Genomic DNA, 72,089 nt, shown 5'->3' with positions numbered 1-72,089 from the left:
CCGTTGGGCAGTTGGTTCACTTTTTAGTTGGATTTTGTGAGGCGGTGAATCCTCATCCCATCCTACATGATTTTTATACAATGCAGGTGCCTGGGCTACTGCCCATTTCCGTGCATATGTATATTTTTTATGAATCGGTATGTGATTCGAGAAGGCAGGCATAATTACTTCTTCGCCACGAGGGCACTCCCTGACAAACTCCGGGGGCCAATCTTTTTCAGCTAACAGAATATCATAGCCTTTTGAGAGTTTATCCCAAAATAGACCCTTAATTTTCCTAGTCTTATCACCCTCTATACGCAATGTTATTTCGTATATTTTATGGGGCTCGCTAAGTCTGGCGTCGGCAGTTTCAACCTGAATGTATTCATTCGTGTCCACTGTCTCCAGATGACTCATCAAGATCTTGCGCGCTATACTGATTTCTGCTGCACTGTCCAACATTGTCAATGCCCACTCCCTGTTTTTCAACTGTGTCCTCAGTATTCTCGGCATGGTTGATTACTCTAATACTGGCTACCTTCTTTTTCTGAAATTGAGATTTCTTATTTTGAGCAGGTTCCTTGTCTTTGGACTTGGTGTGCTCTCCTGGGTCTGACCGTCCTCTTCTTTCCGAATTCTGTGGAAAAGATCGAGAGGGACGTGTATCAATACTTTGATATCTATCAGGTTTTTTTATATTATCCCTATTTCTAAGGTTATATCTTTTCTCAGAGGGCTCCCGTTGGGGAGACTGGCGTTCTCGAGTCGGAGTTCTTTCCCTCCGTCGAGGAGACCTTCCTCTGGACTGGAAAACTTTTTCCTTGGGAGTGGATTGTTTATTTCCATCCCAGCTCTTTTTAGGAGTGTTTGAATTATTTTTAATAAATAATTTTTCTGGATTTTCGAGCAGTTGGGGCTTAACTGGTTTTCCACCCAAGCTGTCTCTACCTAATTCTTCATAGCATTTTTCTATGATTTTTGCAAGCTCAACAGGATCTTTTATATCTGTTTCCTTCAACTTCTGGCGAATCGCCACAGATGCTGCTTCTCCTCTAATGTTGGCTAATAATATAGCCGTGACCTGCTTGAAGTCTTTCAGTAATTTCATACCTAGATTTAAAGCGGGCTCTGGACCGAATTCATTTTGAATCTGTTTTAGCACTTCTGGTATTACCGCCATAGACGGAACACCGTGTGTTTTTGTATAAATGGAAGCAAAGACTGTACCCCAAGTGTCGCAGTCCTCCACGTGTGGTGCGATTCCCATAGGAAGGCAAATGGTCAAGATTCTGTGTTTCTCAATAGGGGTAGTATCAGGAAATACTGCCTCTATTTGAGTTATTTTCTGGGCTAACCAGAAAGGAATTTTTCCCGTTTTACGGGTGTTTTACCAAGACATGACTGTATGTTCTGTGGTGTAATTTTATTTGTGTTCCCCTGATGAGGGGTCAGCTGTGGTGTATTAACAGCTGGCTGGACTGTTGCAGTCCGTATTACATATTGGACTAATTGCCTATGTATTTTTATTAATGTGTTTAGCTGTGCTAACAGCTCTTCTCTAGACATTCTTGCAATGTCAGGATGTGGTGTGTAGCTGGCTAGAACCGGCCACGTGGCTCCTGGTCTCCCTAGAGGACCGAGCCTAGTTATGTGATTATTGTGTTTTAGGGCGCCATTAAACCAGAGCAGGTGCTCTTGAAATTTAAGTGGGATTTCAATCTCCTCGAAAGGAGCGTACTCTCCCGGAGGTTCCTCTATTTTGTAATAGTGAAACTCTTGTGTTATAGCGTTTACCGCTGGAAAGTTTATCCATGAATAGAATACCTCTGTCTGCCGATACTCGTGAGCCTCTATCACGAAAATTACTGTACCACCTTGAGGTGTCAGTCCGTGTTCTATAAGTTTTAAAGTTATAGATCTTCTTAACTGGACCGGGATGATAATAGCATCCGGGTCTGCCTGTAGGAGACTCGTGTCTTCCTCTATTAGTATGGAAGCCAGTCTAACTGCTTCCTCATTGTCTGACATTCTTAAAAATGCAGTTTTTTGCAGAGTAGGTCTCCAAGGAGACAAAGATTAGATGCACAATATTTTGGAACACTGTATCCTTCAACGTTGAATAAACCGGAGCTTTACATAGGAATCTCTTCCTACTAAGGTCGGGCGGATTTTAACCTTTCACCCACTCCAGACGTCTATTGGAGTGTTTACGGGAGAAAGGGGTGTGAAATATGCACGACTGAGTTACTCTACAAGTCTTGCGTTAGTTTATCGCCTTACCAAAACGTTGGGCGCCATGTAGTGTAGTTCCTAGTTTCCCACTAGGCCCTGCGCATTGCAATAACATAAACAGTAGTATCGACGTGGAACTGCGGATATTCCAGGCCTCCACTGACTATGCTAAACTTAATTGGGTTGTGTTACCAACTAGCTCAGAGGTCACTGGAAACTTTCTTCTCTGCATAGGAAGTGATCAGCTTCCTTGGCACAGACAAGAAGGGATTCAGTTTTCCAACAACCGTGCAACATGACAACTTTGCTCCTCAGATCAAGAGTCGATCTCTAGGGTCGTGTGAAACAATAGACACAGATTTCACTCAGTCAGTCTAGTGCAGTTTACTTTCACAGTATGTAGAGAATAGAGAGACGGGCGTTTATCAATAAAGGGTTAACATTTATTGAACAGTCTTTCTTCTCGTACAAGAGAAATGTATTGCCACAATTGCAATAACTGTTATTATAAAAAGTACGTACAGTAAGATAAGTATTGCGAAATAGAACTGTAAAAGCATTGATATGGTTTCTTAGCCATACAATGGTTTAAAAGTAATAAAACATATATACAGTCATATATACATTAGGCTAACATACTCAACTGGTGCTTCTAACTAAGCCTACCCCAGTGTACCTGACCTAAGCCTAACACGTGAAAGGGGAGTAAGTAAGTAGCTTAAGTTAAGTTGGTTTTGCCAAGGTTTGTTTCAAGAATTCTCGTCTAAGGGTTTAGTCAACACCATACCTCTGAATAGAATGATGGAGGATTGGTATCTCCTTCAGGGGTCTCTCTCGATATCCCAGTCACCCGCGAGGGTAAACTGGAAGCGCCGGGACTGGATTTCTCTGCACGAGAAATGCAGCGGCTTCTCTCAGCGCGTCGAGGAAGGAGGGGTGACAGCGTCCGCGGGCAGCTGGAATCTGCTGGATGTCTTCGCAGAGGACGGCTGCTCGGCTCCTCAAGCGTACTGCACCATAGTTCGCGCTGTAGCGGCGATAATGGTAATCAGCAGCTTCACCACCACAGGATAGCAGGCTGCAGCGACAGAGTGCTAGTTTTTACCAACACAGGGTCATGCAGGCAGCTGACATCAGCAACAGGTTCGCTCACAGCTAACAGCTCACAGCTTCGCATTGCTTAAGGCAACGTTGGTAATATTTATACCTGACAGGTGCCGGGTTTGACGCAAGTTTGCTGGACATAAGACGTCAATTAAAGATGTCACTAGGAAGTGACAGTTATCAGTTGCTCATTAGAGTTCCATTACTAATCAAAACATAGCAAGCGGGGATTTCCAGGTTTGCTAAGTTTTTATCTTGTTGAAGAACTCGGAGTGTTATCTAGGAATATCAGATAGTGACTGCTGCTCTGTCATTGCACTAATTGGTCGCAAAGGAAGTAGCAGAGAGTCATGCTGGAATGTGGCTCTGTTCGTGTGAGGCCAGAGATGACTTTCTGAATATCGCACTTGAACGGTTATGCCAATATAGGGAATAAATGGATTTATAGCCGAATAGGGGCATAAGGTCACAGTATCGATCAGGAACCTAGATAAGCACGCAACAATTTCAAAGATAAGATTTACTAGTTGCATTAAACATTTCCTTCAAAGGAGTTTTCGTAGCCCATTCCGAAATGCCATTCTTCATGCCACGTGTCGGAGTTTTTAATGTGAGTTTTTGAAGCACTCTGCAGTAAAGTTGCTGAATTTTACCAACCTACGCCACTTTTGTAAAACAACTGTACCCGTTTTTGCAACAAAAGTAACAAACTCATGAAGCTTTATGTAAATATTAACCCTGGGCTGCCAAGTACGCTACGCTCGCAAAGTTTACGTAGTTTGTGCTACTTCGCGCTATGCGAATTGCACATAGCATAGTGCAAAATCGCGTAGCATGGTTGGCATGTTTTGCTCGCTCGTGGTCCTCAACGTCAAGTTCGCGAGCGACCAAAATGACATCCCGGCGAGACTTTTTCCTCGTTCGCGATCAGCAACATCAAGTTGGCATCGCGAGCATGGAAAATAAACCTCCCGTTTGAGATTCTCAACGCGGGGAGGTCAGGTTTCTCATTGTGAGTGGTCGCGTATGCTCGCGACTGCTCACGATGAGAAACTACCAGTCTGCGTTGAGAAAGCGGCCACTCGAGTTAAAATCTACTAGAGCGGCCGAAAACGACAGCTCGCACTGTGCGAGATGCCGTTTTCAATGATTGCACAGTGCGGACAAGCATCCGACACTGTGCAATCATCGCGAACAGCAGACTACGCAGTTCGCGTAGCGCTACGCGTGTCTTATGTAGTGCGAAGTGCACTTCGCGTAGCTACGTGTTGCGCACCTATGCAAACTACACCCAGGGTTAGTAAATATGTGATGAGTCGATTACAGTGGTTAGACACATTTCAGAGGACCCCAGGCAATGAGCTGCAGAGAGATTGCTTCTTTGTACTGGAGCATCCCGGCCCACACCGCCCCACCCCATCCCACTCATGCTCACACTGAATGAAACCCATCTATTTAGCTGTCTGTCTGTGTATTCTACTGTCTGCCTATCTGTTTTCTATCTGTCCTTCTACCCCGCCCTGTTTTTCGTTCTCCCTCTAGCTCTCCTCCCGTCTTTTTCTCCTTGACAATATCTCTAGCTCTCATTCATCCTGTCTCTCCCTGCCTCTCGTCATCTCTTTCCTGCTCCTTCTCTCTCTCTCCGTCGTTCTCTTTCAGTCTCTGTGTCCATATTTCTCTTTCTCTAAATCTAGCTTCTTCTTTCTCTCTTTTTTTTTGTTTCTGTCTTTTTTCCTCCCTCTCTCGTTGTTTTCCATCCTTTGCCTCTGTTTCTCCATTCGCTGCCCTCATGAGGTGACACATATGTCCTTCCCACTCTGAGGCTGAATAAACATCAAGATTTGTTCGCCTTGGTGATTGACGATTTACAAAACCCTATAGGAGTCAGCACAGAAATCTGTGGAAATCATGGTTCTCCAGGAGCACCTCTATCTGCCACGCCTACTCAGGCAGAGAATACATGGGAGCACACATGGTGGGAATGTTTAGAAGCCCAATTTTAAGTCTAGTTTGACAGTTTTCACTGTTTGGTAGATCTCATGTAAACACAAAAAGAAACAAAAAAACAAGCATTGGCATAGCCAATAGTTTTTTTCTTTAGGGCCTTGTGTTTTGCCATGCAGCATGTTATCCTAGGTGCTACAACATATACTGTTACTACTTACCTTTTTGTCTTAGCATCTGTCAAGTCACCCCTGACCCATATCTGTACTCCGAGCATCTTTAAGGGACGGGTGGAGATTCCTCGCCCCCGTTCCTGGCTGCACATGGAGGATATAAGACTAAGTGACATAGAAATAGGTCAATCTTTGGTGGGAGATGGAGGGAGGGGGCATGCAGCTCCTTTCGGCGCTTGTCAACCAGTGGTATAAAGCTGCAGCAAACACAGTACAAATACAGAGTGCACACAGGCAGTCACACAGAAAAACTTGGCCCCACACAAACCCCGCAGAGACTGGGCAAAAGCAGATGAACTGACCAAGGCGCAGAGTAATAAAACTGAGTGCAAACCAAAAAAGCAGTGGAAACACACAGCAGGTGCAGGGCAAAGAACAAACAGTGTAAGGAGGGTGGTCAAGAGGGGTGCTGTTCTTGCAAGCCAACGTTAATGGTTGATTTTTTGCTTCATGTATGTCTTATAGGATTTGCAGTCCCAACGTTGAAGAGCCAAAACACCACAATTAAGGCACTCGACGGTGATCGGGTTTCTCCCATAGTTGATTTGGCTACTAGAGTTTTGAAAAGTTTCTTTTTAAGACGTCCATTGGATCAATGCCCTATTCCTTCTTGAAATCAAACTCTAGTCTTTTGGGCTTTACAGGAACCTCCCTTTAAACCACTTTAAACGATAAACCTCAAATTCCTTTAAGAAATGTTATTGTTTTGGCTGCCATCTGTTCAGGTCAGAGTTAGTGAACTGAGGGCTCATTTTAGGGGGTGTTTCTGGACAGAACAATCCCCTGCACCCTTTATACATTCTTTCTTTTTCCGCCCAAGTTTCATCAGTATTTAATGACTCTCAAGATCTTGTCCCTACTTCCTTTTATCCCAAGATCTTGTCCTTACTTCCTTTTATCCCAAGATCTTGTCCTTATTGCCTTTTATCCCAAACCATCTTCTCCATTAGAGAAGCAGTTGCATTCTTTGGAAGTGAGAGGAGCCTTATCTATTTGTAAATGTAAATGTATGTAAATGTAAATGTAAATGTAAATAAATATTTATAGAGAGATCTGCTGTTGTTCAGGAAACAAAGATGTTAGCAGCTTTTTGGATTTCAGGATAGGAAAACACCCTTAAAACTTCACCATAAGCAAATAAATGCACATTTCAATTAATGCAGCCTATTAATTAAACGACTTTGGGGCAATCCGGTCTAGTCTAGTAATAATTTGGGTGTCATCAGCATATGAACAAGTCTATAGTCCTATGGATCCGATCAGGTGTGATCGAGGGGGAGCATAAAGGTTAAAATGGGCAGGAGACAGTGAAGACCCTTGGGAAACTTGCAGCACAGGAGGGCCTCTCTTGAGCACAGTTAGATAGAAAGAATGGATGGCAAAGTTAGAACTATGGTGCACGAAATTTGGGTAATTTGCTTTTTCGTAACTATGAGAAATTTCTGGAAAATTATGAAAATGACAAGTAATTATGTAAAATGCAAATCTGCAATTTAGTTCTAGATGTGGTAGAAGCCTATCCATTCAAGGTTTTCTTGGTTACGTTTTTTGACTTATAGTAATATTTGTATGTTTGAGGTCGACATGACGGCAGCCATCAGATTGTAAACAAAAAACCTGCATGGTATGAGGTGGGGACACACATAGAAGGGGGGAGCCTCAGAGCTCTGTTTCTGTCTTCAGTATAAAGCATACAGACCAGTGCTTTACCCTCTGGTACTGAGTACCTGTACTTCTTTCATTTGAGAGGGAGAGTACCTGCACTTTTCAGTTGTGGTGCAAGCAGGGCTTTAAATGGGCCGGGTCCTACCGGTTCTGAGCACCGGCAGTTCTTAAAAGCAGGTGCTGAGACGGGCCCCTATCGGGCTCTCAATTTTTACCTTCCGTGTGGAGGGAAAAAACTGAACTCTGCATCCATCACTGCTCGTGATGTAACTTCAAAGAGACTCATTTTTCAGTTTTACATAGCCCAAACTTGGAGCAAACATGAGCATCAGTTACATTACACAAGGACATATTCATGTTTTGAATCACATGATGTTGAGCCGACGGGGAACATCACTTACAACGCATTTTTTACAACGCACTACCATTACATCGCAACCATTACAACGCATACCATTACAACGCATTGCGCTGGGGGGCGCTCTAGGATAGGGAATATATTTAATTTACTATCCAACACCTTCCCTGCTATCCACAGGGACTGGAGTTGGAATAGTAAATTAAATAATTCACTATCCAGCGCCTAAAAGCATTATGCGTTGTAATGGACTGCGTGGTAAAAACCGCGTTGTAAAGGCATGCGATGTAAAAGCATGCGTTGTAGTGACACCAATCCTGAGCCGACATTAGGCTAGAAGCTGTTTTCTCAGCTCGAAGGTCGGATGCTCTAGCCTTTTGCCAGAACATCACCCACAAGATTGGAAGCATTTTCAATATGAAATACAACAACCTCAAACTTGATGTTTATTTATCTTATACAGTTTACAACCATTGACAAAGGCAATAGTCCTGGCTTGTTGTAAGTCTAATGTTAATTGTTGTGTTATATATCTGGAATGAATGCACAGACAGCAAAATGCCAGTGGGGTAGCCCACTATGGGAAGCACAGATTTGTAGCTTACACATCGTCAATGCCCCTATGACAGACACCCCTGTTTTTTCACCCCACTTAAAGCCCTGGGTGCATTACACTTAATGGAAGAGTACCAGCACTTCTCACGATCAAATAGGTACTGTGAATAGAAAGCACCAGCATTGAAACAGACTAATACCGAGCTGGAGTAGATCTTGGAAACACAGCCTGGGAGACCTGCACCCGATCTTTACAGGTTCACCCTCCTTGAACCACATCCCTGGGCCACAACCTGAGCCAGAAGCCCAGACCAATAACCACACGCGTCCCCCAATGCCTAGAGACAAGTAAAGCAGCGCAGAAATCATTGAATGCACTGTCCTCACCCACTACCCAGAGAAGGTACTCGTCATCAGAGGTCCAGAAATGTTCATGCAGCACCGGCAGATGATGTCATATGTACCTGCACCGTACCATGTACTCACTCAGTGACGTGCCACACCTATAAAAGTACCATGTAACTTCACGTCAGGATGGACACATCGCTCATGTTCAAAGCTTTTCCTTTACATGTGATGCTTCAGGTGTGTGATTTCAATTGGAACAAATGAAGTGAGTGACCAGGACTTCAACTCCCAAGATGCATTAGGATAACAAATTAAATTCCAGGAGTGGATCACTGCAGCCCTCTTGACTTGGAGTCACATTGTAACCTCACGCATGTCACAGCAGGGAGGTAAGAGTGGGCTGTGAATTCATTGAAAGGCTGAGCTTGAAAGGTGGAAATTCCACAATGGTTTTTCTTTGTTTTGACAAAATGGGGATAACAATACAAAATGTGATATATTGGTTAAAAAACACACTGAAGCCTACAAGATTTATATCTAAGTTTGAGTAACTACATGTCAGCGGTGTACAGTGAGTGGCCGGTTAGCTCAGTTGGTTAGAGCGTGGTGCTAATAACGCCAAGGTCGCGGGTTCGATCCCCGTACTGGCCATTGCTTTTTAACATTTATACTTGTAAAATAATAATAATCATTAGTATTACAATAATATATCAGAAGGCGTTTTAAATAGCACATTTTACGGGTGTTCGTTTAATGTAGTAAATAGTTGGTCTCTGCTGTTTGTACCGGGAGCACGGTGCGCAGGTAGCACCATGTAGGGGTCTCCGTGGGTTAACAGAGCCCCTCCCTCCCAGGCTCTTCCATGTTTCAGGGGTCTCTCAAAGGTCACTTTTTGAGCCGGGGACGGTGTCTAAAGTTCACATTTCTCTCGGGGAGGGGCGGCTCCTCGCACAGAGGTGAAGGAAAGAGCACGAGGGTTAGTTTGGAATCATTCAACTATCTGGTCTATTTGGTGCCCTTTATAATCGTTGCGCTCTCGTTTGGTTTAACGTAGGTAAAGCGCTTCGTCCACCAGTCTGTGGTCTTCCTACTTGGAACATCAATGTCAATATCTGCCTCTAATGATACACGTTTCCCGTTACCCCATTTGACACTTTTACTATATCAGGTTTTCTAATTCTTGTTCAGAGTCGGGGAAAAATGTCAATGTTTCATACCAAGAAATATGAATTGCGTATGCGTGACACCGCAATAAAAGATAAGCCATAGGCATAATGCATTCATGTAGCCAATGTGGGCGCTGTGGCTTAGTTGGTTAAAGCGCCTGTCTAGTAAACAGGAGATCCTGAGTTCGAATCTCAGCAGTGCCTTGGTTTTTAAGCAACTGTCTCCAAACCCACGTTGCTACTTTTATTATAGTTATTCACAGATACATGATACTATTGTTTAGAAGTTATATATCTATTATGATGGTTAAATTCTGTAACTAACACTCTTACCGAACAGGCAGAAGAGGTTCAAGCTTCACTGCTTCAAGAACAGGCACAGCCCAGCCAGCAGCGTTGCAAGCTTCTCTTCCATGATAAAACGGCGAGGAGGCCAAAATAAATGTTGGGGTGCAGAGGGAGCGGTATTAAAACCATGTGGAAACGCAAGCTCTTTTACAACCAGGCACTGTGCACAGGACAAGTAAAGCCTCATGTTTCTTATTTTCCTGGCAGCCTCATGTGCTGAGTAGACTTCTTGAATTCCCATCTGGAATATGCTACCTAGTTGTAGAATCTTATTAAGTCGTTTTTTTATTAGAAGCGGTGGGGAGAGAAGGCAACATGACGTTCTTTTATTATACATAAAACCCCCATTGCAGAAATTCTGGGCTTCACACGATCGAGTTTAGAAGAGCCAGGTACACAAGGTAACCCAGCACCCACGTAGCTATGGTTTTCGTATAGTCAAGTCAAGTCAAGTCAGGATATTTATATAGCGCGCTACATACCCATAGGGTCTCAAGGCGCTTGAGGAATGGTGGGGAATTACTTGTCGAATAACCAAGTTTTAAGTTGCTTTCTGAATGCTAGGTGGTTCTGAGTAAGGCGAAGGTGAGTGGGAAGTGAGTTCCAGGTTTTAGCTGCCAGGTAGGAGAAGGATCTACCTCCCATGGTGGTTTTGTTGATGCGGGGTATAGTGGCAAGGTCTTGGTAGGAGGATCGTAGCTGACGGGGGGGGGGGGTGTAGAAGGACAGTCATGTGTTGAGGCATTCGGGTCCAAGTTCGTAAAGTGCTTTGTGTGCGTGGGTAAGGAGGCGGAGAGTGATCCTCTTATTTACGGGGAGCCAGTGGAGGTTTTTCAGGTGACCGGAGATGTGTTCTTTACGCGGGATGTCTAGTATGAGCCTGGCTGATGCGTTCTGGATGCGTTGGAGTTTTTTCTGGAGTTTTGCGGTAGTACCGGCGTATAAGGTGTTTCCGTAGTCCAGGCGGCTCGTGACCAGTGCGTGGGTGACCGTTTTTCTAGTTTCGGTGGGGATCCAGCGAAATGTTTTTTTGAGCATGCGAAGAATGTTGAAGCAGGATGAAGAGACGGCGTTGACTTGTCTGGTCATCGAGAGAGAGGAGTCCAGGATGACGCCCAGGTTCCGTGCGTGGTCCGTCGGGATAGGTGCTTTTTCAAGGGCCTCTGGCCACCAAGAGTCATCCCAGGCGGATGGGGAGGTGCCTAATATGAGGACTTCTGTTTAGTCTGAGTTCAGTTTCAGATGACTGTGCTTCATCCATTCGGCTACTTCTTTCATTCGTTCGTGTAAGTTGGTTTTGGCGGTGTTAGGGTCTTTGGTGAGTGAGAGGATCAGTTGAGTGTCGTCAGCGTAGGAGATGATGTTGAGATTGTGTTGGCGAGCGATGGTCGCAAGGGGGCTCATGTATACATTGAAGAGGGTGGGGCTGAGTGACGATCCTTGTGGCACGTCGCAGATGACTTCTGAGGCCTCTGACTTGAATGGTGGGAGGCGGACTCTCTGGGTTCTTCCGGTGAGGAACGAGGTGATCCATTCCAGTGCTTTTCCTTGGATTCCGACGTTTTTGAGGCGCTGTAGAAGGGTGCTATGATAGACTGTGTCGAAGGCAGCGGAGAGGTCGAGGAGGATGAGGGGGACTGTGTCTCCATTGTCCAGTAGAGTTCGAATGTCGTCTGTTGCTGCGATAAGTGCGGTCTCAGTGCTGTGTTTGGCTCGGAAGCCGGACTGTGAGGGGTCGATGGATTTGTTGGTTTCGAGGAAGGTGGCGAGCTGGTTGTTGACAGCTTTCTCTATGACTTTGGCCGGGAATGGAAGAAGCGAGATGGGGCGGTAGTTTTTGAGTTCGGTGGGGTCCGCTGTGGGTTTTTTCAGAAGGGCGCTGAGTTCGGCGTGTTTCCAGCTTTCTGGGAAGGTGCCGGATTTGAGGGAGCAGTTGATGACGTCTCGGAGGTGTGGTGCTATGATGGAGTCTGCTTTGTTGAAGATGTGATGAGGGCATGGGTCAGTTGGGGATCCTGAGTGGATGGAGTTCATCAGGCGGATGGTGTCCTCAGAGGAGATTGGGATCCAGTCGTTAAGGATGTTCAAGGGGGGTGGAGGTCCTGCAGAAGGTTGGGTGGGTTGGTCTCCGGGTCGGTTGTCGAAGCTGTTGTGGATGTCTGCGATTTTGTTGTGGAAGAAGAGGAAGCTAGGGAGTCGCAGAGGGCTTGGGAGGGGGTGATGTCATTAGAGTTGGCTGATGGGTTGGTAAGTTCTTTGATGATGTTGAATAATTCCTTGCTGTTGTGGGCGTTGTTATCTAGTCGGTCCTTGAATGCGGCTTTCTTGGCAGATCGGATTAGTTGGTGGTGTATGCGGGTGGCGTTTTTGAAGGCGTCCTTGGTGCTGGTGTTTGGGTCTTTTTTCCAGGCCTTCTCGAGGGAGCGGCAGAGTTTCTTCGATTTCTTAAGATCATCGTTGAACCAGGAGGCGTTTTTGCTGCCTAGTTTGCTTTGACGTTTTTTCAACGGTGCTAGGATGTCGGCGCTGTTGGATAGCCATTGGGTGAGGTTAATGGCTGCTTGGTCGGGGTTTGAGGAGTGGGCGGGGGGGGTTTAGAAGAAGCGATGAGGAGATCTGGTCGATGGTGATTTTGTTCCAGTTTCTTCGTAGGGTGGGTTGAGGATGGTTGTGGATTGTGGCCTTATTGTAGGTAAAGTGAATGCAGCTGTGGTCCGTCCAATGAAGAGCTGTGGTGTGACTGAATGAGACATGTTTGCTGGAGGTGAAGATGGGGTCGAGTGTGTGACCTGCAATGTGGGTGGGGGTAGTGACAAGTTGTTTGAGTCCGAGGTTGGTAAGATTGTCCAGAAGGGTAGTGGCGCTGCTGTCGTTGCTTTTTTCCAGGTGAAAATTGAGGTCTCCCAATAGAATGTAGTCCTCGGAGGGGAGGGCGTGTGGGGTGATAAAGTCAGTGATGTCGTCACTGAATTGTGCCCGGGGTCCTGGAGGCCAGTAGAGGAGGGTGCCTCTGAGTGTGGTCTTGGGGTCGGTGTGGATCTGGAAGTGAAGGTGTTCGGCGCTAGCGAGGTTGACGTCTGAGCTGGTTGAGATGCGGATGGAGTTCTTATGGACGATAGCGATGCCTCCTCCTGTTTGCTTGATGCAGTCTTTACGGATGATCTTGTATCCTTCCGGGAAGGCAATGGTGATGTCTGGGGCTGAAGAGGCATTCATCCATGTTTCTGTTAGGAAGGCGACGTCCGGTGAGATGGTGTCTAGAAGATTCCAGAGGTCGATGGCGTGTCTGTGGACCGAGCGGGTGTTGAGCAGGATGCATTTTAGGTGGTTGGTGTCAGGTCTCTGATTGGTGATGGTGGATGAGGAGTTGGTTTTGGTGCTGTCGAACTTGCAGGAGTTGCAAGAGAAGGGTCCATGGGTGTGTCCAGGGGCGGCTTGGACGCAGTTGGAGGAACGGTCAGGGTTAAGGGCTAGTAGGGAGGTGACATCGTAAGTGATGCGAGTGGGCTGGGCATTACGGGAACCAGAGGGTCTGGCGCTGGGCGCGGTCCAGGCGCGGACGGGCGTAGACGGGCTTACCTTTGTCGCACCTTCGGCGCAACAAGGGCGCGATCGCTGCGCGTAAACGCTGCACGCAAAAGCTTCTGTCATAAGTGGATAGTGGAAGGGGAGGGGCGAGGCAGGCTCAGCTAATACTTTGTGACCGCAGCAACCTTGGTTCAAATCTGAGGCAGTGTGAAACATTTTGGTAAATACAGATTTGATATATATATATATATATATACAGTATTTTTTTCAATAGAGCCCATAACACACTTCTGCATTATCCAACTGATGAAACTGCCAGCTTTTATCAAGAAAACTCATTCCATCCTAATGACGTACTGCAGTCGGAATACACACACACACACACACACACACACACACCCACACACACCCCTACACACACACACACACACACACACACACACACACACATACACACATACACACACACACATATATATCTATATATATTTAGTAATTAATATCTTGCTTTTACTATACTGTTTCATACTGTAGATCTGCCCTGTACAAATGCCGTGTGTATATGCGCAGAAACCTTTCTATGGAATGCAGAACACATTGCTCATTTTAAGATGTATTTTTTGTAAGAATGTTTTTTTTTCCGTGAGGTTGCTTGATTATGCGCTCAGGCTAAGCAGTAATTCATGACATGTCCAACTTGAAAGGTAAACATTCATCTCTCAAATATGCTTCCGGTTCTTAATAGCCTGGACGGAGGCGGTCGTCCGTTTAAGTGCATCCCAGCGCCCCGAGGAAGTGCTTGTAATGTCATCTTAAACAGCCCAGCAGTCCTGCTGGGAAGTGTCGGTCCTGCTGAGAAGCGTCAGTCCTGCTGGGAAGTGTCGGTCCTGCTGAGAAGCGTCAGTCCTGCTGAGAAGCGTCAGTCCTGCTGAGAAGCGTTGGTCCTGCTGAGAAGTGTCAGTCCTGCTGAGAAGTGTCGGTCCTGCTGAGAAGCGTCAGCCCTGCTGAGAAGCGTCGGTCCTGCTGAGAAGCGTCGGTCCTGCTGAGAAGTGTCAGTCCTGCTGAGAAGTGTCGGTCCTGCTGAGAAGCGTCAGTCCTTCTGTGCTGGTGTTATGAGGAATTCATGGTTTACTAGCGCCCTGACCACCGGCCTCGCCTTCCCCTCCCACAGTGGTCAGTTTATTGTTCCAGATTTCATCACTGACGCCCCTCTGGTGAGCTCTAGTCCTCAGCCAGTCCTCTGGACTCTCTTCTTCCAAGTCCTTCCTTGTATTCTGCTTTTCCATTTGGATATATTTATTGGTTTCGGCGAGTGTATCTGTTCAGTGCAGAAATCATTGTCTTTTCATCGCCTGCGGATGTCAGTTCTGTCACTTCTCTTCATTTCCGGCATGGGTTGGTCTGGCAGCATCTTTGTTTCTGCCAGGTTCAGGTACAGCCCTGGTGGTTTACCGTGGACTGCATCTAAAGATTCAGCATCTGCAATAGATAAGTTTTATCATCTTCTGTGTCTCTGAGGTGTATATGTATGTTGGAAGCATCGATGGGTCAGATAGAACCTGTTACATGCTACATGTGAGCTTTGCTGCTGCTCTCTTCATATGAAGTATTGGCGCTGTAAGATAACCGGACCTGTGCTATTTTCAGCCTCATACAAAGACACACATTCTATACTGGCGACTTTCACAATTTGTACTTTACCTTTGCCACAAAGGCGAAGCATTGGTGGTTCAGTGGTAGAATTCTCGCCTGCCACGCGGGAGGCCCGGGTTTGATTCCTGGCCAATGCAGCACATCTTTTAATACATTTTGCAGTGATTATTTATTTACTATTTTATGAAGTAGTGGGAATTGTCTTAGCATTGATATGTAAAATTCTGCTAAACGATTTTGAAATATTAATTCTAGGTTTGCAGTTTCTTTGAAAGGGTTACTCGCTGCGTGGAATATTCCCCTCAAAGTAGCTTTCGGAGCTGTTTCGAAAAGTCCATTCTCCACGCCAAGTGTCGGTTTAAATGTGTGTAAAGCACAGTGTAGAAACTTCGATTTTTTTCCCTACCCCCCTTACCGAGATGACTGTACACATTTTAGTAAGAAAAGTAACAAAATCACTCGAGCGTTAATGTAAATATAGAGCCGCAGATAAGTGTGTATTCTCCCAGAGTACCTGTTTGCTACCGAGGTGTGCTAATACTCTCATATTCAAGTCGCTGGAGCAGTGCTGAGTAGTGCTGGTACTATCCACTTGAAAGAACTGGAGCATTGCTGAGAAGTGCTGTACTCTCCCATTGAAGTCACTGGAGAAGATCTGAGAAGTGCTGGTAAAATCCAATTAAACGCACTGAGGAGAGCTGAGAAGTGCTGTCACTATCCCGTTAAAGCCACTGGAGCAGTGCTGAGGAGCGGTGCAGAGAACTGCTGTTAGTCTACCATTAAATACATCAGAACAGTAATGAGAAGTGCTGGCGCTATCCAATTAAAAGTATTAGAGCAGTGCTGCGAAGTGCTAGTACTATCAAACTGAAAGCACTGGAGCAGTGCTGAAAACTGATGTACTTTCTCATTAAAAGCACCAGAGCAGTGCTGAGAAGTGCTGTTACTATACAATTAAAAGCACCGGAGCAGTGCTGCGAAGTGCTGGTACTGTCCAACTGAAAGCACTGGAACAGTGCTGAGAAGTGCTGTAGTCTCCTTTTAAAAGCACCAGAGCAGTGCTGAGAAGTGCTGTTACTATACAATTAAAAGCATCAGATTCTTGCTGCTGTCTCTTTCCCTTGGTTGTCAGGTTTACCTTTTCTCCATATCCCAATGACCCACATAGAGCGCTAAAGGTCACTCAGCGTGTGACACGTGGGTCTGAGATTTGGCTGCTTGGACTTACCACCCGTCCTCGTCTGTTTTTCCGTGTTTGACTCTGCATACACAGAATCACTTTTTTCACTATCAGTTTTTTAGGTCGAGCCTGGTCAGCGCATGCTCTGCTCTAAGATGCTTGCTCTATTGGAGTATGCACGTGAAGCCCCGCCCCCTCTCCTCCCATATTTGTCATTAGCTTGTGCCATTTCCCTTTCTAAATGCTGGCTTCTGATTCGTAAATAGGCTTGTTAGTCCCTCAATAGTACTGCCTTGTCTTCATATGTAACCTCCCATGAGGACTGGCCCTTTTATTTCTGTTGTTACATGGTACATGGTAATATTTAGTCTGTAAGCACTATTTTCTTCAATGACTTTCTCTTACTTTAGGTACGACATGCGTTCCTGCAACATTCAATTCAGCGTGCCATGCGCGCTTTCACTGGGTGCTTTTACCAAAAAAACATTTATTTGTCAACTTGACAAACAAATGCTTTTTTGGGTAAAAGCACCCCAGACCGCGCTTTCACTTTAATAAGTGCAGCAGACCTTTCTTTAGACACTGCTCGTCTAAAGAAAGGGGCGTGACCTCTATTAATGTGAAAGCACACGCAGCATGGATCGCTTTTAAACAACTATCGTTTGCAATGCAATAGATCTCGCATTTTTAGAAACTTTGACCTATTAGTATTGTAAATGACAAAGCATTTTATTATTGCAGGTGTTTTTTAAACAGATAAATAAATGGCATTGTCATTTACAATGCCCATATTTCAATATCTCGAAACTGGAGACTTATTGCATTGCAAATGCTTGTCTCTTTGTTCTACCTGCAGTTTCTCAGACTTTTATGAGGTCAGTCGTCCTGACTAGTGTATAACAGAGAATCTCTAAAATATGGCTCTGTGTGTGAATGTGGCTACCAGTGGTGCAGCCGATGCAGCGCACCGGGCCCAGAGGTAGGAAGGACCCAACCATAAAAGCCCCTTGATCCCTGAGAGGACCCATCTGTCTCTCTCGTCCTGTTTCTCTGTGCCTCTTCCCCTTTCTTTCTGCATGCTTTTATTCTCTCTCGCTCTCTCTCACATACTCTCTCTCTCATACACTATCGCTTTCTCACACACTCTCACAAACTCTCTCTCTCTTCCTTCTTCTGCTATCTCCCATGCTCTAATTCTAATTCTCCATCCCCTGCCTGTTTTAGGTGGCACTTGTGACCCTTCCCCTCTGAGCCTTAAACACCAAGATATCTGCAGCTGGGTGATTTACCAAACCCTCTAGAAGTCAGAAATCAGCAGAAATCATAGTTTCTAAGGAGCACATCCAGTCTACATTGGCCACTCTATTGCACTGCTACAATTGAAATGGCAGTTAAGAAGTACAAGGCATATAATACAAATAGTATTATAAAATAGTACTGTAAAAGCATGATATGGTTTCCAAGCCATAAACATAGAATACATAAAATGCATAAAATACATACAGTGATAAAATGATGGCTAAAAGTACTCAACTGGTGCTTCTAATGTACACCTACCCCAGTGGACCTAACCTAAGCCTAGTACGAGGAAGGAGTAAGTGAGGAGTAGTTTAAGTTTTAGTATTTCTCTGCCAAGAATTTTCTAGGGATCTAATCAGCTCCGTACCTTGGTTTTAGAATGATAGAGGTCTTGTGTCTCTCTCTCGGAACTCGATCTCCCAGCAACCCGCAAGGGTAGCCTGGAAACACTGGAGCTGGATTTCTTGGCAGGAGTAAAGACAGCGTCTTTTCAGTGCGTCAGTTGGAGGGTCGGCTTCCTTCAGGACTTGCATCAGCAGGGCGTCAGGCAAGTAGTTAGTCGATCTGCTCCGGAACCACCGTGTGTTTGACTGGGCAAATGTAGGCATATTTATACCCCTGAAGGTGCCGAGTCTGACGTAAGATTGGACATAATATCGTCACTAGTGCCTTAGTTCCTTGAAAACTCCCAGATTTCTTGGATAAATCAGTATTCAAGCAGGGGGAGGTTCCTGACTGCTGAGGGCTGGTTTTACCACGAAATCAATGTGGATTCTCGGAGCTTAGTGGAAGTAGCCATGCCGTATTAGGGCTGCGCCGGCTATAACTAAATAAGGCAATGATTCTTTATGTCTATATAAGGACTGGATGGTTTATACCTATATATGGGCATGAATCGGGAAAAGTTACACTAGGGTCCTAGATTCCCACATAACACCGCGACCCACTGGTCATAGAGTAGCGGAAGGGGCACCCTCTTGCAATGGGTTCTGTGTATCCAGTTCTTATGACCGTCGACTTTCACCGCCGTCCTGGTGGCCAGAAAGACCTGGAGGGGTCCCTTCCAGCATGGCTCCATCCCGCTCTTCCAGTGAAAATTGTGGATTAAGATCCAATCTCCTGGCCGTATATTGTGGCCCGGACTCTCTGGATGTTGCAGCGATCTGTTGGTGAATAGAACGCAAATTTTTAGTCAACTCGTAAAGGTAATCTATAAGCAGGGGTATTCTATGTCAGAGAATCTGCGTGGTCACCAGATGCATCTGACATTTGCTGGGCAGCCAAATACGACCTCATACTGGGTCATTAGTGCTAGGGGTAAAGCATTGGGCTACTGCAGTCCTGTGTTCTCTTTGATCTTGATCATTTTCAGCTTGAGAGTACCATTGTACTTCTCAATCAGCCCGCTGATTAGGGATGATTCACTGTATGGAACTTTTGCCTAATGTGCAACCCGCCACACCAACTGGATGACCTTGGCATTGAAGTGGCTGCCATTATCACTCCAAATCAAATAGGGCAAACCAAAACACGGGAAGAACTCTTTCAAGAGTACCTTTGCCATCACCATGGCGGTGTTCTCTTTAGTGGGGTTAGCCTCAATCCATTTACTGAATGCACAACCACCAACACATATTTCAAGTTATTGACTCATTCCATTTTGATACAATCCATCTGGAGAACCTCAAAAGGGAAAGAAGGTGGTGCAAAACTGCCAACAGGAGTGGGGGTGCCCTTCCCAAGATTGTGCATCAAGCAGATCATGCAATACTTCACCAGGTGAGCTGCAACTTTGGGGATATTGTCATTCCACCAGACGGCATCTAGCAGCTTGCAAATTCAGTTTGCACTAATGTGTGCTGGTCCGGGCACTATGGTAACCACAGGGAGGACATATGCATCCAGTAGCATCCACCTCTGCTTTCCAGATTTGTCTGTTCAACACCCATCCTCATTCAAATTAGCCATGCTCTCCTGCCATATTGCTAACTCCTCAATTGCTGCCTCACTCTAGATTTCTTTTACGTTCTCCGGGGTATCTTCAAACATCCCATTTTCAGGCACCCATCTAGCTGGACCTGCCACAAGCATCCTCATTATTTTAGTCCGTGCTGTCTGTTAGTCTGATCAGCAAATATGTTCCCCTTCCCAAGATCATCAGTTATTGCCTTGTGAACACTGCACTTCAATAATGCTAAATTCTTAGGGAGTGCCAGGGCTGACAAAAGTCTGTATATTAGTGGGCCTTTTTGTATTCTCATTCCATGAGATGCTAGGAACCCTACTCGCCCACAGCCACCCCAAATCATGAGCCATGCCGAACGCATACTGGCTGTCAGTGTATGCATTGACAGCTAGTCCCTCACTCAACTCAACTCATCCTTGCAATCTTTTTCAGTATCCAAAGCTACCAAGAGGTTGTACATATACTGCAATAGGACATTACCTGAGGGAAGGTCAAGGGAGTCCAATTGACCTTTTAAAGCTCATCTATAGATACTGAGGCTTTCAGTATAGCCCTGGGGAGCCGAACAGAATCTAAAACATCTGCCGGCCAAGGAGAACCGAAACATTTACATACTATCTTGATGAATGGGAATGCTAAAGAATGAATTCTTCAGATCAATGACAGAAAATCATGTGGCAGAAGGAGGGAAGGTCAAGGGAGTCCAATTGACCTTTTAAAGCTCATCTATAGATACTGAGGCTTTCAGTATAGCCCTGGGGAGCCGAACAGAATCTAAAACATCTGCCGGCCAAGGAGAACCGAAACATTTACATACTATCTTGATGGATGGGAATGCTAAAGAATGAATTCTTCAGATCAATGACAGAAAATCATGTGGCAGAAGGAGGAATCATGGTCAGGAGAGCAGTGATGTCGGGAACAACAGGGAACTGATGGACCACAATCCTATTCGCCTCATGCAGATCAATCACAAAGCGGTATGCATCGGGATGATCATCTGGGGTATCCGAGGGTGCCCTTTTTAAGATGGGAAGACTAGGGTTATTGCACACATTAGCATTCGACTCCTCAACAATCCCAGATGCAACAAAATCCTATATAATCTGCAGCAGTGCCCGTTCTCCTGCCTTTGGTATCTTGTACTAGGGAAGACGGGACAGGACAGCATTGTCCTTAACACTGATGGAAACCGGGGTAATCGGCAACAGCCCTACGTCCATGTCACCTGTAGCCCATAATGTCATAAGCACCTCCTGAACCTCAGCTGGAAAAGGCTCATCTTTTGACAAACATTGTTTGGAATTCACTACGTTGGGTCCTATGGTCATATAGAAGCCATCCGGAGAGCACAAAATAGTTGTGTGTAACTTCATCAACACGTCCAGACCCATTAAATTCTATCCCCAATGAGATGTCAATAAGAAGGGTGAATCTACTGTAAAAGGACCAATAATCAGGGCCAGTGGCTCAGAGATGGGGCTCACAACCGGTATGCCTGAGAAGCCTACTGAAACTTTATTTTGACCAGGAAGGGCTGCCCCTGGAACCAGTAAACAAGATAGAAAGCTATTCCTTGCACCTTTGTAAACCAAGATTTTCTTTGCTGATCCCTGCAGATTAGCAGTGACATAGGGTCCTCACTGATCCACAGGGATCTGGACTGATCTCCACCCTGCCCTTGGCTGTCCTAGCCTTGTGTAAGTCCCGTCACTTCGTCCAAATCATAATCATCATGGTAATACTGTTGTCCTCTCAGGTCATCAAAATTGTTCTGCTTAGACCGACCTGGCAGTTCCTCACCTCCGCGGCCTCTGCCATAGCTACCTGCTCCCCTTCCATGTCCTCGGGATCCATGTGCTCTCTGGCCACAACCCTTTGCAACAGCGTTGGACACTCACTATGCCAGTATCTTTCTTCCTTACAATACACACTCTGGTTCGGCCCCACAGGAGCAGTATTCCTGCTAGTGTGGGCAGCTGCTGGGCCGGACCAAAGCCTCGTTCTCTATCGTTGCCCCAGGACACCTGCTGCATCAACACTTTTGTCTTCAACTCCTTAATTTTCTTCTCTACCTTCTCCTTCTCTTCGTTCTCTCTGTGCTCGTAATACTGTGCCATACTCATTATTACTGAAGGGGAGGATGTAGTAAAAGTGTTCTCAAAAGTCTGCAACTGAGTCACGATTTCAGGAAGCAGGTTTGTAACAAATCTGTAACAAACAATCCGATACCTCCCTCCATCAACAAGTCCTTTCCACTAAAATCCCAAAACACCCTTTCAACTCTAGTGAAGAAGTCGGATACACATTCATCTTTCTTCTGACGACATGCCGTTAACTTATCCCAATCTGCTCTTCTAGGTGGGATCAAGGAGGGTATATAGGTAATAATTTGACCCGGCAAAGCCATTGTCTCAGCTTTAGGCTTCTCACCAGGCTTTCTCTCTTTATCCCATGCCACAATCCCAAGAGGCACAGCGGACGGGGGCAGCGGCGGCGCCGGCGGGGCGCCAAAGACACGCCAAAGGCAAGCCCGTCTGCGCCTGTCCGCGACCGACCGGGACCAGGGACCATGACAGCTGGCCAAATTTCTCCCACACAGTACTCCTCCAACATGCTACATCAACTACGAGGCTACACTAATGATCTTTGTCTCACATCATGGGATCCCACCACAAAACACTTCAACTGCCCACACTGTAAGTTTGAAAGTCACCCTGCCACACCCCCCCCCTCGTTCCGCATGCTTCTGCTTAACTGCAGATCCCTCCCTAAACATGCCACAGAAATATCCCTGTTGATCTCGGACAAAAACCCCGACGCCATTTTCCTCACGGAAACATGGCTCCAAACTGACTCCGACCCCGATGTCATTCAAGCACTCCCTGCAGAATACCAAATACTTCGAGCTGATCGCTCTTCTGGAAATGGCGGCGGCATAGCTATCATTTATAAAAATTGCTACACCTGCCGCTCCTCCCCAACTAACCTATCCTGCTGCGAACACCTCACTTTCTCGCTGGACACCTGCACATTTTCAGGCACTCTTATCTACCGACCACCCGGCACTCCGACTAACTTTATACACCAGCTCGCCCCAGAGGTAGCCAGTGGTATCTGCTCCTCACCTAATTACACCCTATTAGGTGACCTAAATGTGCACCTGGACGACCCCCTGGACTCGGCAGCCGCCGAACTACGCAATAATCTACTGGCACTAGATCTCTCCCAGCTAGTACTGCAACCCACCCACGAAAAAGGTCACCTTTTGGACCCAATCTTTAGTAACTGTACCCATCTCAGAGTTAGTCCACCCATCACCCTCCCATGGACGGACCACTTTCTGATCCCATTTTCTTGGGCACCATCAGGATCTCGCCCCACACCACCCCCTGCCCCAAGCAGAGACCGCAAAAAGTCACAACTCAGTACTAACTTGTGGACATCCACACTGGAAGCCTCTGCTCCAGAGAACAACCCCGATCCGATTGTTAGCAACGACAACTTTAATAACTGGATCACCACCTCTTTAGACCTTACTATTCCACTCATGGACATCAAATCCAAACAGAGACCAAAAAATGCCCCTTGGTACTCACAGGACCTGCGCACTCTTAAGAGAGAATGCAAAAGACTGGAACGGAAATGGCGCCTGGACTATTCACACACCAGCAAAATTGAATATCGGGCGTCCATAAAAATCTATATAATCGACATAAAAAAAGCTCAAGCCAGTTTCTTCGAAAATAAGATTAACGAAGCAGCATCCAAACCCAAGGAGATTTACCAGATCTCTAAAAGCTTTCTCAAACTCCCCGACAAGCTACCGGATCCTCTAACCGCACAAACCCGTTGCAATGAACAGGCCGACTACTTCTACAACAAAATAGCCACAATCTATTCCTCCTTCCCTCCACCCCCTCACCCCCTATCAGAACAGCAGTACACCAGACCTACCCCTCCTACCTCCCTGGAAACCTTTCCAACTCTGGAGCCTACCAGCCTAGAAACCATAATACTACAGATAAAGTCTGGATCCCCCAGTGACCCAGCCCCAGCTCGTTTCCTAAGAACAATGACCCCCACCATCCTCCCCATCATCCAGTACCTGATCAACAATTCTCTCTCAGCAGGGCTTGTCCCCCCGAAGTGGAAACAAGCTACAGTTAAAGCCCTCCTGAAAAAACCCAATCTAGAGCAGATGAACCCGGGGAACTACCGCCCGATCTCCCTGTTACCGTGGATAACCAAAATCGTGGAAAAACACGTAAATCAATGCCTCACAGAATTCCTGGAAACAAACAACTCTCTGGACACCTCACAGACCACCTCCAAGATGGCCCCCAGTGGCTCCAGCCAATCGCATAAAGGGATACATAGACATCAACTCGACCTGAAAAACCAAGCCGCAGACATGAAGCCACCACCAGGGCCGGGAGGGAAGGGAAACTATACTGTGGCGAGGAAGACATGGACTCGGAGTAATGAAGATTACTGGTAAGTAACTGGGGCATTACCTCCTCGTCCTGTCTTCCTCACCATAGTAATTACCCATGAGCCGATACCAAAGCAATCAGCTTCATGCAAGAAAAGCACTCCACAGAAATCATGCAGAGGAACATATTTCAATCACAAGAGGAACAAACATTCCACAGAAACATACACCTCAAGGAATCCCAGCCGACAGTACAGAAGAGGCAAAGGAAACAGGACCCCCACCCCCAATTCGAAGGCGATAGTGGGACATGAAAGTATGCGGGGACGACCAAGCGGCAGCCCGGCAAACATCCATCATGGACACCCCCTTAAAAGCGGCCCATGATACAGAAACAGATCTGGTGGACCGCCCCGAACATGAAGAGGGGGAAGTTCAGAAACAGAACCATAAGCCAACAGTATGGCCTCCTTAATCCAACGACTGACAGTGGACAGGGAGGGCTTCAGGCCCTGACGAGACAAATCAAAATTGACAAACAAATTGGCAACCTTACAAAAGTAAGAAGTGTGTGATAAAGAAACCAACAATGCACATCCAACAGGCGGAGAAGGCAATCCACAGTCGAGGAAGGATCAGGACAAAGAACCGGAAGAACCAATTCAGCAAAACGGTGAAATAAGAATCCACCCCAGGAATAAACGTAGGTTCAGGGCGCAAGACTACACGATCAGACAAAATGACCAAAATTGGAGTAGACCGCAGGAAGGCACCCAGCACACCAATACACCTGGCAGATGCAATAGCTGAGAGAAACACCACAGTGAGCGTCAAGAACTCCAGGCCCACCGACTCCAAAGGCTCGAAAGGAGCTGACCGCAAGGAACACAATACCAGAGTAAGGTCCCAAGGAGGAGAACAGAAGATAGGACGGGGACGTGGCAAATAAAGCGACTTAAAAAGCTGAGCCACCAAAGGAGAAATTTGAACCAAAGGCAGGACATGAAATGCCTGAATGGCGGCCCATTGAGCCCTGAGAGTGGAAATGGCCAAGCCCAAAAGGAAAAACATCATGTAAAAAATCCAGAATCCGAGCAGGGTCCAAAGAAGCCAACGACAGCCTGTGACACACACATCAAGAGGCAAAGTAATCCCAATGCTTAGCGTAGGACATAAGAGTGGAAGGCATCCGAGATTGCTGAATGACACCAGCAACCGCAAAGAACACCCTGCACGCAACAGCGATCCCCTCTCAAGAGCCAGGCCCGCAGACCCAGGGACCGGAAACCAGGCAGAGGCAGAAGAGGACCCAACAGAGGATAAGGCAAGAATGGTAACGTCCAGCCTGGAGAAACAGCCAAATCCATCAATAGGGAACACCAAGGGCGACTTATCCAACCCGAAGCAAACAGAAGGACAAACGAACCTTCCCACTTGAGCCCCTGCAAGACTACGGAAACAGGGGAACAGGGGGAAAAGCATACAACAGACCCTCTGGCCAAAGGACCGACAGGGCGTCCACTCTCCAGGCAGCCCGGCAAGGCATAATCGTGCAAAAGCAGCGGATCATGGCATCGGATAGGGAAGCAAAACAGGCCTACAATCGGAGAACCAAACATCATCTGCAACCTCCGGAACATCAACTGCGTGAGGGACAAAGACCCCATGGAAGGAAACACCTGGCACAGACAATCCACCACAATGTTCACTGGACCCGGCAGGTAAACTGCAGACAGGGACGCCAGGAGCACCTCCGCCCAACTACAAATCCGACGGCCGAGGCTACTGAGGGAACGAACCCTGCACCCCCCTTGACGGTACACACAAGACATCACCACCTGGACGATCCGACAGGACCTGCACATGGAGACCCTGAACAAGATCCTAAAAATCCAACAAACCCAGAAGGATGGCCTTCAGCACCTCGTAGTCAGAAGAACAAGACAACACCGACCCAGGCCAAACTCCCTGAGTCGTGTAATCCCCCAGAGAAGCACCCCACCCCAGCAGGCCTGCAACCGTAGTGACTCATTTAGAGGGAACAGGGGTCCCAATTCGACAAAATGCGGAACACCACCGGGTACAAGTGGAGGTGAGCCCACGGCACCGTCAACAAAGATGCCGACATCAGACCCTGAACCCTCAACTACAGGCCCACAGGATAAGATGGCCCCAACAACAGGGCACGAACTGCAGACATCAGGGATAGAATCCGGGGAGGGGGCAGGAACACCAACCCCAACTGAGTCCGGAACAGAGCCCCAATGAAAGTCAAAACCTGCGCAGGAACCAGGGAGGACTACGGCACAACCACGAGGAACCCGTGACTCTCCAGGACATGGCACACCATCTGAACATGCAACTTCGCCTCAGGAAGAGAAGAAGCAGAAACCAAGAAGTCGTCCAGATAAGGACAAACACCAATGCCCCCCCCCCATGCAAAAGTCCAAGAAGAGGAGCCAGAACCTCAGTAAATATCCTGGGAGAAGAGCAGAGTCCAAAAGGAAATACCTGGAACAGGTAATGACGACCCAGGGCGCAAAACAGGAGAAACCACTGAGCGTTCTGGATGAACAGGCACATGCGGGTAAGCATCCCTCAAGTCTATGGACGCCAGGAAATCGCCGCCTGACACCAGAGGAAGGATCAACTGAAGCGAAACCAATTAGAATATCTGGTGAGGGAAGAAAGAATTGACCCACTTCAGGCCCAATACAGGTCGAAGATCGCCGGTACGCTTGGACACCAGAAACAGGATGGAAAACACGCCCAACCCCAACTGATCGCTGGGCACGGGAATCACCGCATCTCCGACCACAAGGGAATCGATGCCTTCCAAAAGCGTCAATCGTCATAGAGGGTCTCAGGGACAAGGCGTGGATCTGAAACAGCCTGGGGGAGCCTGGGTAAACCCAAGACGTACACCCTCCGAAACCACCTGAAGAACCAAGTAGTAAGGGAGGCGACCCCCAACCGGACCCACACCAGGAGCAATCCAGTCAGGACTTGTAAGCGGGAGTGGAGGAGGCAGAAGCACCAGAGAACCAGGAAAAATCAAAGGAAGGGGTACCCCGGCCCCAGCCACGAAAGGCCCGACCAGCACGTCCCCTACGAGAAGGACCAAAAGCCCTCCGAGAACCAAAGGAACGGAAGCGACCAGCCCTTTCAGGAGCATGGAGTCAACGGTGCCCCGCCGTCTTCTTCACCATGACTTCCAAAGGGGGACCAAACATCGTAACCCCAGAAAAGGGGATCTCCGTCAGGAGACCCATCTGCGCAGCATCAGCCGTCCAGGAGTGAAGCCACAGCAGACGTCTCGCAGCCACAGAAGAACCAGCCACAGAAGCCGCCGCCCCTAAAGAATCAAAAGAGACATCCGAAAGCAGGCAAACCTGCTGCTCCATCAACGCCAAGGTAGAAGAGACATCCACCCCCTGGATCAACAACTCCGACAGAGACTGAAAATCCTTAAGTAAGGACTGAATCAAGGAAGAAGAAAAGGATGCCGCCCCAAAGGAAAAGCCAGTAGCCGCAAAAGCGCGCACGACAGCAACATCCACCTTCCGATCCACAGGGTCAGCAGGAGAGGAAACCTTAGAGACCACAGCACCATGCGACGACAAACCGTCCATCAAGGAATCCACTGTGACCGAGGAAGGAAATTTCGCTGAAAAATCATGCAGAGGATACCTATTATTCAGGAAACGAGGAAAAGAGCTCTTGTCCACATCCTACCATTCAGTTTCCAACACCTCCAACACTGAAGAATGAAGGAGCAATGAATCAGGTACAGGACGCTGATACCGAGAAAACAAGACATCCTCCAGAGGCATAACAGAGTCAGGGAAAACCAAGTTTCCGCGAATGTGACACAGCACCTCCTTAAGGACGGCACCTTGTACAAAACGACCCTTGACACCAACCTCCTCCCCAGCGACAGAGTCAACAGCCGGAATCCCATCAACACGTGCTTACACATCAGGAGGAACAGGAACCCGGTCCCGTAAGGCAGCTGCCACCGCAGAGTGGATCATCTGTCGCAGCAAATCCACAGAGGGAACAGACATGCCAGAGCCAGAAACCTCCACTACCTCAGGATCAGACAAAACTCGAACCCTTTTCCATGACAGAAAAAGACCAAGTGAAAAAAACACCAGTAAGGCATTAAAAACACCTGAAAGGTACAATAAGCAGCAGGTTGCTAAGCAACCAAAGCAGACTCCCATCGCCCGCCCACAATGTATCGTAAAAAAAGAGGAATTCCAGCGTGCGCCTCCCAAAGAGACTCCCAACCCTTACACGGCAAGGAAAAGAAACACGCAGCCAACCGGCGTGCTTCCCCAAGCCGACAATAAACACGGCAACAGGTAAGCGTGAAATGAAACGCAGGCATGGCAAATGGGAGAAATAACCCGACCGCGCGATGTCCATGGAACAGGACGCGCGGTCGGCAGGGGGCCACATAAACAATAAACCTCCCGCTCAGCGGGAAGAGCAGGCACGGCCCCCATACGAAGCGAGAACACCTACGCTCTCGCAAACACACAAAGTACCCGAAAGTCCGCTAGAGCAGGACAAGGTGCCCGGCAAAGAAGGGGGAAACAAATGCACATTATATAAAACATAATTACAAAAAAACATCAGAAATAGAGACTAACTTCCCCCCTTCCAATACCCACAGACATAAGGGGCTCCTGAAGCAAGACCCCCGCCCCACTCACCTGAACCATCAGGGACCACAGCACTCGGAGAAGTGCAGAAAAAAAGAACAGGTCGAGTTGCTGTCTATGTATCCCTTTATGGGATTGGCTGGAGCCACTGGGGGCCATCTTGGAGGAGGGGGGGGGAGACTAGAGCGCTATTTTTAGACTTGGAGTTCTGTGTGGAGCCGAAGGCTCATGGGTAATTACTGTGGCGAGGAAGACAGGACGAGGAGGTAATGTAAATATACCCATAAAAGCTCTTATTCACCAATCAGGTCACCCAATGACCTGGGATCTCTACTACCTTACCCTGACCTACTCACTGCTTAGGGGACATCCTCAGCCTGCTTGAAAACATATGAGATTAGATTCAGAGAGATAGAAGGGAAGAGAGGAAAAGGGAATGTTGGGAAATGTTGATGTTCTTTTCACAATATGTCATCTTACGTTTACTTTGAAGTGCTGGAGGGGAACAGAAGTGTAAGGGAGTATAGGGAAGAGAGGAATGTTATGGAATATTGGGTAATGAGACAGGGGTGGCGCCCTAGGCGACTGTTTCATATTACCTTTCCTGCACTGCCTAAGGATGATTCAGTATGCAGAATTGTATATAAGTGTAGTAGTAATTGTGAACGCACCCTACGTCAGACGTCATTTTCGACATTGGCACACAGTATTACTACACGGGGCCGGAAGAGATATTTGTAAAGCTTCTCCCTTGCCTTGGAATCCCACGACTGGACCACCCGACAGGTGGTCCACCTGGGAATTATTAATTGCCGCTGCTGAAGAGGACACAGAACGGCGCCAGAGAGAGGCCCTTAAATCAGCTGGGCCTCTCCCTGCCTGCAGAACCTAATTTAGGTGTTGCAGCGAACTATTGTATTGTTTCAGTTTGGAGGGGTAGGTGCTGTGGACTTGCTGACTCAGGTTGGCATGGATGGCAGCCTAATTGAAGTCATTAAGTGCCATTACCAGGCAGAATACAGCACTTCTCGCAGTGAAGACATGCTGCTTAGCTCCGGTGACGTCTCTGCTCAGGCACACACACACATTCTGTAATCCAAGTTCACTTTAAGAGGCTTCTCATATTTTATATTATGGTATATTGATTATTATAGCGCACTAATCACCCAAGAGTGTATCCGGGTGCTTGGGCAGTTATGTAGGTGTGAGGTACTCTAGGTGCTTATGTGAAGAGCCAGGGCTTCAGCTTCTTGCGGAACTCAAGAAGTGAGGAGGTGGCTCTGATGTGTTGACACATACAGACTTGTGGATGTGGGTAGACCCAATAATGGAAGTGGGTGGAGCCACTGAAGGAAGTGGGTGGAGCCATGGAGGTGGGTGTGGCTCCTAGAAAAATGTTAGCTCCTGCACTTAATATTTTACAAATTAAGCACTGGAGTTGAGGGCACTCTGCCTGCAGAGGACAATATGTGGGAGCTAGTTTTGGTCTGAAAGGGACTGGAAGCCTCACTTAAGCTTGGAGTGATGGCCAGGCATGACGGGGAAGGGGTGGGAGAGGCACAGGAGACAGACTGCCACTCAGAGCCTCAGGTAACATTAGTGCAGCGAGTGCTGTTGCATACCCTCCCAATTACAGGGAGCCCTATTTGCTGATGAATTTCTGTTTTGGTTTGCTGTATTTACACTTTTATAGGTCTGTATTTAATATGGATTATGAACAGCAAAAGTTACCCTGAAATGATCACACAAATCCACCCCACTGTGGTCAGCCCTGACCCTACCCTTCGTGAAACCATTGTCATAAAGTTTCGGAGGGGGCATCTTCAAAACATTTGGCTTAGAGGGGTTTAGAGCAAAAATTAAATGAAGACCTCCGACCTCAGACAGAGCTGAATTTGGTTCTTGCGCAATACAATAAAATGTGTCCTTTATACACCGTTTGTTTTTCTACGTGGCAGTTTACATTAACAATTCGGAGCGATGAACCTGGCTGTTGTGATGTTCAAGAAAGGTTGTTTGAAGAACGTTTTTAGCAGGTAGTCGTGGCCGAGCGGTTAAGGCGATGGACTTGAAATCCATTGGGGTTTCCCCGCGCAGGTTCGAATCCTGCCGACTACGCATTACTTTAGTTTCAGTTTTCAAATAAAGCTGAAAAAACTCATTTACGCATTAATTTAGCATTGCGAAAAACACATTTACTAACATAAGTTTATCTTGTGAAGATAGACCCGCATTCATAATTTCCTTTGAATGTTTACTTACAAAAGGTACGTTGTTATATCTTGCAGAGAAAAGTGCGGGGACACCACGCGGAGAGAAAATATATTTATTAAACAATACGTTTGAGATAGTCTGAGCAGGCTGAAGTAAAACATCGCATTAACAGAAGCACACATCAGGCGATTTATTGGAGTCCACAGTTTAGCCATTTATTTAGAGAGCGAGTGTAAATGAGTGAAGTGTAACTTTTAAAATGAGGGATGTGTTGGTAGAGTATGTCTGGAGGATCGAATGGCGAAATTCGGTTTAGGACCGAATTATAGGAAGATGGTGATGGCCCTATACAGAAACCCCCAAGCCAGGGTGGTGGTCAATGGAGGCACATCGAACACATTCGACCTAGGCAGAGGTACGAGACAAGGCTGCCCACTATCACCAGCCCTATTACTATTAGCCATTGAACCACTCCTCACGCTGATCAGAACAAATGAGGAAATAGTAGGAATACCAATAGGGAAAGAAACTTTTAAGCTGGAGGCGTATGCGGGCGATGTCCTAATAGTCACAGAGGACCCCGAAAGATCCATTAGAGCATTAACTGACACTATTGACAAATACGCTCAAGTCTCGGGGTACAAGCTCAACAAAGATAAATCAGAATGCAAACCCCTAAATATCCACACAACAAGAGAGGTACTAGGGAACTCAGGATTAACATGGCAACATAAACCCATAAAATACTTAGGTATCCTTTTCAAGAGAGACCTTAAAACGACACTGGAGCACAACGAAAAGGCAACAATCACGAAAATTAAAGAGAAAGTGGATGGGTGGTCGCCCAAATTCACCACATGGTGGGGAAGGATAGAAGCGATAAAAACGATGCTAACACCTGTGGTCAACTAAATGTTAGCCATGCTGCCATTGACGAACAGAGAAGACTTCCACAAGAAACTAGACAAGATACTTAACAACTTCCTGTGGAAAGGGAAAAAACCCAGAATAAGCCTACACAAGCTCAGACTCACAAAAGATCAGGGCGGTCTGAACATAACAAACCGCAAAAGATTCCAGGTAGCATGCGTAGCCAGACAGGGACTACACTGGTTAGACCCAAGAAAGGAATATACCCCAGCTTGGCTGATGCTAGAGCGTGGACTATTAAAGGGCATGAACCCCATCACCCTCCTCACAGCCACAAGACACCCAGCAGTCAAGGAGAACCCAGTCCTGAAGAACACGATAACAGCTCTCAGGAGCGTCGACAAAATATTGACATCAAGCATAAGAGGCAGCCAACTTGAATCTATATGGCATAACCCAACAGTGACATACAGAAATAAGGCCCTAGACTTGCAGTGCATACTTCTAACAACAATACTTTACATGCTCCGGTCTTAGACGTTAGACCTCACATTGAAAAGGTAGAAGTGACACTGAAAGTTCCAAAATGCTACCTGGTACTGGTTAAAACCCCAGCACATTTGGGTGGTGCCTCAGATGACGTAGGGTCCACATGGAAGCTCCGAGCTGAGAGCTGGTCACATTGCAGGCGACACAAGGACAGGACAGAAGATAGAACGCCATTCAGAAGAAACTAAGCAGAACAGGTACATGTGAACAAAAACATTTAAAATGGATTAGGTTTTTTTCTATTTAACCTTGTTCTCACTCGTCTTAGCAGCCGCCAAGTTATCTCCATTCTGAGAGCATGGTAGTCAGACCACACACTTGTTATTTTGATGTGGAATTACTTAATTGCTTGCTGATACTCATCAGTACAATGAGTCTAGTAAAATTCGTCACAGTTCTTGTAGTGTTCTTGTATTTTCAGGGTCACCGGGCTAAAGGAATTGTGTGTGGCCACTGTGTTGTTTGCATTATTAAAGATTTTCACCATTTACCGCATAATGTTTCATCTGGTGCATATTCTACTGGTTTTAACAAAAAATTGTTTTTAGCTCAAACAGTTCAAAAGTTACAAAAATTCAGTAACACGTGCTGCCACGCAGTGGAATGCCATCTGCAAAGGTTGACAGGTTACATTTCTGTTGCTTATTACTATATTAGGGTGTTAAACTGGTACTAATGAGGTGCAACCAATGCCCAGACCTTGTTAAAGAGTGTAAAAATGAAATATTAATTAAGTTGTACTATAAAAAATGTGCCATATTAGTTTGCCTTTTCTTGCCACATAATTTACTGAACCTTGCCTAAAAATGTGGCCCTCCCATGCTGCATAGTTCCAGTGGCCCTGAGTACTTCATATCACTGTTGAGGTGTCTTGTGCTATGTGTAAAGGTAGCACAGGAATCACTCTATTGGACCCGCTTGGTTGTGAATGTATTCACTCATAGAGCGACCGATGTGGGAGATGTTTCTGTGTTGTGCGTGCTGATCAGACTTCTGCTTTTATTGTTTTAATTGTCACTGCATCTCATTTTATAATGGTGTAAACATATGCAACATTTATTATGCTTTAGCCTATAAGGAGTTGAATATATTACTATTTAGTATTCTTCATTACTCCGTATCAGGTGTTTCTTGTACGAATCATATCACTTGAGGCATTGCCTCCCTGTCAGTGCTCTTGCAAGGCCAGCCTTTAACGTAGTCCTTTTTAGGTCTCGGCCTGGTGAAAAGCAGCGCATGCTCTACCCTGTCATGCAGAGGACCTTTTGGAATCAGTATGATTCCACCGTGCACACGGGGAGACAAACAAGAAAAAAGATGCCCACATAGGGATTGGATGCTTTACTGGCGTGATACAGTGGGGATTTTTAGGTCTCGCGTGAGCCAGCGCATGCATTTGTTTGGCGAGACATTTAGTAAGTGGGCATTAGAAATCCTACCATGGCCTAAAGCTTGCGGTTACGTGCGCATTGACGCGCACAGGCGCCATCTGGCTTATGCGATCACTTTCACTTGCTTCACTTTCGCACACACCACTCCTGTGTTTTTTTTCAATTTTCTTTTTGCGCTAGCACACAACTCCCGGTCGCGGTCGCATGTCTTGCTTGTTGTGTGGCAAATTCTTGTTGCTGATAGGAATAGCGCACCTTGTTGAACAACCCTTTCACCCGGGTGGTGTTGGCCCTTTCTTTGTGTCTCAAGCTGAGGGCGGGGCATTTCTTGTGTATTGCTGTCAAGGGCCGAAGCATAGAGGTTCAAAGTCAAAGTCAAAGTCAAAGTTGACTTTGACTTTGACATAGAGGTTCCAGCTGCCATAACCACCACCATGTGCAGCCCCATGGAGAAGCTGTAGATTATCTGCCACAATCTGAAGTCGCTTAACTACACTGTCTTTGATTGAAAGCAACTGCCGCATAGTGCCCATTTTGTTTGTTTGGGCAACTACTCGTGGGGCACTGGCGTACTACATATCTACGAAATCCAACATGGAGAAGTGCAGCTGCGGAGCAAGGTCAGAACTAGGGGCAGGGCACCGGGCAGCACACTATTAGCTTACCTCCTTTTAAGAGGGAGACTTTAGACTAGTTTGTTTTTGGTAGTTAACACCACCCGTCATGTTTGTTTCTAAACGCTTTCACCTGACTTGTTTTTCAGAGCGGCCACACCCTCTGCGACTGGTCGAGCAATCCTTTTTGTATCGATGCCCCACCAGCGGGTCTTTCTTCATCCACCGCTCTCTCTGCAAACATGGAACAAACAGCAGGGAGGGGAGTCCAGCTGGCACTCATGCTGTTCGTCTTGTTTTGCTTTCGAACTAGACCCGTATCCCACAACAGGCCCAACTGCCTTAACTTTTTTTTTTTAATATTGCGGATATTTACTGGATGCAAACAGATATCATCTTCTGTAACACACCACCAGCAGCAGTCTCAGCCCTATCGCTGTTCCGCCCAGACTCCTTGACCTAATATACGAGTTAAGTAATGGCCTGCCACCCTGTCCGTACGAGCCAGCGATTCTTACTTGCAGGATAAAAACCTCATCAGGATCAGGTTTTGCCAACATTTTACAAAAAGTTTTTTTTTAAACAGTTCTCTGTGATTGCTGGACCGATCGCTTTCATCTCATGTTTCATGAGGCATTTTAATTTGAATTTCCAGTTATTGATGCTGCTTCCCCTTGGACAGGTAGCCAACTTTCTTTTTCCTCCCTTTTATTTCCTCTTCTAAACGGATTTCTTTGATAGCAGCAGTGCAAGACTCAGCCTTCAGGATTCCTCTGTGGTTTGGATTTTGAAAGTTATTAAACCGAAAGTTCAATGCTCCTTCGTTTAGAGGTCTAATTTTTCGAGAGAGCGTTGAAACAGATTCGAGGAGCGGGAATTGTCATAGGACATTAATATATTCATGCTGCACAAAGTTAATACTTTTTCCGGTTTTCACTCGATTGAAGTAAATTAACATTAGCGCTTTCTTCATCACATAGCATGTCAACTGTAACATAACTATGATGAGCACCAAACAGTTCAAAACGAGTCTCTGAATTCTTTTTTTAGCTGTATTATATAGCGCAAATTCGACCAGAAGGTAATGGGGTGCTTTATATGAGCACCAGTTACATTATACAAGGACACATTCATTTTTTGTAGGCACAGGGAAATTAAGTGATTTGCCCAGAATCATAAGATGTTAAGCCAAGGCCGATACTCGAATCAGGTTCCCCAATTCCAAAGGTGGCAGCTATGGTTGATACGCAAAGTGGAGATGCCCTCAATAATAATTACACTTGATAACATTACTTATCCTGAGGGCTACCCCTTCACAGAAGAGGAGGTACGAGTTGCTATTGCACGCCTATCATCAGGCAAGGCTCCAGGGTTGGATGGCCTCCCTGGTGACCTCTTTAAACAAGAGCCTGACTTTTGGGCCCCCTATTTGTAGACAATATTTAATGCCATCTTAAAAGGTATGGAGGTCCCTAATACTTGGCTGGGTGCAGAGGTAGTTCCGATATTTAACCCCTTGCGTGCTGATGACAGAACGGGTCCGTCATCAGCATCGGTTGAGCTGTGCTGATGACGGAACCGTTCCGTCATGACTCCGCCCGCGCAAGGAGGAGTCAGCACAGGCGGAAAATACGCCCCGCACGCAAGGGGTTAAGAAGGGCTCGCCTCTGCTCCCAGTCAATTATAGGCCCATCAGCCTAATAGATGTTTCCCAAAAGCTTTTCGGATGGCTTATCCTGGATCGTCTCCAGAATTGGCTTGAGGAGACTGCCACTCTGAGTCCTTACCAGGCGGGATTCAGGAGGGGGGTGTCCACAACTGATCAGATATTCCGCCTGAATCTCATTTATTGGAGAACCGCGCTAATCGAGGGCGGCAGCTTGTACACAGTTTTCGTGGACTTGCGAGCCGCCTTCGATTTGGTGCCAAGATCCAAGTTATGGAATGTCCTGGCTGATCTAGGTGGTCCGCTAGACATTCTCGCTATTCTGATGAAATTGCATCAGAACAACTTTCCCGTGTCAGATGTGGTAGAAATGGCAACTTAACTGAAAGATTCCCCATTGACAGAGGGGTGAGACAGGGCTGTGTGCTCGCACCGACCCTGTTCTGCCTCTTTGTAAACGGGGTAATCACCCATCTGACCAGGATTAATGATATTGATGCCCCCAAATTGAACTGCAGCAGGGTACCCGCAATTATGTTTGCGGATGATACCCTGCTGCTGTCGAAATCCCTATGGGAATACAACGTGTACTGGATGGGTTTCTGGAATTTTGTATAGAGAGGTATCTCGAGAATAATGTCACCAAAACAAAATATATGATCTTAAACCCCACCCCATCATCACGTCCCAATCCCTCTCTAGGTCTAGTGCGGCTAGAGAGGGTATCTACATTTGAGTATTTGGGAGTAACCCTCAATGAGCACATGACCTGGGGTACACAACAGACTAGGGCAAATAAGAAATTGGTCCAGATAACGGGTGGAATCTCTAGGATGGCAAACACATCATCATGTCGTCCACTTGGCCCTGTCATCCAGATCTACAAATCCCAGGCAAGGGGGACAGTAACCTATGGGGGTGAGTTGTGGGGCCACACCTCTGCCAAAAACTTAACAAGCACGGAAAATAAATTCATCAGGCAGTTGGCAGCTCTTCCACCAAGTACCCCGTTACTCCCACTGAGAATGGATTTGGGTATTAGGCCAATTGCATATGAACTGGGTCTTAAACCACTAACCTTCTGGCGACGTTTATGGAGCAGCCAAGATCTTATCAACTACAGAATGGAGCTCCAGGAGTTTTTAACTTTACCAAAAGCCTCCAACATCCCACTGCTTGGATATATATAAAGCTCCTGTGAGAGTCTGGACCTATCAGAACTTTGGACTGATCTGGTAAACGCAAGCACCAGGATCCCAGGCAAGGTATTGTCCAAAGTCTACTATGACCGAAAGTTAGCTAATATCTTGAACACAGTGCGAGAGGGATCTCTAATGAACTCATTCATCCAAAGCAAAGACTTCTACTCACTGGAATGTGTTCTGGATGGTGTAACGCCTGTGCTGACCAGAAAGCTATTTTTGCAATGGAGATATGGTACACTCCCCCTTAGATCATTCACTAGCTCCAGGTCTTCTGCCCCGACCACTGAGCACTGCCCGGCATGTGCGCACTATAAAGAAAATGATCTACATGTGGTCTTCTTTTGCAAAGCCTACAAAAGAATCAGGAGACATTGGCTAATCCCCCTTTTCAAAAATCTGGGTTTCAGACAGTTCCTTCCTGCGTACAGAATTTTAAAAACTGATGTGTCCCCCCCAATTGTGTTCACAGTGGCAAAGTATCTAACAGCAATGTGGTTTACTCACAATCGCCTTTTAAAAACGGAACTGGCTTTTAAACAAACCTAACCCCACTATTGATTTTTAACCTTATTGTGATGATGAATTGATTAATGTGTAGCAGTGTCATTTTATAAGCAATGTTCTATTGATTTGCGAAATGATTTTATTGTCTGTATATCTTTGATGATCCATAGATCGAAATAAAGATTGAAATGGATTACACTTTTCAGAACTTTTAGTTTGGCTGTGAAGTAAAAAAAAGTGTTTTTAAGTGAAAATTTAAATACTCGCAGGTTTGGGGTTTTGTCAAACCCAACACAAACTCTTTGAAAATCTGTCCCTGTGGGTCTGGTCGGCAGAATGGAAGGGGCAAAACAGTGGAAAGAGGCAAGGCTTCGGAAGGATGTAGAAACCATTGAGGGAGGAAACCAAGTGAGCATTTAAGGCTGGTGAGAGAGGCAGGATACATGGCTGACTATTGAGAGATGCTTGTTTTCTTTGCATATGCCGGCCACCCAGGAAAGCAGCATTTTAACTTATGCAACACCTATGGCTTGTTTTTGGAGGGTAACGCTATCTTGGTGTGTGAAACTGGGGGATATTCTGAAAAACTGCAATCAGCGGCTTAGTAGCTGTTCAAGGAGTTTCACTTTTCGGTGGACAGCACAGATATCTTGGAATACGACACAAATGGTTTGTTGAGAGTGTCCAAAGCAAGAAGGTGGTAGAATTATGTCTGCCTTTAAAACATATGGCTTGCTGACATACCTTCACTTGTTGGTAGACACGAGAGCTATCTATCCATTATTCACCTTGTGATTGTTGCATTGCATGATCCAGTTTCACCTTCATAAACCACAGAAGGGCGAATAGACAAACATCAGATTGTGCCAGCCATCGTGAGCCTCTGTGCTCCAGAGCCGGCACCTGTGGCCTGTGCCTTGGAGCTCCATTACAGCCCTGGAGTGGTGGTGAGGTCACAGGGCACTATTGTGTTCTGCTCTCTCGCATACCTGCCCCCTCCAATATCATTTCCTCTTCAGTACTTGAAAGGCATAGGAGGTATAGGCCAAGGATATTGTGCTGCATAACTAAATACTTATAAGGTCCCAAAGGTGAAACCTATTGGCTATGCCAATGCTTGTTTTTCTCGCTGCCAGTGAAGGCAGTTCCTGTGTGCACATCTTCTGTCCCTCCCATGATGGGCTGGGCTTGTTAACAAAGGTTAACCAACTGCGTGAAGCAGCACAGCTTCTAACATTGTTTCAGAAATGACATCACCCTGATCTTTGAAACACCTGCTCTCATTTCAGCGAGGGGGCTGTATTCACTTGTATTCATTTACACCTTGGTTACATTTTATGTGACGTTGAACTGCTGTGGCCATCTTGTATTATATTTTATTTACATGCCTCGCTTGCTTATGAAATGTATGCCTACTTGCCACAGACCACACATGGCGTACTAGTTTCGACTCCGCGTTTATTCACTATTTTTTTAAAAATTGTTCAAACAATAACATCGATAGTAATACATCGAATGAAAATAACCAGGTTTGTCAAATACTCGTAATAATGATTTCTATGAAATAAATCATTTAGTAGGTGGCGGTGGAGGGTCGCGAATGGGAAAGTAACCATTTTCCCATTTCCGTGCGTGCATAAAACACACTATGGAAAAGTTACATTGTTATTCACATTTTATTAAAAACATCCTTCTGCCCATCAATTCCTATTTTATTAGAAAGAACACCATTCTGTTTCCTTGTCTTATTTGTTTCATGAAGGTTGTTTATTAATGAAGGATGTTGTATGGCAAGTTAGTATTTCGCGGCTTTCCTTTCTTGCCCCTTGCCCAGTGCAGCTCGTGTTTTAAAGTTAATGCATTAATGGCACTTTTAAATTGCAAATAGAAATGAAGTTATTGCTATGGGTTGGTTGGGCTGCTTACCTAGGAATACCTTCGATCACAGCGATGAAGACATCTTTTCAATTTATTTTCAGTTTGTTTGCTTCTGATGTAAAAGAATATAGCAAACGCATCCAAGGAGAAAACAATTACTTAAGAAAAGCGTGTCCTCTTACCAGTGTTTGTGAAAGCAAAGTAGGCGTTTGCCAAAGTCAAACTCACTCTCTACTACTCTCTACTACTCACTCTCTACTACTCACTCTCTACTCTCTGCCTTTCTACCTCTCTCTCTACTTCTCTCTACTCTCTACCGATACCTCTCTACCTCCCTACCTCTACCTCTACCTCTCTACCTCTACCTCCCTACCTCTCTACCTCCCTACCTCTCTACCTCTCTACCTTTACCTCTACCTCTCTCTACCTCTACCTCTCTACGCACACACATATGCACATATATATACATGTATATATAAGCATATATATATATGCATATGCATTTATATATATGAATGTGTGTATATATATATTTATATATATATATATATATATATATATATATATATATATATATATATATATATATATATATATATATATATATATATATATATATATATATATATACATACGTACATATATAAACATAGGTATATATACACCTGCACATCTATATAAATACAAATATAAATGCATGCATACATATTCATATATGCATACATATGCATGTTATGTACATCAAAGTTTAAAAAACACTAATAAAAGCATAGCTAAAAAAAAACACCTAATTACAAACAGAATTGCTTTAACTTAAACGAGGGCAAGACCTATTGCATTTTCAATGCTTCTTTAGGTCTCTTCTAGGCAGCACTTGCTCTGTCTCTTCGAGACATGCTGCATCTAGGATATGTGATTGAAAAACGCCCATCTCTTTTATTGGTTCCTATTGCTGTCCTTTAGAAATGCTGACTTTTCATTGGTGAATACAGTTAGTAGTCCCTCCTTTTGGAATTTTGTATCCTCCCATGAGGACTGGCATTCTTACATGTGTTCCTACTGTACAGGTTATTTTTACTTTAAAATAACTCTTTATTTGGTTGGCCTGCGTCTTTGCTACTTCTGTTTGCGTCTGCAATGAAACTTCCCTCGCTTCATTTGCTTGCCGTCAAATAGTCTCCCTGTGCTGCCCCCTAACCTCACCCATAATTTATTTATTTGATTTAAAACAATTTCTTTTTTTTATTAAATGTGATTTATTATAGCGCGAACATTACCCGAAGGTGTCAGAGCGCTTTACAAAAGAACCAGTTTTGATTCATAAGGATTGAGGATTACATGAGTTGCAAAAAAGATACAAACAGAAAAAAATTCCAAATGTACAAGTTGTAAAGTCACACAAGGAAGAGATACAAACAGAGAAAATTGCAAATGTACAAGTTGTAAAGTCACTCAAAAAAGAGATACAAATGGATAAACTCTAAGAATCACATAGGAATGGTAGTGAGTAAAAGGTCTACTACATATACTAGTGGTTAGAGTTATCTCTATATACATATATATACAAATAGATTTTCTCAGGATTTTTGGTGATGGAAGTAACATGCTGGATACAGGTTGTGCTGGGCCGAACCAAGTAGGCAGAGTACGCAAAGGTTAACAAGGGGGCGGCCGATGCTCTCCCCCTTCGATCCTTGCTGGTTTAGATAATAACCGTGCCAATTGCTTCTGGGAGGGGGAGGCTTCAAGTGCGGAGATCCACCGTGGGTGTGCAGCCGCCATTTTAAAGCCAGGAATGTTCCAGAGATAATGTAGCAACTTGGCACATGTAGGTGTGCAATGCCCCTCCCACCAGGGGCAGCGGTCGTCATGGGGGAACTGCAAACTACCTCTACACAGTGGACAGAGTGCACCGGTGTTGGGATGCAACTCTCCTCTCTCCCAGAGTCAGCCGCTGAGTCCGACAAGTGCCATTTTGGAACCAGGCATCCCCGAAGGACTAGTGTTACCGGGATTCAGGTTGGGGGCACAGCACAGAGCCGCTCGCCCTCTGAACCCAGGTGGAAGGTGGTGGGTCGCTCCTCACTGCTGTGCCCTAGGCCAGCGCGGGCCTGGATTCAAGACTGCTCGCAGCCCCCACCACCCCTCCGAGGCCACTGCTGTTTTGCTTGTTTTTTTTGGTTGGTTAATTTAGGTATAATTTGCAGTGCAGTGCCCTTGTTTAATTTCTCTTCCAACAAGCTCCCCTACATGACACTGCTTGCCTACTCCCCTGCATTGAATTCGTATGTTATTTCACATATGTAGATTTTATTTATATATCACACCTATCCCTGCACTTCGGAAAAATTAAATGGTCAGGCTGGTACTATACTTGAACATGCATCCCCAGATCCTTAATTGTCACCTCTCACCCCTGCACCATATCCTTCCCCGAGCCATTTGCGGCCAAAAGAGATCTCAAGAGATACCTAATTACAGCCTATAGTACTGCACCCTCACAACACTTCTTCTTGTTGTTTTTTGGATATCAAATACTGCAGAGGCAGCTCCGAGACAGTCCGAAATGTATGAGCTGCTACCTGCAGCACCACTAGATGCAAGATGTAAATGTGGTATTGTCGAATTGTTGGCAGCATGGGAAGGATGTCTTCTTGCACAGGTGATCCCTCAGCATTTTGATTTTGAGTGAGCGGTGCCAATGGTATAGCTTTTGTTGGACTAGGCCCTTCTGGAAGGTTCACCCCTAAACTTTTTTGCTTTTAATTGTGACCTGGTGTTATTTATTTTTGGCTTCTGCGCACTTTACCACTGTGTCCCAGGGTAAAGTGTGTGCGTGTGGTAAGGTTGGCCTTCCCTCCATAGGAATGCATAGGGACTGTATGTGTCCCTGGTAGTTCCTGATGTGTGGGGAGAGCAGGGGCGAGTTTGGTATGTGCGGACTCGTGTGATTAAATGCTGCGCGATGAGGTGTGCGGCGTTAATGTGTCTAGTGTGGAAGTGCCACTTCTAGAAGTTGGCATGTCTGTGTGATAAAGGTGCAGTGACTGTCTGGCTTGCGGTTGGCTGGAGCTGGCGGGTGAGCCTGGCTCCAGGAGTCAGATGGGTCTGCCCCGGTGGTGAATAGAGAGATTGACAGCCTGATGGGTGGGAGGAGTGCACCTGGGATCTGAATAGGGCTGGGCTTTCCCTACACAATGCTGACTCCACCCCCTGTGGTGTGTCTGATGTCCCTAGCCTGGCCAGTGAATGGTGAGAGGGGCTGAGCACAACAGAGTGCTCCAAAACCAGCTGTGTCTGGTTTTCCCCCCACCCTGCAGACACAGACAAAGGATGTAGGTGTATAAAAAGGGGCTGTGACCCCTCACAAATTGTTCTCTTCCCTGATCCTAACTTGAGGGGGGCCTGCTGCTGCTGGTCACCAGGAGGAACCGCCACTGGGGACTGCCTCCCTGCCTGGAGGGCCCTGTGAGCTGGCCCCTGGGCCCAGCCTTTGCCCCCCCTACCTTCTAAAAAGACTTCCTCTGAACTTGGCCTCACTTTTAAAGAGCGCTCTGCTCTTGACTGCTGGCCAGAGCGCTCCAATATCCCCCCTCCCCTGGACTGAGGACTTCACTTGAGTGCTGGGAGAGCTTGTTCCTTTATTTTAAGTGGTGCATGGATTGCGTTTTTCTAAGGAGCGCTACATCGTCCCAGTCCTAAGTGCTCTTTGCTTTTGTCTCAGAGCACTGGTGGCTGCAGCAAGAAGCTGCAACTCGAGGGATTTCACCCCTGCGCTGCCCGCGTTCAGCCGCATTTTGGCAGCCTGGGACGATTCATTTGTAGTACCAGCGGGTGCCCACCCCGCATTGCCGCCCCGAGAAGATGTTGCCGGGCTGCTGCCAGTGCGACCTGGAAGTGAAGCAGCTGTTGCCCGGCTGAGGGCGGGCGACCCGGAAGCTGCACAGGCCGCCCAATCCCCGTGCGGACCAGGAGAGAGAGCCCGCCGCCGCTGGAGAGTCAGAGCAGTGGATGCTCTCTACCAGCCGCCCCAACTGCCGGCAAGCGAAGCCTGGATGTGGCCTGTCGGTGTGCGGGGCTCCCATCGCACGAGGAGAACCCCGCAGGTCTAACCCTCGTCCTGACGTGGAGGGAGCTGTCCCCGGCATCGCAACCAGGAGAGCGGAGTCCCCAGAGCAGCCCGGTGAGTGCAAAGGGCTGGGGGGGGGGGGGGCTCTGTGGGTGCAGCAAGACGGCCTGAGGGCTCCACCCGGGCACAGTTGTGTTTCGAGTCCCCGAGTGGGACTCCAACGATTCCAGGCATTTCTTCAGAGCCCACGAGGCTCCAAGAGGGCCATATTGGTTTATTCGAGCATGAGAGGCTCCAACGATTTCGGGGGCATTCCGTATTCAGAGTCCACGAGGCTCAAACAATGGAGGGGGCATTTCAGGAGGTAGAGCGGCCCCGGCTTGCAGGGGACCTTTCCCCCCACAGTGGGCAGCATCTTCTTCAGAGCCCACGAGGCTCCTGGGCACACAGTTCTTCAGGGCCCATGAGGCTCCCGAGCACACAGTTCTCTCGAGCCCACGAGGCTCCCACGTTGTTTTTGGCTCCATTGCTTATTCAGTGCCCCGAAGAGAGCCAGGAGGCATGCTGGTGCCAGGCTCCCTGCTACAGCTGCCCAGCACTTAGTGGGCAGCTGCTTCGTTTAGGCCTTAACCTTTGCGCACCCTTCTGTTTGCTGACTGCGCAGCCTGCCCTGACTTTGCTGGACACAGGCCGTTTCAGCCCCTGAGAGGCCAGGTTGGCCTGGGGTCAGTTCTATGTGCTCTTTGGGTGCAAATTAGTGATTACCTGCCTAATGTGATGGTTATTTCATATGCAATGCTTTTATGCATATACCCCTAAATGTATTTGTATGCTTAGGAGGGTGTTTTCCTAGTATAGGTGATGCTAGTGAGTTCATGGTTCCCTGCGTGATATTTTCCTAAGGTGTTTAGGATTGCGTAGGTGGTACTTACCTTCTACCAGTGATTACTGGTTGTGTGCTACATTTGCCATTTGGGGCTACAGTTATTATATGTGCTAAGTGTTATTCCTACAAAGTGCTAATTCTACCAAGTGCTAGTTCTAAAAGTGCTTATTCCTGACAGTGGTCCACGTGGCCCTGTCCTGTGTATATAATCCCCTGTAAATTCTGCCCGTGCCAGTGGCACATTGTAAAGTGTGTGCTTATTATGTGATGTGTTTGGTATAATACAAAGGCTATTTTTATATATAACCTTGTGTGGAGTTTCCTTTGTGGTGGGCTTTGGGTTTTGTTGCTGGGTGCGTGCGCAAACGCTTTACACATCGCCTCTAAGATAAGCCTGACTGCTCGTGCCAAGCTACCAAGAGGGTGAGCGGGGGTTATCGCGGCGGGTGACTTCCTTGCCCTGACCTAGAATGGTGGTTTCTGCCTGGCTTTGGCGCAAGCCTTAGCCAACCGGAAATCGCCATTTCTAACAGCTTTAAATACCTTTGAATTGCAATATACTGCTTAAAATCTTTATTTTATCTTTCCCACTTATTGTTCAAATTTGCAGTGGGGCGCTTCTTTCAGCTGCTCTCTCATCCACCTAGCATCCTCCGCACTCTATGCCTTCCAGCACTGCTGCGTCCCCAAACTCACCCTCGGCCCCCTCTCCCCGCCCCCACTGCTCAGCAGCAGAAACCAGGAAAAATGGCGCCACCCTGTCACAACCACCATCTTACAGAAAGAAAAGTGGTCGGCAGCGGCAAGGTGACTGGCACAGGTTCATCCGACAAAACATGATAATGTATAGACTTTATTAAGTTTAATAATTGCCCCTTTTCCTTGGAAATTAGTCCAGGGAACAAAATCGAGCACCATTCCAACATGGCTTTGGTAATTGCTTAATGGAGTTTTGCAAAGGTAGTCCTACTTTTATGTTGAGCATTTATTTCTAGTCAGCAACAAATGATAGAGAGGGTCAGGCAAGAAAAAAAATCCTTTCTGTTGCTGACTGTGGCATGCACGTGCACCTACGCTAGGGTGATAGGTATAATGGACAACCCAATCTACTCTTGAGAGCTCGGGCAAAATCAATGAACCAGTAAGCGTTCCTTCAGGGATTTATTGAGGTACTTAGTTATGTTATTCTCAGTCACAGTTGGTTGCAAGTTTTGTTATTTACTTGCTAATTAATTTCTTTTGACAATCTGTTTTCTAACACAATTTTTTATAGTTCTGAGATAATCATATAAAAATGCCTGATTACATGACGCCTGTATATATATATATATACATATATATAAATATATATACACTGAACTTTTTGATATGAATGCCGGTTTGCAAGGAAATAAAGGACCTTATTGCAAATAATGGGGTCCTGCTTTGATCTTTGAGTGCATCTCCAAGCAAGTGGCAACCTCTTTTCGATATGTAACACGGCCAGCCTAGGTCGTGGAGTTCTCACCGCCATGGAAAATATATGGTCTACAGCGAGATACTGGAATCTCTTAAGTGCGGCAAGACAAAGGTTATTTTAATTCTGAACTGGATTCCTTTTTAAATACCCACTTGAGGGTTAATAATTGCACAAAAAACAGGATTGTATGGCAGATACCTTTGGAAAAATACTGGCAAAATAAAACCTGCAAGTCCCCGGATGCTCTAAGAACTGAGCACCGGAGCCAGCCCACCTGGGGGCAGGTAATTGTCATTTAAATGAGGGACTTGCAAAGATGACGTAATTGCTGCCATCAATCACAGTACCGGTCCGTGAACAAGAAGCAGGAGCTTTGAAACGCATAGGACCTTTCACACTGAACTTTTTAAAATGAATGCAAGGAAATAAAGGACCTTATTGCAAATAATGTGGTCCTGCTTTGATCTTTGAGTGCATCTCCAAGCAAGTGGCAACCTTTTTTGATCTATATATATATATATATATATATATATAGCATGTTTTGCACTCGGGGCACATCACACTTATCTGGGTTTTACCAAAATCGGCAGTGGAAACCAGCGTAGAATTGAAGGGCAGTTATGGAGCATTATGGGCAATGTAGTCCTTGACAAACTAACAGGACGCTTTGAAAACCAACAACAGAGGGAACTGTCATATTTGTACCACTAGGGAGTTACTTGCAAAACTTTGAACATTGGAGAGTACTGACCTCTGCTGTATCGCTGAAAGCAGCGCGATGAAAATACATAAATAACTGTGCCTTTAACTGGATGAAATGGACTGCAGTCCTTTTTCACTGTCCTTACAAGTTACGTTATTTAAAATCCTAACGAACCCACGGAGATGGCAGCTAATGGCATATGAGGAAGAGTTGTCCTAACTTGAAACGCGTCATGCCTGTAATTTTTCTGAATAAAAAGAACAACTTTCAAGCACTGCTGGTGTGGCCTGTATAGCGTGATGAAGATGCACGTTTCTTTTGTTGAATATATATATATATATATATATACATATCCATAAAGATGCAATCTTCAACACATCCGCATGCGCGAGTGAAAGAAAAGATCACGCAACTCCAACGTGTAGATTTGGCATAGGTTCTTTAATCCAACAGAGCCACTAGATCCGACGCGTTTCGGGCAACCGCCCTTGCTCACAGATCAAGCCGGGGTAGTACATTTTGCCGGCTGAAACATGTAGATGTTCTGAAGAGTGGAGGGGTGGGTGTCTCATTATAAGCTCCCCCAACCCATCATCCACTGTTTCCTTTTTAATTTGGTCAGGGTACCCACTATTAAAACTGGAAGAGGGATTCCCTGAAACCAGTTTTAAACACTAAATCTGCACACTTTGCTCACTTGTGAGCCCCCATCACTGTTATTTTATGTTGTATTGTCTTCCCCCTCCATATTGCTCCACCTCCAGTGTTGGTCTACGCGGAGGTGTGTTAGCAGCCCTATGATGAAGCATGACACAGCTTGCTGTGTGTGAGGTCATGTTTACCACTCCTGTGTGCTTTCCCCCACATCCACTATAAGCTATTGGAACGCTCTGTCCCTCTTCTGTGGAGAAATGAACCAAAGGTGTTCCCATGTCCGCAAGCATCGCGAGGCCGGAGCCCCCATAGGCTCAGCCCAACTGCCTCCCAGTCCAGACCTGCAGCATCTTTTCACAAACAACAATCCCCCTACACTAACACTGGGCACCCGATGCTGCATTGCATCTCTGCACACTGCCGCACCAGTGAGACCAGTGTGTCCTCTTGGTGTGGCCTTGGACCGGCCCAGTACTCACCTTAAGTCCATGAGTTTGGTCATGTAAGTCACTGTACTCTACCTATATGCCATTCTTGTATATCCTCCCATAGAATAACTTTGCAGGTACTGAAAATTGCACTGTGTTGACTTTTTAAACGTAAGCGCATTTCTCCTCCTAAACATACTTACCTGAGTGCATTGATTCTGTGCCTAGTTAAATATAGAGATGTCTGTTATTTTTATAAGTTGGTGCGGATCTCCTTATTGAGTTGTGTGCATCATTTACTAGCAGTGGCGGCTCCTTGATGGAGTGCTGCGGGCGGGGGAGGGGCAGAGTGGGAGTAGTAAACTCCGGCCTACGGCCAAATGGAGTTAAGTAAATAAATAAAATAATTTGCATTGCGCATGCTACATCGCTGAGTTGGCGTTGCAGTGCGTGGAATGTAAATTGTTTTACTTATTTATTTACTTAACTCAGTTCGGCCATATGCCAGTTTACTACCCCCCACCATGCATCTCTCTCGCCCTACCACCTCGCACACTCCCTCGAGGAGCCGCCACTGTTTATTAGCTGTGTGTGCAATTTTGCAGTTGTCTAACACTCCTCTCTCAGAAACCTAAGGCTGCTTGACCACACTACTCCCTAGCAGAGCAACTTGGGATTGCTAGAGTAAGCCCTGTCCACTCATAAGGGAATACCTGGACTCATTGCACAATATACCTCTTTTTGTATATTATATAAATAACCAGCTTCCTACAATGACCATGCGTTTTTACACAAATACCGATCTACAAAAAATTGTGGAAGGAGATTTTTGCCCAAATCATGAGCATCCTGAGGCAGGCATGACTAGGAGAAATGGTTTAATTTCTCCACGTTTTCCCTCTTCTCATGTGTCCTGTGTTCTACGGTGCAGATACAAAGAGGGGAATGGCTTTAAGCATCATTTTTGTACAGAAAGAGACCTATTCCTCCACGAAAACTATGCTGACCACAATGCAGGCACCATTGCAATATGATGCATCGATGTCTGCGCTGGTGCATGGCAGTACAGGGAAACAGCAGAACAACGCCACACTGAAGTAAATGTGACATTGTTCTCCTCTCTCCCATTTACTCAAAGCAGCACATCATCTTCACTTGCTGTGTTGCATTGTTATGTTATGTTAAAAGTTTATTTGTAGAGCGCACAGCCACTCAATTGAGTGTCCCGGCGCTGAAGCAGGATGAAGACTCAGCCCGGAGTGGAAGCCAAGCTCTGGGGCTTACAGCTGAAACAGCCAAGTGTTTAGAGATTTCCTGAATGCCAGGAGATCCTGAGTTAACCTTAGATCGACTGGTAGATTGTTTCACAACTTTGCTGCTTGCACCTGGAAGGAACAACCCCGATACGTGCCCAAAGTATCTGGGGGACCGAGCCAGTTACAGTGCTGCTGACCTGAGTGCACGGTGTGGATGACAAAATTGGACTCTTTTTGTAATGTACCCAACTCCTAAACCATGGAGAGCCTTAAACGCCAGGACCATGGCTTTAAAATGAATCCTTTTGCGGACAGGAGCAAATGAAGAGACTTCCGCTGTGAAGCCGTGCGGGCCCTGGGACCCAGCATGAGCAAGGCTCTAGCTGCGGCGTTCTGAGTCACCTGCAGTCTAGTCAGTAGATACTCAGGCATCTGCATGATATCTTACTAACCTGGGCTATAGAGTTTAAGATAAAACAAGTGATTTCAAAGTATATATTTTAGTAATGGGCATCAAACTGTATACATAATCAGACTGAACATAGTACCAAGTGTCCATAAAAAGGATCCATTGCAGAACTCAACTAATAACACTCTTACGTTACCGCTCAAATATAGCACATTTTTGTCAGTTTGAGGCTTCAAGAGACTCCATCAATTAAAACCAATACTGGCTCCCAAGCAGCCTTTACATTTGGTGATTAACCAATTGCACATATTTACTTTTTTTCATGCAGCAGGCACCCTCGTGAGAATGCATCTTTCTTCTTTAGCTCGCTGTCTCTCCCTTGGCTTCAAAGAAACCTGCACCTCACCTCTCTCTTCCAGCAAGAGTCCCCTCAAGGACTGCAATAGCCATTCAAGGACGTTATGATTGTTTTTTCATAAAAAGTGGGTCCACGTTGATACTACTTGCTTCCACTTCTGTTTACATGCAGGTTTTTCTTGATAACTTTAAGGCTCACCCCACACTTACAGTGCAGGGCCCAAGCAAAAGAGTGGGGACATTTGGAGACTCTATTTTTTTACACAAAGGGGCATGCAGCCTGTTTTGGGCCTTAGGCCTAGGTGTGATGGCCCAATGGAATGGGCAGAGAAGACAGCTTTGAGGTATCATTGGTGCTGTAGAATATGTCTGGGCATAGTTCTGCTATGCTGAACTCTGTGAAGTGGCAAAAAACTCAGCTGTGCTCTATGGATTTTTAGCAATGGGTGTTTGCCTCGCGTTTTAAAATCAGCAAGTATGGCATCATGTCCAGAACGAGAGGGTGCAGCTTCTTTTTCCGCTCGAGCAGATGTTCTTCTCAAACGGCAGCTTCGTCAATGTGACCTGTCGCAGCCGCCTGCATTGAGAAATCTCCCTGGGAGGTGGTCTAGCATTAGATTTTCCTCACTCGCCAAATTAGCGTTGGCAAGCTGAGAGAGAGGAGGAACTCCTCTCCGCACCACTGAGTTTTTCAGAACTCTGCGCTCGACACGGAGCATTGAGTATTGAAAACTCAGCAACTCCGCAAGCGGAGCCGAGTTTACCGCCCAGGCCTACTCCAGATGCAGTGGCACTGGAGCCCAGTGGTGTGAAGGGCTAACAAACTAAAATGATGGCTTTTTTACTATTGTTCCTTGCTTTCAGTAGAACTCAGTGCACATTGCAGTGTCACTGTTGCTTTGGGCCTCGGAGCGGTGGCACATGGGAGGGAAATATTGATGCAGAGGAGATACCATAGCTTGTGCCTCAGAGTAATAGCAGAAAGTCGGATGAGGCAAGACAGGGCCCATGTCCTTTACAAAGGGCAGAGGAGACGGTCCGCTTGGAAGGAAGTAGCTATCATTAGTGAAGCAGGTGCAGTGTCGCTGGGGTCCAGGAGTGTCAGTTGCCCATTGCATCACAATTATGTCCGTCTTACTTTATAAAAGAAGCATCAAGCTCATATTTCTTGCTAGCGTTAGTGTTGAGGGCACTCTGCCTGCAGAAGAGGACAACATGTGGGAGCTAGTTTTGGTCTGAAAGGGACTGGAAGCCTCTTTTAAGCTTGGAGCGATGGTCAAGCATGATGGGGAAGGGATGGGAGAGGCACACGAGACAGACTGCTACTCAGAGCCGCAGCTACCCTTAGTGCTTCGAGTGCTGTTGCATACCCGCCCAATTATAGGGAGCCCTGTTTGCTGATTAATTTCTGTTTTGGTTTGATGTATTTACACTTTTATAGGTCTATATTTAGTGTGGATTAGGTACAGCAAAATTAACCCTGAAATGATCTCACAAACCCAGCCCACTGTGGTCAGCCCTGACACAACCCCTCCTGAAATCATTGCCAAAATGTTTAGGAGGGGGCCCCAACTTCAAAACATTTGGCTTAGAGGGGTTCAGAGCAGAAAAAAATTGAAGACCTCCAACCTCAGGCAGAGCTGAATTTGGTTCGTGGGCAATGACACATAAAACGTAAGCTTTATCGACCGTTTGTATTCCTATGTGGAACTTCGATTAGGAATCCGGAGCTGTACAGCAGACTTTTGCTGTTTCCGGGAAAGGTTATGTGGGCTATCATGCCAGCAGGTAGTCGTGGCCGAGCGGTTAAGGCGATGGACTAGAAATCCATTGGGGTCTCCCCGCGCAGGTTCGAATCCTGCCGACTACGTATTCCTTTAGCATCAGTTTTTAACGCTGAAAAACACATTTACTAACGTAAATTTAACTTGGGAAGCTCAACCTTCCTTCTTAATTTACTTTGAATGTTTACCTAGCCAAGGGTCGTTCTTACATTGCAGAGAGAAGAGCGAGACATCCACGCGGAGAGAACATATCAATATTTATTAAACAATAGGTTTGACAACAGTCTCAGCGGGCTGAAGTAAAACTTCGCATTAACAGAAGCACACATCAGGCGACTTCCTGGAGTCCACAGATTAGCAATTTATTTAGAGAAGAAAGTGTAAAAGAGTGAAGTGTAACTTTAACAAAATTAGGGACGTGCAGCTAGAGCATGTGTAGTGAGCAAAGGGGAGAGGATGATGGGAGACTCCTCTGTAAAAGGCTGTTTAAAAAAAATCTTTGGCAGCGGTGGGATTCGAACCCACGCCTCCAGAGAGACTGGAGCCTAAATCCAGCGCCTTAGACCGCTCGGCCACGCTACCATGCGTGGTCACCAATGAAGGACACTTTAAAACTCTGATTATCTCTCTCACCCACTTACCGCACGTGTTCTCCAGACAGATCGAGTCTACTGCAAAAACTGTAACGACACGACTATCTGAGAAATGACTTTTCGAACCAACGTAGAAACATCTGCTCTAAATATAGCAACGTCATTCTATAATGTTCTAATGAATCAAAATTGTTCATACTGGTGGGGTAATCTATTAGCACGTGATCTAAGTTCATTCAAAAAGATAACAGAAGAGCTGCATGTATTGATGGCATCATCCCAAATAACCCACCCAGCCTCCCTAGCATACCCTTAGCTTCCACGCGACGTCATGTCTTGTGTGGCATCTTCACAGTCTGCTGTTTATGTCTTTATCCCAGTTATTTACATTCCCCGGCCTTTGAGCCCACATTGAAAAGGTAGAAGTGACACTGAAAGTTCCATAATGCTACATGGAACTTTTTAAAACCCCAGCACTATTGGGTGGTGCCTCAAATGACGTACGGTCCACGTGGAAGCTCTGAGAGCTGTTCACATTGCAGGCAAAACACAGACAGGAAAGAGGATAGAATGCCATTCTGAAGAAGCTAGGAAAGGAAACAAGGGAACCCTACTCACTTGGAGCCTGGGTGTAAAATATTACCAGAAACAATGGCTCCTGTGGATAGATAAGAACTTATTCTGATAGATATAACGCACAATGGCAATATGGGCGATTAATTAGATGTCAAACAAAGGAAGCTGCACATGCATACACAGTGAGAATGAATTAATCAATTCGTAAAATGTATGTAAATATATATCAACAGTTTATTCAGAGTATCAGTAACATTATATACACACATATAATCAAAAAAGTGACGGCGTGGTGTCCCAAGTGAATTTTACAAAAAAAGAACCTAAACTGCTAAGGTGAAACATAATAATGTGTAGACAACACAAGGTTTCAAGTTTTACATTTAGTTGGATAGAGACGACCAAATTATATGTATAAACAATCAAGGGTTTGCGCTGCTCAGGGAGGGAAAAAGTGTGGCACCGTCAAGTAAAGGTGAAAATAAAGACTTACAGGGACCCCGTCCGGGACCCCTAGTAAGGGTGAAGTAAGCAGGCAAACGTATTTAAATGTTGGTCCGCAGATCCGTATTTTAAGCTGTGTAGAAGTGCTGGAGGAGAGGCACGGGACAGGATACACACGAGAGCGCTCCTGGTATTGATATGGCTGGTAATATAATTAAAAGACTTCTTCTTGGTGAATGTAGTGTGGCTTAGACGATGCAGGCGCTAAGTGATGGCGCGTGGTACACGGACGATCCCGGCGGTGTGTCCTCTCCTCTCGGTATGATAACACCAACCCGTGAAAGGTGCCCCATTTGACCAGTCCTGAAGAGACCTGATATCCTATTCAGGTCGAAACGCCATCGACAGAGATAATCCGTAATGGGAGAAGGCCCTACCGAGAAATGCTCTTGTGATAATATTTCAAAACAGAGCTGCTGCCATTTTTTATTATTTTGTAAATTTTATGTATTTTTAAGAAAATGTTATCTAAGGCCTATCCTCTTAAAGTATAAAATTCGATCAACAGTAGATGCTATGAAATTATTGTGTTCTTTTGAGAGCCTAGATATCTGTTTTTATGTTGCATATTTTATTATGAAATGTAGAGCGGCTAGGAAATCTATAATACTGTGAAATTCAGTTGTTATATGGCTAATTTGCACTTGTGCATATGTCACTTTATTGTAGAATGGGAACACCCTTATGTACTATAAGTCTACTGTTTATTATGCTGTAAAAACTATAATGAAATGCAGAGTTTCTGGATAATAGATAGTATTGTGAAATTTTAATCTAAACTGCAATTTTGCACCTATGCATATGTCACTTTAAAGAGAATTAGCATAGTCTCCCAAGTACTGTATAAGGGAATTAGATATAGCAATCGAGATTTTGGACATCTGGACTTTTGCACATGATACTTTTTTAGCACTACGCATTTTAATATAAATCATTAGTATATGGTTATTTTAGGTTATTACTGAATTCTGTAAAAATTGTTATTTTTGAAGAATTTACTCGTTGAATTTATAACAGTGTGTTTCCATTCGTGTATATCAGACAGACAAAATATGACTTTGATTGTTTAAACGTTTTTGACAAGAGATTGTGTGACACACTTTGAACAAGGGAATGTAAACAACCCTATTCTGAGCCATAGCTCCAGTGCACAAGTCCTATAAAAAGAAGTGGGGGGATGCTGACATCACAACAGGAAGTGATGTCAGGAAATGTGGCTTGCACCATCAGACTCATTGCCTCCCCTCGCTCACCCCTTAGATGTGATTGCATCAGAGAACCCAGCGCGTGAGCATCGTTCTGAATGAGAGGCCAAAGAGTGAATGTGAGGCTCCATTTGCTCCAGTGATCGAGCTCCCGGTAAAATAAGTGGGGGGACGCCGTAAACCTGTGTGGTACCCCGACTCGAACCCTGCATAGATCTGAATACAAAATGATGCTGTCACTCAGTCATTTAATGATGTAGTATCAGAAAAAAACTTTTGATCATGCTCATTTTCGTATGGGTGCAGTATGAATACCAGCACTCATGGTCAGGCATTTATCATTTGTTAATACCCAAGGAGGTCCAACGGCCACCAAGGCAATAACGACAAGGAAATGCCCTCGTCTTCAGTCAGCACTGCTGAATAACGACACCGATGCATGTGCCTTTCAGTTTGTTTTGTGAGACACAGTATTAAAGTGGTTATGTGAAACTGGACTAGCTATATGTTTCAGGAAGAGCATTTTGTTTGAAACTGAACTTGTTTTCATAGCACTGTGCCAATGGCTGCTGTTTCTCTTTATATGTATTACTACACAAGATATGTCCTTCGCGTGTATAAAACATCAGATGAGTGGAGACTCAGGAGTGGTGAAAATGGTCTGAAAGAGCAGTAAATTTATAATAAAAATGGGACTACGAGAACTCGATTTGTGCTCACTTCAATGTTTGCCCAGAACGCATAGACATTCATACTGGCAGGAAGGGTGCACAGTACAACTTTGATTTCTAAAATTTGGTTGGAAATGCACCATTTGTCCACTGTTTTTTCAAAAATTTCACGAACCCCCCTTAGGTTGTTAGGGCTCCCTTACTATGCTCGCTCGCCGCGGTGCACTCCAACTAAAATTCTACGCCCCACCACTTTCTAATGTCACCAGCCGCCACGGATGTTTGGATATAGATGAGATTACTTATATACTATTGCGCAACCTCCTCTGTTGTATCTGTAAAACATACCTTTTGTCCCAAAGTATTATTTTGAATGTTGACCTCCTCTCCTGAATATTTGTCCTGATTTTTTACTCTCACCATCCTGAATTGGCACCCAGGCCAGTTGGTCACAGTATTCGATAGTCTTTTTAAACAAGTAAAAGCGGCACTCCCCAGCAATGTTCCCTCTAATTTTTTCCCTCAGTGTGCGGCAGTGCAAGGTCTATGTGCGCTGCTTCCAAGGCTGTGTGCGCCAGTAACCAGGTGTGCGTGTGTGTGCAGCACTAAATATCACTCCAAACTTTTGCTTAAAAAAGTGAAAAGACAGTGCATTTCCTCACATACAGATCCAAGTAAACGGTGTTAAGGCTGGTTTGAAACCGTCCCACATAGCAAGTTGAAACCTTAGCAGCTATGTTGCTGCATTTCTTTTCTTAATAGAGCTGGGCTGCGGGGGGATTGTGTGCATTTGTTCAAGTTTTCATGTTGATTTCAGCTCATGGTGGGCACTGCAATTAACATGAAAACTTTAACAAATTCTCTCTTTGAGCAGGAAAAATAAAATTATAATAACGCTTATATAATTTTACTTTTCGCAGTTTCAGGGCTGGATTACGGTAGGGCCCCATCAGGCTTTTGACTAACACATTTTTAATGCTAGTGTCCGCATCACCGCATTAAAATGCATTAGTCACGTATTCTAGCGCCCCTCTAACAATACTGCAATTGAGGCACACTGCCAATGAGGCAGCACCAGCACGATAAAATTGTCTAACATATGAGAGCATGCAACTGTGACTTCAAATTTAAAATGCTATGCGTCAGAGATATAATATTCATGAACAGCGCTGAGCAGCCAGGCCAGAATTTAACACATCAATTAGCCGTGCCCCAACCAGCCTTCCTGTGAGTCTACTTCTTTAATTTGATAGCTTCCATTCCCCTGCTTTTTTATTTTAAACATGTGTCCCAGGATGGCAGAAATAGCCACAGCCCACAGATAAGGCTTGCGTTCGTGGCAGTTCGGGGCAGGGCGGGTATAGAAGGAAAAGGAGTCGCCCAGAGAAGACAAGGACAGTGTCCACTTCTGCTCTGCCTCTGGCAAAAGCACTCATTGATCTCTAAATAATTAATGTAAAAGCGAAAAGGTAACCATGTAGTTCCTGCTTACATTTCACATGCTTTACTTAAACTTGCATTTCCTATGAGTGTTTGGTTTCTCCATGATTTTGTAACTTTTTTTTAGGCAGCATATTACTCTCGTCTAATGCGTAATTTGAATTATGTCGCATCCAGGAGTTTATAGCGGGTCACAATTGGGGTGTAGCTGAAGGCAGTGCAAGTTTCTATCAACGGGGCAGTATGGTGTTCAGTGGAGGAGAGGATGTGGCACTATGGTCAGAGCTGGCGAGTTTGGAACTGGGGAACCAGGTTCAGCCTTCATGACCAGTCCACCAGACCACTCTCCTGAGGGAGCACATTCCCTTGCTATACTTTAGACGCCCTGGTGTCTTTGCACCATCATGTTTTCCCTAACAGTGGCAACTTTGGGTTAACTGTAAAGGCCTGTCAACCACAATCCATACCGAAGTTCACCTCCAGTCTTGCAGGCAGGCCTATGAAGCTGCACACCCTAGCGCAACAGTCACTGAGGTCACAGGACCCTTGAGCAATGTGGCTCTAGGGCAGTGCGATCGTACCGGACGCTGACTATTATTAAACAAAACTCCCAACTATGCTGGTTCTTTTTTTATCGACTCAGAGTTTGTGCTTCTCCACACCAACCCTCCTAAACTATATGGCCTACCAGTATGGATTTCTTGTAGGGATAAATACCCAGGCAGGCTAGAGAGTACAAGAGCTGGCTGACTATGAAATAGTCAGCCAGCTCTTGTACTCTCTAGCCTGCCTGGGTATTTATCCCTACAAGAAATTGTTGTCCCTGACCCAGGAGTCGCATCCATATCAGGGGGGGATGTACCATGTTACAACGCATACCGTTACAACTACCTACTATTACAACGCGACCATTACAACGCATACCATTACAACGCATAGCGCTTTGAGGTGCTGGATAGTGGTAAGTATAATTTACTATTCTAACTCCAGTCCCCGTGGACACTAGGGAAGGTGTTGGATAGTAAATTATACTTATTCCCTATCCTAGAGCGCCCCCCAGCGCAATGCGTTGTAATGGTATGCGTTGTAAAAGATGCGTTGTAATAGTAGGTAGTTGTAAAAGATGCGTTGTAACGGGTGTATACCATCAGGGGGTCCTTGATACCTACAAGACACTACCAGTATGGATGACATATCTGTAGGCTTTCCTGTTTTCAGTTTCTATTTTTAGTAAATTCTGGTGGTGTTTTTTCAGTGCTTTCCAGTGATTTCCATACCTAAAAAAACACAGTGCTTTTCAGTGTTTACTCATTTTCGCGTCATAAAAAACAACTGAAACTGTGTTTTGCCGGTGTTTATGGAACGCTTTGCTTTTATGTTTGTTCTTTCAATTTTTCTTCAGCATATTGTATGGTAGTGTAAGTGGCCATGAGCCACTCATGAGGAAAAGCTAAGCAAGAGATGTACACAAGAGTATGAAATACAGGTATATTGCTGGCGCTGTTAGAGTACTCCTTAGAAAAATCTAAGGATGGTACTGTAAAAGTTCAACCTACTCACAAGTAATACTGGTGCAACAGTTTCACAGTACTCACGATAAAACGCTACGCAAGGCATGCAGTTGCAAACAAAACACCTGTGAGTTAGTAGCACCTTCTAAGAAGCATAAGAGCAAGCAATATATAAGTGTGTAGACCAGTGCTTCATTTGTGAAAGAGAGTGTCAGGGCCTGAAACTCTGCTCAGAAGCCCGCGGCCGGTGCAGTGAAACATGGGCGCGAGGAATACCAAGGCTGGAAGTTTTAATGCCACCTCATACCTCTTTAATCCACTACTAGACAATCCCCTCCCCTTTATCTCACTCCTTGAGGTTCCTGAATTTTCATTTTGTGACGGTTTTGCTGTCTTCCACCGTCTTTCTGCTATGTGTAATAGGTACATAAATGATGTGGAAAAATAAGTGTGGGTTCCCCAAGAGTAAGTGTCCCCACTGGCAACCACCAGCTATTTCTCCCTCTGTCTCACTCCCTCTCTCACTCCCTCTCTCTCCCTCTATTTCCCTCTCTCCCTGACTCCCTCTGTCTCACTCACTCTGACTGTCTCACTCCTTCTCTGTCTCCCTCTCTCTCCATCTCCCTCTCTCTCCTTCCCTCTCCCTCTGTCTCCCTCCTCACTCTGTCTCCCTCCTCCCTCTGTCACCCTTCTCCCTACCTCCTCCCTCACCCTGTCACCCTCCTCCCTCCCTCTGTCTGTCACCATCCTCCCTCCCTCCTCCCTCCTCCCTCTGTCTGTCACCCTCCCTCGCTCTCCCTCTGTCTGCCTCCCTTTTCCTCCCTCGCTCTGCCTCCCTTTCCCTCACTCGCTCTCTCTCCCTATCCCTCCCTCCCTCTGTCTGCCTCCCTTTCCCACCCTCGCTCTCACTCTGTCTGTTGTTCTATCCATCTCTGTAATACATGTGGACAGACAGAAGGGCAACACCTTGCCATGTAGTGAGAACTCAACAAGAAGATGACCACACACACTGCCTCAGGAATATTAAAAAGCAAGACAGAAACTGATGTACGTTTTAGATTCCACACAGACCTTCTCTTCCTACAGCAAAGACCATTCACAGACAGAATAATACAATAACAATATCAGGAAGAAACAGGTCTAAGAGAGGCTTCAGAAACGACATTCCACTGTAGGGCAGCTTCGGACAGAGGAAGCACTTGTGAGTTGTATCTCTGGTTGGAAATCTCTGACGCCAGAACACTCCCACGTGAGCCAGGCAGGGGGCCTGGTGTTGCTCTGGCCCTTTGACTTTCACACCTCGGCACCCCATTCTCTTGTCTGTCTTCTCCCCCTGCACTCTGGCGCTCATGTAAAGCGCTCTGATACCTCCGGTAAACAGCACACTCAGTCCCAAGGTGTGCAACACTGCTCTCTGTCACCAGAGCACACGACGAACACGTGCACTTTCACTCTCTGCCACCTATAAACAGTACACTCGCCTCAGGAGTGCAATCATTCTCGCTGCAGCACAGAGATTACTGTTTGCTTCTAAATTTAAAGAGCTCTCTCTCTCAGAAAATTACTTCCTGCAGATCTTTAAATTATTGTCGATCATTGATGAATCTCTCCACATTTTTCCCTCAATCATCTAGTTTAAGTATCTGTCAAAACCTATTACTTTCGAGTGCAAAGAGAGGCGAATGGCAAGAGATCTTGGCTCTGAAGCCTTGCAGGTAATTTTCAGCCCAGAGGGAAGAACGAATTGACTCGGCAATGGGATTTCATAATACACTACCCATTTTAACAATGAGGTCGGTTATGCGTCAATGTATGCATGGTGTAAGTAAAGAAATACAGAAAAATAAAAAATAAATCCCACTTGGATCGCTATTTTCCTAGACGTGGTTCAAATTCATGGAACTAGAATGTGCAAAGCAGTTTTTAACTAGGACTGCTTGATAAAAGGGGGAGGCTGTGTCGTGCACGCTGGCCCCAGGCTAAAAACAATCACGCTATCCTGTGAACAGGGGCAACAGTAATGATGATGTAAGCGACGTAGCACCACTTTTTTGATAGTGTGAAAACAAGCATTTGCAATGTAATAGTTCTCGCATTTATGCGAGTTTGAGCTATTGACATTGCAATTAACAATGAGTTTTATTTTTCTTTTTGTTATTAAAACATAAATAAAAGGCATTGTCATTTACAATGCTGATAGCTTAAACTCGCATAAATGCGAGGCTTAATGCATTGCAAAAGCTTGTTAAGTGTGAGGTTCCTAGCCGCCGCCAGTCAGGATATTCAGACAAAAGGAGGCCTGATTGCCCTTAACTTGCACATAAATTATGTTGCGTTCCTCTAATTTCGCTCTGTTGTTGGTGTAACATGAATCCTGATTTCTGTAAATAGACGGAGCCCGAGTGATTAACTGAACCTTTCATTTCTATTGTTAAATTTGAGGACTGTGCTCCCAGCAGAGAATGGACCCCCCTGTGGGCCAAGGGAGCCTCTCATAAAAGAAACCGGGCGCATGGGAGGCGGAGAGTCAACACTCTAACCTGCCAGATAGCAGAGATGAATTCGGATCATGGAGCCTACTGCAGTGATCTGTGTGCAGCTGGCAGGTCCGATTTGGTTTAGGTGAAATAATAGAGTTTAGTTTTCCTAATGTCATCAATCACGTTGAAAAGAGAGCAGGACGAGCACGCAAAGCCACGGATTGCAGGATGAAGGAGGAAGGGAGCGAACACCACCATGAACAGCGGAAGGAGGGTGAAATGTTTAATTGCAATTACTGATGCCTAGGTCGGATGCAGATTTGTCATGCTATGGCTCCCTCAAGTGGCCAAAAGGTGCAAGTGGCCAAGTGGTGAATCACAGTTGAAAAAAACAGCGATACTCGGTTTAAACCGGGTCAGCTGATTTGAAGTCGGTAGGGTAATCTCAATTACATTCAGTTTTAACCGAATTCCGGACAGCCTACATATCTGGCTGCTACACTTTTAGTCCTTTGGCTTATGTAGCATTTCCTATACGCTGATTTACACACGTATGTTTGATTGTCTATGTGTAATGTGTGTGTGATGCAAAGTACCTCTGACATCCTTTAATGGTATGAGTGGCACTATACAACTAATTCAATGTATCTGAGAGAGAGTGGTTAAAGGGACTTGGTCACTCTTAAAGGGTGCTCCTGAGAGAATCCATGGTGGAGGTGGTCATGAGGGGGGCACCAACTAACATTGTCGCACTGGGAGCCATCAGCGCTAAAGCCGGCCCTGGTCTTGCTGTATTGTTTTATTAGTAAAGCGAGGCTGCAGGGAAGATTGTGCACTTTTATTTAAGTATTCATGTTAATCGCAGCTCGTGAAGGGGCTGCAATTAGTATGAATACTTAAATAAAAGCACAAAATCTCCCCCGCAGCCTCGCTTTACTAACAAAACAATACAGCACGTTTAAAAACACCATGTACTTGTAGATTAATCTGCCTTGTTTGCAGATTTGCTGTATTGTTTTGATAGTAAAGCAAGGCTTCGGGGGAGATTGTGTGCTTTTATTTAAGTATTCATACTAATTGCAGCCCCTTCACGAGCTGCGATTAACATGGATAACACATGGGTGTATAAAAGAAAACAGGACATAGGGGGTTGAGGTTAGAGGAAGCTTCACAAATCATTGCTCTGCCAAAGAGTGCTTCCCTTTTTAGGCATACATGGTGCAGTGTGCACAGATGTAAACATGGTGCATTGATCCGTTTTATTCGATTGAGGTTGGCAGCCTATTCCTTGCAATTTGCATGGCGTGCCACCTCTTGCCTCCCAATCCTTTCACAAGCCCCTTGCTACACCCACGCCCTGATATGTGCTGCCACAGCAGGCTATCAAATGAAGCCCTTGCCAGCAGGTAGACTGGACTTTAGATACCCCTGTGTCTGTGAAAAGGTTCCCTCAGACTACCAAGCTTTATCTTCAGTGGGCAAGACGCACCAATAAGAAATGCTAGTACACTTAAGAGGCAGCTCCTACTTGTCATATGCAAGAGGCCTGCCTAATCCTTTTGGGGACCCGCGACTCTCAATCATGCCAGGCGTCAACCTTGCAGAGGGCGGGGTCTTAGTTGGTTTGTGGAGGCCGGTCAGCACCAGTCTGGCTCTCAACACAGGAAGTGCCCAGTGGTGGCTGGTGACATTTCAAAGTGGTGGGGGGTAACAGTTCGGGATGAGTGCCCGCCAGCGAGTGAACATAGCGAGTCCAACGATCAAAGGGCGCTTGCGTGGGTTCTCCCCAAGAAAAAATTTAAAATACAGTGGGTAAATGGTGCATTTTCAAGCAAATTTAAGAAAGCAAGAGGGGTAATAAAGCAATTGCAAAAGTGTAGTTATGAGATCAATGAAGAGATTTAATATGCTAATGACATAGGTAGCTGCTTATTCAGTATAACTAAAGTACTTCATAACAGACTTTGAGATAACAGTGCTGAGTACCTCACAGATGTCTATATTTATTCATAGCCTAGATATGTTTTTTTTCAATGACAAAAACGGAAGGAGCCTCGTGCGAGAGGACATTGTTATCCTTTTTTGAGAAACACATTTTACGTTTTGTAAAGCAAGAACATACACATTGTATAATGAACATTGTTTTTACGTGAGCCTCTCATGCTACTATTAGACTGATCCATGCGCTATTCAAACGTCAAAATAATTAAATCAAACATACATCTCTCAAACAATTTACTTTTAATTCCTATAAAATTGTGCTACAGGCAGGTTAATCTATTTTGCAGAATACCCAGTGCTTACTGTTAGACACATTTTCACTGTGGTTTGCATATCTGCCCAAACACACACTTTTGATTAGTTCATTAAAGAGCTCATATGTACACATTCAATTAACTAGAACAATCTTAAACCGAAGTCCATGAAAAACATTTAATGATGTCCACTTTTATCTCACCCACAAGCACATAAAAACAGTTGGTCGTGGGTCACGTGAATATGTGCACTGTTCTATTTTCAAGTGGCCTGCCTCTCTTCTGCTCTCAAGCCGGCATACCTGAAGATTAGTCATGTGCATTGCACTGGCGTTATGCAGGAGGGCCGTGCACGTGCAGGATGGTGTGCCGAAGACTAATCTGCCCAGTTCACAACCATTTGTTAGCAGGTACCCAATACTTGAGAATTGGTCTAAACTGCCCCAAAGAGTTAGAGTGTTCTGACTAGCCGTTCAATCGATGCAACGATAATCAGAAAGCCTTTTGCTATGTGTTATATATCACGTTAAAAAGTGCAAGCTCTGCGGCTGTGACAGGAAGCACCAGACATTGTAAACTCTGAAGATCTGCTGCCTCAGGAGTTAGCTGAAACATTGTCAAACTCGGGCCCAATCAAATTCAAATTCCATGTGACTGAAACAATGGACGACTTCTGCACGAAGGCCCTTTTTGTCCAGAAGCAGCAACCAAACAGCAGTCGTGGCTCGTGGAGGGGGGGGAGGTTGGGGAGAGGGATGTCGCACGGGAGGGGGTAAATTAAATATAAAACAAAAGCAAGCAAAACTTACCTCACCACGCCACAGTCATATGCAGGAACATTCACCAACTACTGCAATCTGATTGGTGGCGAACATCAGTGTCTGTGTAGCGAAAAAAGTAAAGGAATACTCATTGTGCTTCTTTCAGTTAGCCTCCCGAGTGCGGTATGGAGTTCCCTACTAATGACGGCCCTTAGACTTAGAGTAGACTGAGTGCGTGGCAGCAATTTCTAGCCCTTAATTTAATGAATACAATAAAAAAATAAACTTACCGGGCATCTCCATTCTCCTCCGATCCTGTGTGTCTCCTCTGCTCTGCTCTGCAACGTGGTGGAACTAACTTCTCCCCGCTCTTTCCTTTTGCAAATTCGAAACTGCCAAATCAGGAGACTGGATGCGTCGAGAGGCGGCTGACCCTTGTTTACTTCTTTGCACCCTGGCATTTGATAGGGCATGGCACCAACCACGCGTGCGGCACCCAATAATGGATTGCTGCGCGGTGGACCATTGGGACTAACCAATCCTGGCGCTGCATGCAACGCCAGGATTGGCAAGGGGGGCACAGATACCATTGGCCCCTATCAACCCTGGGGACTGTGGCCCTGGGGGTGCTGTATGAAACAGCACCCCCCTTGGGTCCCTCGCTAAGGGGGAAGAGTAAGCGCATGCGCGGGCTGAATAATGCCCATAAATACACATGCGCAGTTTGTGCACTACTGGCTGCTGCAGCTGAGTGATTGAACTGTCACTCAAGCTGCAGCAGCTCAGCCCAGCCCCACCTCCTGGCGCCGCGCACTCCGATATTCGGGCATGAGGTGAGAACAGGAGAACAGCAATGCCCTGTTGATGCTGCTTTGCAGGCACGGTGTGTGCACGCCACGAGGCTTAGTGGGGCTACGTCCCTACGCCCCAATGGACGCACCGCGCCTGGAAGTGCCCAGTGTAGCCCCTGAGGTACCTTTATTTTAATATCCTAATGACTTGATGTGCTTCCACGCACAGCTCGTGCGGTTATACATTCCTCTTTAATTATGGTCACGTTTCACAGCTGACTATTATATAGGCACACATCGCGCACCTGCTTGTTTGCAAAGAATGCAGTTGATTATGAGTGCAGCAAATTGCAGTTTCTTGTGTCCATTTTGCACTTCTGTGTTTTGCTGTTGTGTGTTCTGTTAATGTGACGCTTTGGAGAAGGCACAGGCAGGCACTGCCTGATAGGAGTCTGGGGAAAAGGTCTACAGGCCTCATTCAAGGCCTCTCAGCTGGAAAAGCGTTGTATTTTAGGCAAAACATGGGTTTTCTTATACCCTGGACATATTTCTTTGACAAAGAGAAACGTACAAAGTATAGCCTTTCACAGTATTGGTCAACTGACATGACCCACGCAGGTTCGAAACACTGCATTTATTTCATGAGGATTAGCTGTAACTGTTTTTTAGGTCTCGCCTGTCGATGCGCATGCGCATCGAGCAAGCGAGAGTATTGGGACTTATCCACTCTTTATCCACACTGCAAGGAATCGTGGTGATTCCTTGCAGTGCCCGTGACTTCTAAGCTCAATGCGCATGCGCATTGAGCTTAAAAGCGCGTGCACGTCTGTCTTTGTTTACCCGCTCCGCCCCCCCCCCTTCCCGCCGTCTCGCATTTCCCCTGCCGCATCAAAGGCTTTCACGGCCGGCCGGCCATGCTTTCAGTTTCACGACCGGCCGGCCGTGTCAATTACATTCCAAAGCCCGCTCTCCCTGCTCCGCCCCCTGCTCCGGCCGAGACGTGCAATTTCATGTCAACAACGTAAGTACGGAGAGGCATTTTTTTACTCTATGCTTTAAAAACGCAATTCGTTATTTACTAAGACACCTTTCCCTTGCTAAAATGCCCCTTAATTGTGTGTCTGATGTTAGCTGCGTGCCCAATACACCTACCGTAACATTCAAGCACAACTAAACTTAAAGCCACCATTTTATACAAGTTTTCGTACAATCTGCGCCGTGTCGCATTTCTCCTCCCCCCTCCCCTCTCTTCCCTCCGTCTTGTTTGTTATTTTAACCGCTCCGCCCCCTCCCCTTCCCGCCGTGTCGCATTTTTGTTCATGCCTTTTGTTTTCATCCCCGGTTTGTTATGGGGTATTGGCCTCGACCATTGCATATGTAATTTTCTACACCATTTTATCATGGCCCCCATTTTTGCCCGCTTTGTTTCTTTTCTTGTTGTCCTCTGTTTATTTTGTTAGTTAATCTAAGAGGAGGAGCTACTCTATAGTCCATCTTCTTATTTATCTGGCTTCCGCCCAGCGCTAAATATTTAAACTCTGTTCCCGACCCTCAAAGTGCGTTGCATCTCGGCTGTGACCACTCGGTTACCCTGCCCGGATGTTTTTTTTGCACCGCCTGATCCTTTACTCAAAGTAACACCCCTCGTCGCAGCTGCATTTTTATCTTTAACGCCCTCGCAATCTCCTACTTTGGCTCCATTGGTGGACCGATTTTATATAATTGTCTGTGCGCGTATATGCCTTTTGCACTTTACGAGTCTCCTACTATCATTCTCTTTTTGTATACCGTGGCAGCCCATATCCTGCACTGGGAGCTGCTGGCTTCCCGGTGCTTCTCTCGTTCCCTCGCTGACATGGTAGCTGGGGCAATAATCCCGTAAGCTCCCAAAGCGTCAGTGATAAAGTGTCTGACTTGGGACTAAGAGCAGTGTTTAATTTATTTTAAAAACAAAGTGTCTATGCCCGAAGCTCTGCTCAGAAGCCCACGGTTGTACGAGTAAATCTCGTCTCGCCTGATATCGAGGCGGATGGTCTTAAATACAGGTCATGACTCATTAATCCACTGCCAGACACCTTACATTCCAACACACCCGGTTCAGATCGAAGACTACTGATTTCAAAGCTACCCCCCAAATACCGATTTGAACCCTCACTCACACTCACTCACTCACCCTCACTCACCCTCACTCACCCTCACTCACCCTCACTCACCCTCACTCACCCTCACTCACCCTCAACCCCTCACCCTCACTCAGCCTCACTCACCCTCAACTCCTCACTCACCCTCAACCCCTCACCCTCACCCTCACTCACCCTCAACCCCTCACCCTCAACCCCTCACTCACCCTCACTCTCACTCCTCACTCCCCCTCACCCTCACTCACCCTCAACCCCTCACCCTCACTCACCCTCAACCCCTCACCCTCACTCACCCTCACTCACCCTCAACCCCTCACCCTCACTCACCCTCACCCTCACTCACCCTCACTCACCCTCACTCACCCTCACCCTCACTCACCCTCACTCACCCTCAACCCCTCACCCTCACTCACCCTCACCCACCCTCACTCACCCTCAACCCCTCACCCTCACCCTCACTCACCCTCACTCACCCTCACTCACTCACCCTCACTCACCCTCACTCACCCTCACTCACTCCTCACTCACTCACCCTCACTCACCCTCACTCACCCTCACTCACCCTCACTCACCCTCAGCCCCTCACCCTCAACCCCTCACCCTCAACCCCTCACCCTCAACCCCTCACTCACCCTCACTCATCCTCACTCACCCTCAACCCCTCACCCTCACCCTCACTCACCCTCAACCCCTCAACCTAACTCACCCTCACCCTCACTCACCCTCAACCCCTCACTCACCCTCACTCACCCTCAACCCCTCAACATCAACCCCTCACCCTCACTCACCCTCACTCACCCTCACCCTCACTCACCCTCACTCACCCTCACTCACCCTCACTCACCCTCACCCTCACTCACCCTCACCCTCACTCACCCTCACCCTCACTCACCCTCACTCACCCTCACCCTCACTCACCCTCACCCTCACTCACCCTCACTCACCCCCACCCTCACTCACCCTCACTCACCCTCACCTTCACTCACCCTCACCCTCACTCACCCTCAACCCCTCACCCTCACTCACCATCAACCCCTCACTCACCCTCACTCCCTCACCCTCACTCACACTCACTCACCCTCAACCCCTCACCCTCACTCACCCTCAACCCCTCACTCACCCTCACTCACCCTCACTCCCTCACTCACCCTCACTCACCCTCACACTCACTCACCCTCACTCACCCTCACCCTCACCCTCACTCACCCTCACCCTCACCCACCCTCACCCTCACTCACCCTCACCCTCACTCACCCTCAACTCCTCACTCACCCTCAACCCCTCACCCTCACCCTCACTCACCCTCAACCCCTCACCCTCAACCCCTCACTCACCCTCACTCTCACTCCTCACTCCCCCTCACCCTCACTCACCCTCAACCCCTCACCCTCACTCACCCTCAACCCCTCACCCTCACTCACCCTCACTCACCCTCAACCCCTCACCCTCAACCCCTCACCCTCACTCACCCTCACCCTCACTCACCCTCACTCACCCTCAACCCCTCACCCTCACTCACCCTCACTCACCCTCACCCACCCTCACTCACCCTCAACCCCTCACCCTCACTCACCCTCACTCACCCTCACTCACCCTCACTCACCCTCACTCACCCTCACCCACTCACCCTCACTCACCCTCACTCACCCTCACTCACCCTCACTCACCCTCACTCACCCTCACTCACCCTCACTCACCCCCTCACCCTCAACCCCTCACTCACCCTCACTCTCACTCATCCTCACTCACCCTCAACCCCTCACCCTCACCCTCACTCACCCTCAACCCCTCACCCTCACTCACCCTCACCCTCACTCACTCTCACCCTCACTCACCCTCACTCTCACTCACCCTCACTCACCCTCACTCTCACTCACCCTCAACCCCTCACCCTCAACCCCTCACTCACCCTCACTCACCCTCACCCACCCTCACCCTCACTCACCCTCACTCACCCTCAACCCCTCACCCTCACACAGTGCAATAGGTCTCGGAGCATTTGAGTTAGAGCTTTTAGAAATGTTTATGGCTTTTTTTTTTTAATTCTTTAGCATTGGCTACAGGAAACAAAAATGCTAAAGATTTACAAAAAAACCCATAAACAATTCTAAAAGCACTAACTCTAATGCTGCGAGACCTAATGCATTTCCAATGCTTGTAATAGTTTAGTGCCGTTACATTTCTGTTGCTTTACAACAGTTTAAAGATATTAGAGTTTCCCATTCCTCAAACAAGTTTCAGATTTTTAAATGTTTCCTTAATCTTCATTCCTTGATATTTTTCGTATAAAAATGCCACTCATATTTGTTGAAATGTCACTCATTATTACCTCGAAATTATTGAAATGTCACACATGGCAATCTGAAACCTTGCCAGCTATGCAATGGAACTAGCAGTCCATAAATTACAAACGTATTTTGTGAACAGTGAAACATTGCAGCGAGCAGCTTTCAAATCCAAAGTTTACTTTTAGAATGAGTCTTCCTGCATTTATTGATGTACCTTAACGCCAAACCCAAATTGCTTACAATAAACATCTACTCCTCGCAGCCGCGCAGTTAACCTCTTCCATGCCACACAGGTTTATGCAACAACCTGAAATTAATCCGCTAAGTACCGGGCGGCCCCAAACCTGTGGGCGTTTAGAAGCCTGAGCTAACTTGCACACTCACGGGAACATAATTACACGCAAATACGAGGGACACCGATGGAAAAGAAATACAATGTATTCCCCAAACGAGGTAGGTTAGTGACAAGGTAGCTCCGTATTTTGACGTTTCTCTCACCTTCAGCAAGAGCCAGGACAGCACTCCTCAGCCCAACACCTCTTATCCCTTGCCTCAGAAACGTGGTCCGAGTGTGTCCTCGCAAAAAAACCCTTACTGGCTTCTTTACCCGGCCATTGTGCCTGACCTTTACCGTAATCTAGAGAGCAACTTCTACCCCTAAATGCCTCTTTCTCCTGTATGCTGAAAGAGGTGCAAAGGGGAGGGGTCTTCCCTTACCGGGAACTTTCACCTAATTAGGAGGGCATTCAAATCCAGCAAAGCGAGGCTGCGGGGGGCGGACGGGGGGATTGAGTGCTTTCATTTAAGTATCGATGTTAATCGCCGCTCGTGAAGAGGCTGCAATTAACATGGAAACTTAAAGAAAAGCACTCAATCTCCCCCGCAGCCTCACGCTACTAATAAAACATTACAGCAAACAAATGGGCAATAGAAAAAGCACACACTCCTTTCGTCGCAATCTGGAAATGCCCGTTTTTCACGGCGGCGGCGCGAATACTCTCGGCAGATGAGCCTTCTGTGCGCGCTCCACACATGGGACTGCGCGCTCGGAGGTAGAGAAGTGCGCGCGCGCCCAGGCGCGCGGCCTCTTGGGAACAGTGCTCCCAGTCTTGATCACGGCTGGTGGTCCTAACTTTTTAAAAACGTATTTACCATTTCAGAAAAAGACTATCTGCTGTATTATAGTCCTTGTAGTTTTTCCTATCATACAAACATTGCAAAATGAAATCAGCTAATTCTTGCTATATTTTAAGATGTATCAACAATATGTGAATTTAATGAGCTAATTTTATGTTGCAATGTTTGTATGATTCATATGAACAGCTACATGTACCATAATGCGGCAGCATGGCATGGGCTGCAATGGTATAAAGGTAAAAACAAATGTAGGACCACCAGCCATGTTCAAGGCTAAATAGTTGAAACGTGTTGACTTGGTATCCGTGTGAACAGTGAATAAACGTCTTACAGAAACGGCTTTGGAGTGCCTCTTTTCCATTGTAAAAAAATAAGTTACTGGTTATATTTAGGTTATATTTATGCTGGTGTGAGCACTCCAGAAAGATACATAAATCCTTTGATAAAGAACTCAGACTTATTGTGAGGACTCACGGGAGCTTTCCTCCTTTTAACACAATGCTGACTACCATCTCCCCCCTACTAAATTATCAAAAGTCAGTTTATCCCTCAAGCTGGAGTGCTTGTTTGCACCGATGGAACTCCAGATTGACTGCCAAAATGCACATATTGCAACAGCACACCACTGTTAGCAGTCTAGTCTATTAGGCTTCAGAACACCTGGTGAAGTGTGCTTCAACATTCCACTGCGCACTTCACTGAAGAAATAATTGGAAGAGCACCTGTTTTCCCAGCGTCGTGGAAGTCAGTTAGGGTAGTTGCAATAAAATTGAGGTTAGCTTCGTCGGAACTACATTCCCTCACTAATCAGGTTAGTGTTAAACTATGTAGCTAATATAGAACATTCTGTGAGAAAAGATGTCCGAGATAAATTTGTATTTAAAAAGGAAAAGAAGTCAGAATATATTTTCCTTCATTCGAAAACTGGAACAGCCTTTCAGTAAATGCTCTCCTTAGCTGAGAAGATTAAATAAAAAGCTTTTTAAATCAAACTGTCTTATTCAATCTGTCAGACCTGGGTGTGACCTTTTAACACACCATTTATTCTTTGACTGAAACTTGTTCACTCTTCAGAGAATTAATTAAAAGGTAAAGTCAGGGTCAAACGCCCAGCATATTTCTCTCTCTTGCCATGTGTTACATTTGAAGATAAATAAGTGATGGCCCAGTTAAAGTTCTCCAGTAATGTTCTATGGCCAGAATAAATTAACTCTTCAGCAAACATTAAAACCCGGGGCAGAATAAACTGTGCTTCCAGTAAACATTAAAACTGAAGGCCTGAATAAAAGGAATGCTAACTTTTAACATTTACCTAAATTCTGAAGCATTGTTTATGAACAAATTAAAGACAGAAAAACAGTCATCCTACTCCAGAAACCACAGTTCAAGGCCCACTCCAGTCTCTTAACAGTGAGTTAAAAGAAAGAAAGAGAAACCCAAATAATACGTAAATTAGGAATACAGAAATAAATTCTTACCTTATCTTTCTTACATTAAGGAATAGCAGGTTCAAGTGCAGATTGTACCTGAGAACAAAAAGAAAAGAGATTTGAGTGAAGACTTCTCATACAACCTAGCAAACAATACATGAGAAGTAGAAGAGAAGTAAGCTTCAGTAAACATTCTGGTAAGATTAGTTATTTATACACCATAGAAAAAACAGTAAGTTAAAAGGCACAGTAAATAAAGGTTTTTTACATGTTAATGTTGCAGTCCTTTAAGAAGAAGAAGACGTAGCTGAACAGGCAGACTATTGGAGGAGTCTCCTCTCTGTCCCAACCCCTTTCCCCCCCTTAGAACTTACCTGCAATGGAATACTAAACGTCCTAGCAGGGTTGGTTCTGAGGAGGGTATTGGGATCTAGCGTCATTCTGCTCCTGTGTGGTTCAGACAGCAATAAGTATTTAGACCCTGGCACTTATATAATTTAAAGAAGGCCTTGGAATAAAACAGAGTCAGTAAACACTGAGCAATATGCTTCAATCGATATTCTAGATGGAGCCATAGTAGTCTAGTATATTCTTCAGGCTTCAAGCCAGAACTGTTGAACCAAAGACGATAAGCGTTGAAGTATACCATGCTTACCTATGTGCACTAAGAGAACCCCTTGATTACCTCTGTGATTTGTCTACCGAAATATACTGTTCTGATGAAGGTGGTAGTGATTTAAATCC

At 46.0% G+C, this 72,089-nt stretch overlaps 6 non-coding genes across 6 annotated transcripts; 5 read left to right on the top strand and 1 right to left on the bottom strand.

Moving 5' to 3' along the window:
- The first annotated feature begins 8,998 nt into the window (after window positions 1–8,998).
- TRNAI-AAU (transfer RNA isoleucine (anticodon AAU)) lies at window positions 8,999–9,072 on the top strand. Its single transcript has one exon. It is a non-coding gene; the product is annotated as a tRNA-Ile (tRNA).
- A 645-nt stretch (window positions 9,073–9,717) lies between these two features.
- Window positions 9,718–9,791, top strand: TRNAT-AGU (transfer RNA threonine (anticodon AGU)). The gene has a single exon. It is a non-coding gene; the product is annotated as a tRNA-Thr (tRNA).
- Window positions 9,792–15,182: 5,391 nt separating this feature from the next.
- TRNAG-GCC (transfer RNA glycine (anticodon GCC)) lies at window positions 15,183–15,253 on the top strand. The gene has a single exon. It is a non-coding gene; the product is annotated as a tRNA-Gly (tRNA).
- Window positions 15,254–30,702: 15,449 nt separating this feature from the next.
- On the top strand, window positions 30,703–30,784 carry TRNAS-UGA (transfer RNA serine (anticodon UGA)). The gene has a single exon. It is a non-coding gene; the product is annotated as a tRNA-Ser (tRNA).
- Window positions 30,785–51,566: 20,782 nt separating this feature from the next.
- TRNAS-AGA (transfer RNA serine (anticodon AGA)) lies at window positions 51,567–51,648 on the top strand. The gene has a single exon. It is a non-coding gene; the product is annotated as a tRNA-Ser (tRNA).
- Window positions 51,649–52,062: 414 nt separating this feature from the next.
- TRNAL-UAG (transfer RNA leucine (anticodon UAG)) lies at window positions 52,063–52,144 on the bottom strand. The gene has a single exon. It is a non-coding gene; the product is annotated as a tRNA-Leu (tRNA).
- Between the last annotated feature and the right edge of the window lie 19,945 nt (window positions 52,145–72,089).

This window comes from Lissotriton vulgaris, chromosome 12 (assembly GCF_964263255.1).
Source record: "Lissotriton vulgaris chromosome 12, aLisVul1.2, whole genome shotgun sequence".
Classification (NCBI taxonomy): Eukaryota; Metazoa; Chordata; class Amphibia; order Caudata; family Salamandridae; genus Lissotriton; species Lissotriton vulgaris.
Note: the sequence above shows the minus strand (reverse complement) of the source record. Positions and strands in the feature narration are given on the sequence as shown.